This window comes from Argopecten irradians, chromosome 6 (genome assembly GCF_041381155.1).
Source record: "Argopecten irradians isolate NY chromosome 6, Ai_NY, whole genome shotgun sequence".
NCBI classification, from domain to species: Eukaryota; Metazoa; Mollusca; class Bivalvia; order Pectinida; family Pectinidae; genus Argopecten; species Argopecten irradians.
The window spans coordinates 9,992,352-10,053,416 of NC_091139.1; the positions used below are offsets into that span (position 1 = coordinate 9,992,352).

The 61,065-nt window shown below is 35.6% G+C and overlaps 3 protein-coding genes and 1 pseudogene across 3 annotated transcripts in view; 2 read left to right on the forward strand and 2 right to left on the reverse strand.

Moving 5' to 3' along the window:
- LOC138326198 (uncharacterized) overlaps positions 1–9,121 on the reverse strand; it is a 9,196-nt gene extending 75 nt beyond the window's left edge. The window contains exons 1-5 of the mRNA XM_069272326.1: positions 8,963–9,121; positions 8,054–8,172; positions 7,395–7,582; positions 3,541–3,928; positions 1–53 (exon numbers count right to left, since the gene is read on the reverse strand). The exon at positions 1–53 is cut by the window's left edge and continues 75 nt beyond it. Of these exons, the coding sequence (XP_069128427.1) occupies positions 1–53; positions 3,541–3,928; positions 7,395–7,582; positions 8,054–8,172; positions 8,963–9,066 (852 nt within the window). The 5' untranslated portion in view covers positions 9,067–9,121. The remainder of the gene's footprint in view (positions 54–3,540; positions 3,929–7,394; positions 7,583–8,053; positions 8,173–8,962) is intronic.
- A 325-nt stretch (positions 9,122–9,446) lies between these two features.
- LOC138324938 (pre-mRNA-splicing factor 38A-like) lies at positions 9,447–19,460 on the forward strand. The gene is made up of 9 exons (XM_069270212.1): positions 9,447–9,615; positions 11,919–12,078; positions 12,285–12,406; positions 12,775–12,860; positions 13,310–13,411; positions 13,972–14,081; positions 15,672–15,733; positions 18,397–18,430; positions 18,601–19,460. The coding sequence occupies exons 1-9, from the start codon at positions 9,486–9,488 to the stop codon at positions 18,842–18,844; spliced, it is 1,050 nt and encodes a 349-aa protein (XP_069126313.1). The 5' UTR covers positions 9,447–9,485; the 3' UTR covers positions 18,845–19,460.
- A 2,621-nt stretch (positions 19,461–22,081) lies between these two features.
- On the reverse strand, positions 22,082–51,368 carry LOC138326199 (baculoviral IAP repeat-containing protein 6-like). The gene is made up of 33 exons (XM_069272327.1): positions 51,223–51,368; positions 49,861–49,942; positions 48,740–48,816; positions 48,151–48,200; positions 47,197–47,257; positions 46,731–46,775; positions 46,396–46,461; positions 45,404–45,467; positions 44,871–44,986; positions 44,259–44,335; positions 43,760–43,826; positions 43,332–43,397; positions 42,862–42,980; positions 41,342–41,432; positions 40,818–40,895; positions 40,329–40,404; positions 38,157–38,206; positions 37,581–37,772; positions 36,227–36,243; positions 34,169–34,224; positions 33,728–33,816; positions 33,018–33,217; positions 32,828–32,859; positions 32,107–32,234; positions 31,614–31,683; positions 31,246–31,313; positions 31,042–31,122; positions 29,986–30,026; positions 29,312–29,449; positions 28,559–28,646; positions 28,069–28,186; positions 27,363–27,478; positions 22,082–27,112 (listed from the first exon to the last, which is right to left on the reverse strand). The coding sequence occupies exons 1-33, from the start codon at positions 51,319–51,321 to the stop codon at positions 26,996–26,998; spliced, it is 2,835 nt and encodes a 944-aa protein (XP_069128428.1). The 5' UTR covers positions 51,322–51,368; the 3' UTR covers positions 22,082–26,995.
- A 3,914-nt stretch (positions 51,369–55,282) lies between these two features.
- On the forward strand, positions 55,283–59,440 carry LOC138326200 (uncharacterized; annotated as a pseudogene).
- The last annotated feature ends 1,625 nt before the right edge of the window (positions 59,441–61,065 follow it).

Here is a 61,065-nt window from a genome sequence, read left to right on the forward strand (position 1 = left end):
TTTTGTACCAGTAAGGGATTCTCCCTGATTCTTGTTTGGATGGTCATTATGTTCTGCAAAAGACAATTAGAAGGTAATCAAAGTACTGAAAGTACTAAATGGCTCGGTCTCGATGATTGGAGGAATTTATTTCTAAAGTCAACACATTTTTTTGGACAATAAGATGTAAATTTTGCTAGTGTTCCTTCCAGTTTGGACTTTTGAGGATTCCTTGCGACACCAAGGTGTTAAATAAGAAACACATACTAAACTCTTGGGAGCCCATTTTAATATTTCCTATGATGTTATATGCCAAATGATTTTATAGCATCTTTAACCTTTTCCTTGTTAATTTGATGTCAATTAAAATATCCATTCTGAATTGCTATTCTCATCAAGTTCCTGGGACCACAGTATCAGTTAACATGTTTTGTTTTGCAGCAGAGACAGACAAGAAGGTAAAAAGGCGATCAATCCAAGTGAAAAGTCTGAAATCTATTTGGAATACAAAAGTGCACGTACCCCCTCTCCCATCCTCGATACTCCAGGGGTTCTGATCACTTACTACCTCTACACCCCTGGACTATCTCATTGTAAAATTGGAGGCAGCTCAGCGGAAAACATCTGAACCAATCACAAGCTTGCAAAGATTTGCTTTGAAGACTATAGATAGAGCGACGCCCAACATCAAAGCCACACAGCCAACCACAGTGTATCGTTATTCAGCTCTTTTGATGTACATTAAATGACTAAATAACCTACATATTCGGTTCTGTTGCCTCCAATTTTACTATGAGATAGTCCAGGGGTGTAGAGATCGTAAGTGATCGGAACCCCTGGAGTATCGAGGATGCCCCTCTCCCCATTTACTTCATTGCAGGGGTATAAAGAACAACTATTACAATACATAATAAAACACGTAATGAAGTTTACATGACATACATGGTCCGACTTTTTCCTTAATAAAAAATAAACACATCTGCAGGATAAAAACATTGAAACCTTAATATTGAAATATTTACCATTGCTCTCTCTGGGTCAAAATATGGTCTTCGGTTCCACCCTACAGCATTCATGTCTTCATCGTCATCATTGGTGAATGTAGAGCATCTGCTACTGTCCACAAAATGTTGATAACCAATATTTGTAATATTCTTCTCACATATATAGCATAGGGCACAGCCACATCTACAGACCACCTTATTGCAACTGAAAGATGAAATAATGTAAATATATAAACAACAAATAAGTTTTCATATTCACATATATGGAAGGCAAAAAAAATATCAACTAGAAATGTAGCCAAAAGATTTTGGACTAGGATGAGATACACTACGAACTACACAGAGATTTTGGACTAGGAGCACAGAAGATATATTTCCTCGACTAAACAAAGATAACTTACAGAGATTTTGGACTAGCAGAGTAACAGTTTATTACACAGAGATTTTGGACTATGAAAATTAGAAGTAATGCATTTTGACTAAGAGCAATTTTGACTAGGAGCATAGTAGATTAACTCACAGATTTTGATAGGGTAGATTTTTTGACTAGGAAGGTAGACTAACTTACACAGAGTGTTTTTTGTGGAGCAGAGTAGACTAACTTATCAGAGACTTTATGACTAGAGCAGAGTACCCAGATGGACATAGTAGATTAACTTACAGAGATTTTGGACTAGGAGCAGAGTAGATTAACTTACACACAGATTTTGGACACAGAGTTTTGGACCATAAGCAGGTAACTAAAGTACACAGATTTTGACTAGGACTTAGTAACTTACAAGATTTTACTTACATTTGTTTCTCGAACACAGATTTTGGACTAGGAGCAGAGTAGATAACTTACACAGAGTTTTGGACTAGGAGCAGAGTAGATTAACTTACACAGTATTTTTGACTGAACATAATACAAATTTTACACTAAAGCAGAGTAGATTAACTTACACAGAAATTTTGGACTAGGAGCAAGAGTAACAATCACAAATGGACTTTAGACGAACTTACACAGAGATTTTCTAAAGCAGAGTGCAGGGGGTTCCTTGAACTTAGTCACAATGAGAGAATCAAAATTCCCTACCTTTTTGGATGGATTTTTCAGATGTGAAGGATTGCTTTATTTATCCTTTTTTTTTTTTTTGCAAGAGTTCAATGTTAAAAGTCCTCTTTTACATTTACATTTATGACAAAAGTTTTTTGACTATGTCAAAAAAAATAACAGAGATTTTAGCAGAGATTTTGGACTAAGAGCAGAGTAGACAAACTTACACAGAGATTATGCACTAGAGAAGTGTAAACTAGTTTACTTACACAGAGATTTTGGACTAGGAGCGGAGTAGACTAACTTACAAAGAAATTTTTGACTAGGAGCAGAGTAAACAAACTTGCAGAGATAGACAAGGAGCAGAGTAGATTAACTTACACAGAGATTTTGGACTAGGAGTAGGGTAGACTAACTTAGAGAAATTTTGGACTTAGGAGCAGAGTAGATTAACTTACAGATTTTGGAGCTACTAGGAGCAGTGTAGACTAATTATAACTTAACCGAGATTTTGGACAAGGACAGAGTAAACAAACTTGTAGAGATTTTTGACTAGGAGCAGAGTAAAATATTATACTTACACAGAGATTTTGGACTATATGAGTAGGGTAGACTAACTTAGAGAGATTTTGGACTAGGAGCAGAGTAGATTAACTTACAGATTTTGGACTAGGAGCAGTGTAGACTAATTATAACTTACACAGAGATTTTGGACAAGGACCAGAGTAAACAAACTGGTAGAGATTTTTGACTAGGAGCAGAGTAAAATACTAACCTACACAAAGATTTTGGACTAGGAGCAGGGTAGACTAACTTACACAGAGATTTTGGACTAGGAGCAGTGTAGACTAACTTACTAAGAGGTTTTGGACTAGGAGAAGAGTAGACTAACTTACACAGAGGTTTTGGACGAGGAGCAGTGTAGACTAACTTACTCAGAGGTTTTGGACTAGGAGCAGGGTAGACTAACTTACACAGAGGTTTTGGACTAGGAGCAGTGTAGACTAACTTACTCAGAGATTTTGGACTAGGAGCAGGGTAGACTAACTTACTCAGAGATTTTGGACTAGGGGCAGTGTAGACTAACTTACTCAGAGGTTTTGGACTAGGAGAAGTGTAGACTAACTTACTAAGAGGTTTTAGGGCAGGTAGACTAGGAGCAGTGTAGACTAACTTACTCAGAGGTTTTGGACTAGGAGCAGTAGACTAGACTAACTCAGAGGTTTTGGACTAGGAGCAGGTAGATTAACTTACTACAGATTTTGGACTAGGAGCAGTGTAGACTAAACTTACACAGAGATTTTGGATAGGAGCAGTGTAGACTAACTTACACAGAGGTTTTGGACTAGGAGCAGGTAGACTAACTTACTCAGAGGTTTTGGACTAGGAGCAGAGTAGACTAACTTACTCAGAGGTTTTGGACTAGGAGCAGGTAGACTAACTTTACAGAGGTTTTGGACTAGGAGCAGAGTAGACTAACTTACACAGATTTTGGACTAGGGGCAGTGTAGACTAACTTACTCAGAGGTTTTGGACTAGTAGCACTGGATTTAACATCTACTTCTTTAGTGAGTCTTCTGATTGGTTTTACACTTCTCCTTTGCTGGTTGTTTATCTCTGAGTCAAACAAATTTCTGTTCCTCTGCAGTATATCGCCACCAATGGAATGCCTTGTTGGTCTGAGTTTATTTGTAGAATTTTCAAAAGGTTTCCCTGTCACAAGTCCACAACCTAATGATCGTCTTGATGAGCGATTTGAAAACATGTTTTCTTTAGAGTTTGTTCTTTTTTCAATCTTTGATTTTACATTTGATAATGCACTAAATTTGCTTCCATTGTAGGATCTGGTAACATAGAATTTGTCTGTACATTTTCCCTTAGGTATTTCTCCAGGCTGACAGGTTTCAATCTGAAATTCAAATGGACTTATCTTTAGTATTTTAAACACACAAAATTTGAGAAGGGAACAATTTAATCAAGACTAAGTGGTTTGTCAAGTAACCATGCCTTTTAATGTTAGAATAGCTTTTAAAGTGGTTTTACAGAATAACTTGTCATAACATTACAAAGGAGCTATACACTACTTTTATCATCAGTACAGTAAGCCAATCCAGAAGTAGGGATAAGACACAAGATTATAATAAGCAGACAGAAACGATTCTTTCATCAAGGACAAGAGGCCCATGGGCCTTAACGGTCACCTGAGTTCAGATACAGAATGAAACAAAGACATGCATATAAACACCATATATTTGCCCATCAGGCCCTTAAAGTCAGTCAGTGATTTTATAAATTTGACTTTTTAATCTATGAAGATCATTTGGTTCCATAAAATCTGTGAATTCAGAAGAAAGATTTTTGAAATGTTATCCATTTTGACCCCTTTTGGCCCCACCCCTCTGGCCCCTGGGGGTCAGCCAGGACCAATATGGATATGATGTTAAAATGCTATCTCAGGCTAATAATTCTAAGCCAGATTGACTAATTTCCTATGAAAACTAAGCAAATAATGCTCCTAAATGTGTTTTTCCTATAAAAACTATTGTAAATTTGACCCCCTCCCCAAGGGGAAAATCAGAGATCAAAGGGCCATGAAATTCACAAATTTTTGTAAAGGGCCTTAAGACCTTCCAATCTATCAAGAGTATCTGGTTCCATCAAATCTGTGAATTTAAAAAGAAGATTTTTGAAATTACCATTTTGACCACTTTTGGCTCCGCCCCTCTGGCCCCTGGGGATCGGCCATGACCAATATGGATATGGATGTTAAAACGCTATTTCAGACTAATAAATCTAACCCAGTTTGACTAATTTCCTATGAAAAATGGGCAAATAATGTTCATAAATGTGTTTTTCCTATATAAAGTAAGTAAACTTGACCCCCTCCCCAGAGGGAAACACGAGACCCCAGGGTCATATTATTCACAATTTTTGTAAAGGACTTTTCCATCTATGAAGAGTTTTTGATTCTACCATTTCCAGAATTTCAGAAGAAGATTTTTAAAGTTTTAGCCTATTGGCCCCGCCCCTCTGCCCCGAGGGGGTTGACCAGGACCAATATAAATATAATATTAAAACATTATCTCGGGCTAATAATTCTAAACAAGTTTGACTCATTTCCTATGAAAATTGAGCAAAAAATGCTCATAAATGTGTTTTCCTTATATAAACTTTAGTAAACTTGACCCCCTCCCCAGGGGAAAACGTGAGACCCCAGGGTCATATAATTCACAATTTTTGTAAAAGACCTCAAGACCTTTCCATCTATGAAGAGTATGTGATTCTACCATTTCCAGAATTTCAGAAGAATATTTTTGAAGTTATAGCCTATCTGACCCCTTTTGACCCCGCCGCTAAGGCTCCTGGGGGTCAGTCATGGAAAATTGGTTAATAGGATTCAATGGTCATCTCATACTGATAATTCTGACAATATTTGACTAATTTCCTATTACAAATGATCAAATAATACTCAAAATAATAGTAACAGTGACCTTGACCTGACAATCCTGAAACTGTATCTTGTTGAAAATATTATGGTCCTTTAAATTTGTATGAAGTTTGATCAAAATCACTCAAGGAATGAAGCCGCTAGAGCACTGAAAAGGATTTTCTAAAAGTAGTAACGGTGACCTTGACCTTGACCTTGCAACCTTGAAACTCAAACTTTTTCAGTCCTTTGTATTTGTGTGCAGTGTGATCAAAATCACTCAAGGAATGAAGCCGCTAGAGTGCTGACAAAGAAATTATCTTAAAATAGTAACAGTGACATTGACCTTAGTCTGGCAATCTTCACACTCAAACTTGTCCGTGATATTATGATCCTTTGTCTATGTGTGAAGTGTGATCAAAATCACTCAAGGAATGAAGCCGCTAGAGTGCTGATAGGGATTTTCTAAAAATAGTAGCAGTCACCTTGAACTTGACCCAGCAACCCTGAAACTCGACCTCGTCCGAGATCTTGTTAATATTAAGCTACATACAAAGTTTCATCAATCTCGGTTCACATTTACTCAAGTTATCGTGTTCACAACAAAAAGTTAACGTACGACGGACGACGATGGACAAAAGGCTATCGCAATAGGTCACCATGACCTATGGTCAAGTGACCTAAAAAGAGTAAATATTGAATTTAACTTAAACACTTCACAAGTTAAATTATTATTACACCACAGATTTTATAAGAAAGTTATATCAACTCAAGAGTGTTTTAGAGATTATATTAACTCGCCGAACATTTTATATATATATTGGAAGTTCTATTTACTCACTGAACATTTTAGAAGTTCTGTTACTCTCTGAACATTTTAGAAGCTATAGTTACTCTCTGAACATTTTAGAAGTTCTATTTAATTTACTCACTGATCATTTTAGAAGTTCTATTTACGCACTGAACATTTTAGAAGTTATATTTACTCACTGAACATTTTAGAAGTTCTATTTACGCACTGACCATTTTATTTACGACACTGAAAATTTTAGATAGTCTAATTTCAATCACAGACGCTATAGTTACTCTTGAACATTTTAGATGTTCTCCGTTATCTTCACAACGCAAATAATGACCCCCCTCCTGAGAAGAATATAAAGGTCAAAAGTGGTGGGGGGTCGTATTTGCGGACAACCCGCCTGGATAAAATCGATCTATGATGGTCGCCATACTTGGTTTTTTTTTTGTCATGTAATTGTTTCCTGTAACAGTCATATGCACAGATGGGTATTTGCATGATGTTTCTAAGTATCAATTACTAAATAATGAAGACGTGGAGTAAAATTAAATTCAAATGTTATGACAAATTAAATATAAAACAATACATTAGGGCCGTTATGTAACGTAAGTCTATTGAAAGGGAAACGCACATTTTTGCACGTGTCACGCGGACATTTAACCAATGAATCAAAACGAAGAAACTGCATCATAAGCAATGTAACTTTATTCCAGAAGTTTTAATAATGTTAGTTATTTAAAAAATATTCAATTAGGTTTTATTGTTCACGTCACAACTACATCATCTGTCTTAGTAAACCCGTGAATCGTAAAGGACGATCGCCGTTCAGACTCGGGCCTATTTAAAAATTCACTAGGAATTTGTTCATAAAACAGAAGAATTTACGTACATTCTCTAGTTGTTTGTAACTATCAGTTTTACCACATGTGTTGGAACAATGGCGCCGGGGTTGGAAGCCTTACTTTCACATTTTAAGTCGTGTTGGGAAGTTTGTTTACATCTGAACTGCGATTAAAACAATTAGTAAATAGAATAAGCAATATCATGGCGGAAACGAAAAGTAAATAGTTGTAAACTATGCTCGTATATGATTGTATTGAGTTAGAATCTATTTACGCACTGAACATTTTAGAAGTTATATTACCTCACTGAACATTTCCCCAGGATGGTGTCTATGTCTATGGTGTCGTCAAGGTTCTTACTATTGTTGAGAAAGACTTCTTTGGCATCTGTTGGTCCATCTGATTTTTCCAGACGTTTTAAAGCATCCTTCATCTCAAATTGACGCCAGTACCATTTTACTGTTGCTTTTGGCTCAGATATCTCACCTCCACGTTCTAAGGATTGTTAATTGTACATGTAAACAGGTTGTGGTTAACAAGTCTAGATTTTGAGAGTACATGCATGCCTGCAAATTTAACGCTTTCCCTGCCTGAGTTTTTTTAAAGACTTTAAAATGAAAAGTTGTTTTCTATCAAATTAATTTAATTCATTTCTGAATATATGATAATTGTGTCCGATAATAAATCACAGTTGTGTGTATTAACACAAATCATGAACTGCATAAATAGTCAAGTCTTTATACATCAGAAAAAAATTTAACTTAATTTAATTCAGACTTAGCAAAATTATCACTACATACCTAAAAACCAGATTTCATCTCATATGCATGCACCTACGGTATTTAATACTTTTTCTCATCATCCATATACGTAAAGAAAACAACTTTTGGCCTACGATGTACTTTCTGAAGACTTCTTTTGCTTAAAAGTTGTGCAGCTGTCCATTGACAAGGTCCAAATACATACCTTCTTGGAATAGGTCCTTGATTTGAGCAATAAAGGCACCTTCAATTCCCTCTTCATTATCAGCGTCAATAAATACATAGTCACCTAAACCATACACAGTCCTGCCTAGTGAAAAGTTCCTAAAAAAAATTATGAATTACTTTGTCAAATTAAAAACCTGTATGTACATTAATCTGGTAAGTATAGTAATTCTCAAAATTGATCATTCTTTGTGGCAAATAAAAAATATCAAAGTATTTTAAAGTTTTTTGAATTTCAAAAATTATGGCACACATAACTTTAAAGCAATTTCATCATACAAATATAGGCTTTACTCAAATATAGGCTATTTAGTTTGCAAATATGCAAGTTGTTGGCATGAGTTGATTTCAATACAATTTATTTGGGGCGAAAAATTTGGCCCCTATTCTCAATATGGCAAAGCTTTATTAAATTCCTAAAATAAGTTACTTGAAAACCATCTAAAATTTGTTGATGAACTTTGTTGTTTTAGACTTTAAATTTGCTTTAGAAAGTTAGATAAACTACAATGGAAATAAATTTAAATATGCCTAGGCCTATATGCTATTCATATGCTTCATTTCCTATTTTATTAGTGTAGTTTTGTCCGATTGACTAGGAAACAGGGTGATATTATGTTCATTTTGAAAAATGGGACAGTCTAGAGTCATGGCTAGTAATTTTTTATAATTATATTCAGCCTAGAGATGCACCTGGTGATAACTAATTGTGGCTTAAATATATAAGGGCATGCACTGAAAGATATATCATAGTCATAGCGGATAGAATAATGCAGGTCTGTTCTCTTCACTGGAAAACAAACAAGCAAACTCAGCCATGCCAGTGGCAGTGAATGGAGAGGAATGGCGTATTGAATAAATAATTTTTCAACTTATGAAATTTACTAACTTAAAACGTTTTTCGATATATCTTCGTCTGTCGGTCACCTCTCCTTCTCCTTTCCAGGAAAAAAGTTTCGCATTGCTGACATCTGAGAAATATTTCTTCGTCATCTTTACTTCTTGGCTACTCAGCTGGGATCTTCCTTTCCCGCCACCAGTTCCCTGTCTATACTATAGTCCGTTTCGTTTTATCGAAATATATTTTGCATATGTCTAAATTTCAAAATAAGATTCGTATAGATAATACAAATGTAGAAGTTAAATAATTATTTTTTATTAAAAACCTCTAATATCAACATTAAACTATCATAGGTGAAAAGCTATTAAACCATGTTATAAAAAAATAATGAAGACTTTTTTGGAATACACCATAGTAAAGATTTCGTTCGGATAGTTTCTAGACTGACGGTTAGAGTAAACAAAAGATGCGAGGTGTTGTGAATCCCTTGATCTAAGTCTTTAGAACGCTTAAATGGAAGGCGATTTTAATACTTATTTTGAAGATCTAATTTAACCAGTTAGGCGTCAGCATGGCGAACAGAACAGTGAAGGATGCTCATTCGGTGAAAGGGACAAATCCTCAATATTTAGTCGAGAAAATCATCAGAACAAGAATTTACGAATGCAGATACTGGAAAGAAGAATGTTTTGCACTGACAGGTATGTAAGGAATGTGTGTGTTCGAGCATGACCCCTTTGAAATTTCTCATCTTTTTACTGTCAAAACGTGAAGACAAGAAGATATAACGTAAACCTCATTATGGAAGGAAGAATCATTGTACATGCATTTACTGTCATTATTAGAATTGAATGAGTTACTATGAAGTGTCGAAGATGTTAAAGTGAATGTGCATTGTGAGGAGGGGTTGAATGGTCATAATAGCTGCGCTCTTATAAACTTGAATAAGGATGAATGTGAAGACATTTGTTACTCTTATTTTCTTGCTACATAGCAGAGAGAGTTTTGACACAAGAAGCAACTGCTATTAATGATGTAAAACAGGGTGAGAGTAGTGTGCTGCCAGTCGGGATCAAACCCGCGACCCCAGACTTACTTGTTCCACCATTCTACAGACTGAGCAAAAGGGAAATTCCCTCTAGCGCGAAGCTAGAAGGAGACTGTCACTATGTACAACTAAAACCTGTTGCAGACGTATGAGTGAAGAAAAGAAAAAAATCCTAAATATTTGTAAAAGGAGAGGAGAAAATGTGGCAGCCATATCAGGATTTGAACGGGGGACCTCTGAACAGCAACACTAGCTGGATGCTCTATTGAGCTACCTGGATCATAGGTATTTAGCACGCTGATAAGTCAAAGACCCACTATAGACTAATATATAGAGAAAGGTAAGGAACTCCTCCGTGACGCAAAATTGGGTAATTTAGTTCAAAGTGTTGTAAAAAAATATCCAGACCAGATATTTCAACGGCTTTGGTCTTAATTGAAAGTGAAGATGTTACACTTCACGACGATAACAAGAAATCCTACTGAACTTGTCTACTTTTTTCACAAACAGCCTCGAAACTTGAAAAATTGACGAATTTCTGTTAGTCGGACACGATCGAGAACATTTTTACAAACGAAAATGTCTATTCCCTACACTGAAAACACGGCAGCCTACAATTACCGGTGTTGACATAAACAAACAACAGGTGAAAACAAATGTATTTACTTGTTTGACGTTTGTTCAAATCCCCTCTCGTGGTCCTTATGTCGTTTTTCAGCGTTAATAGTTTATCCGGGTCAGGTTGACTGCCATTTTGCCACTATCTTGAAAGTTATTGTATAGCCTAATCTCATTGGCTAAGCTAAAACCAACCGACCAATGAGATTAGGCTTTACATAACTTTCAAGATAGTGGCAAAATGGCAGTCAACCTGACCCGGATAACTATTAACGCTGAAAAACGACATAAGGACCACGAGGGGGGATTTGAACGAACCGTCAAACAAGTAAATACATTTGTTTTCACCTGTTGTTTGTTTATGTCAACGCCGGTAATTGTAGGCTGCCGTGTTTTCAGTGTAGCGAATAGACATTTTCGTTTGTAAAAATGTTCTCGATCGTGTCCGACTAATGGAAATTCGTCAATTTTTCAAGTTTCGAGGCTGTTTGTGAAAAAAGTAGACAAGTTCAGTAGGATTTCTTGTTATCGTCGTGAAGTGTAACATCTTAACTTTCAATTAAGACCAAAGCCGTTGAAATATCTGGTCTGGATATTTTTTTACAACACTTTGAACTAAATTACCCAATTTTGCATCACGGAGAAGTTCCTTACCTTTCTCTATATATTAGTCTATAGTGGGTCTTTGACTTATCAGCGTGCTAAATACCTACCTGGATCATGCAGCCAGTCCACTCCTGCTGCACTCTTTCTCCTTTTTACAAAGTCTTTACACTCGAAAACCTTAATTTTTTTTCCCGTATGTGTTAATTTAATGTCATTTGTGCACATGAGTTGAAGGGTAAAGTATATTAAGAAAATAGATAAATAAGAAAAAGTTGATGTGTCAATTAATTGTCTTGGATACTTGACCTTAGTGTCATTTGAAAAAGCATATGCAAACACCTTAATGCCATAAACCATCTGCAAGCATCTCTAGATAAATACTATTTATACTACAGTAACATTCATTAGAAATATGTACACGTGGTAGTGGTTACAGAACCAGATTTGAAGAAAACATGATTAGAACATGATTTGCTCGTTATACCTACTCCATATAGTGAACCCATATAAGCGTATTCCAAGTTGACATAATCAGAATATTTTACTAAATGGAAAAAGCTGTAAAAGTTGTAATGGCTTTCAGGGCTTTAATGGGATCCATTATTAACAGAAATTATATAAGAATTTAGCCAGTCTCTCCAAAAAGATACTAAGTTTACAGCTTGAAATTATAAAGTTGCTTTCCCAGTTTTATGACTTTGTTGATTCTAAATGAGGTTATTTTTCTTGCAGCTGCCTTGTTGGTGGACAAGGCGATGGAGCTGAAATACATTGGAGGTATCTATGGAGGGAACGTAAAACCATCTCCATTTTTGTGTCTCGTTCTAAAGATGTTACAGATCCAACCTGAGAAAGATATTGTCGTGGAATTCCTCAGAAATGAGAACTTCAAGTAAGTCCTCAACTGCTATTCATTTCAATTTCTTTTTTAAGTTATCTACTTTCTGGTTAATCAGTAATATTGCAAGAGGTGCACATACTATATTTATTTGCTTAAGCTTGTTACCATACTGGTGCGTTTGAACACTTAGAGCATTTTGCTTGTCAATATTATAGAGAGGTGTATATTATTATTAAATTTATTTATTTAATACCCAGGTATGTTCGAGCACTAGGAGCATTTTACATGCGGCTGACTGGATCATCGCTAGACTGTTATAAATACTTAGAGCCCCTATATTACGATTACAGGAAACTGAAACGTCAAAACAAAGAGGGTGGTAAGAATTTGATTGTTTTCTTTACATTTTCATATACTCCATTTCATTGAACTGTTGCAGAAATAAACCGCTCTTTTTAGTCGTCCTGGCTCATCTCCTGTTGATGGACACACATGCAATGGCTTACTCTTAATGAGATTATTTATATTTAATGCAAAAAGGATTGGTAAACAATTAACAGATCATAAGTCCAAAGACCAAGGTGAGCTTATGTCATAATGATCCGTCAACAATTCACATAATCAACTTTGGCTGGTAGCATCCTTTGTGTTGATAATAATATTATGATGAGATTTTGAGAGTTTCATGCTATAATCCATCTATAGTACCACTACCAATAAACTTCATCTTGTAAACTTTTTTTTCAGGTTTTGAGCTGATACACATGGATGAATTCATAGATGAATTACTGCGAGAGGAACGTGTCTGTGATATCATCTTGCCAAGAATCCAGGTGAGGACTGGTCAAGTCATTGAATATTCCTGAAACACACAGTTTTCACATCTTACCAACCTCAAAGAATATTAAAACTTTCCCAAGAATATAAGACTATTTTCATACAGTAATTGGTATGTGGCTCCACCTAGGTGAGACGGTATTGAGTCCAAAACCAGGGTATTGACCTATATTTTACTTTTGATCTCAGTTTTAAGAATCTTGTACATGCTCTCTCTTCAACTACTATTGAGGCACTAAAACATAAAATCAGTTCATCTAGCAAGTGAAATACAACCTTATACATACGGGGGGGGGGGGGGAACAAAAAAATTGTTGGATTAGCGTGTTTATTTGATATTGTCTATTACTTGTGTTGGTTGAATATTTTTTGGAGAAAACATGAAAATTTAGCATTTTTGTCGAGAAGAGTGATGATTTCTGAATTGTAATTTTGATGTTTACAGAAGCGGACAGTGATGGAGGAGAGTAACTCACTAGATCCTCGAGTCAGCGCTCTGGAGGAAGATCTGGAAAACATGGACACCTCAGATGATGAGGAAGCTATGGTGAGTGTAAAGTCATTCATACTGTTGTCATGGTGATGTCACCTAATCGTTTATTGCGCATGTCCCTGACTGATAAATACTGTTACAACTGTTTCATTCATCACATTTTAGCCAAAACTTCTTAAAAAATTATTTTAGCATTTTAGCTCTTCTTGCCATGAAGGGCTTCAGGCATTGTGCAGCATCTGTCAACAATTTCTACAAATTACTCAGGTGGATTCAAATTTTACTAGATTTGACTGCATGGTTACATTTCTATCGACTGAGGACTCCAAAATGAATACCTGGTTATCTTGATCATTCAGAGCCTGAGGGGAGGGGGCTAAAGAGTGCAGTTTGGTTCTGATAATATACAGTGATATATGAAAGACTCGCTTCACTGAATTTAAGCGCAATATGAAAAAATAAGTAGCATTCATGCCGGGACTACAAAAATGTACAAGAAGTTGGCTGGAACCCCCTGGGACTTAATGGATGGAGTAAACAGTGATTATTCAGACTGTTCTAGTGTGTATTAATTTCTAGTGTTAATCCATATTATGTACTCTTGGTTATTTTAGCATGAAAGGAGTCCTTCACCGGAGAGACGGAGAGGAAATTACAAAGATGTAGACAGACCTAATCGAAGTCCTTCACCTCGATACGCCCGCAGTCCGTCACCGCACAGCAGGTAATTAAACACCAGACCTTTTTAAGATTTTTACTTTGGGTCAGAATTGGGACATTTATTGTATGTACCAACACTGATATGACTATTTTAGATCTTAAATAAAAACTTCAACATGAGTTAAGCATACTACCATTTCCACAAACATTCTCAAACAGTACTCCTGTTTTAAACTCAATTAACATCTGCTAATAAGTCATTAACACCAGTGCAGATGTTATTACCATTGGTGTTGATACAAATGTGTTATCATAAATACAGAGCTAAGGTAAACAATGTCAAGGGTTGGTAGTTCATTAGCCATTATTTTTATGCAAGTTTATTGTTTTTTATTTTCAGATTCTAATCGTAAGCGTTCTCGTACCAGAGACAGAGACCGGGAGAGAATACGGCACAGATCTCCGGGTAAATAATATGTGTTATGTTCACTATACTGATGTGAACTGACTAAGGTTTGAGGAAGACTTTGGAAAGCTTATTATTGTCGACAATGTACAATCTCGTGAGATTATTATGACAATATACGATGCTTCTGATTTGATATTATAAGATTTGGCAGGAGATTGAAGATGAAGGAACCACTATGGTCTATTCGTTAAAGTGTCATTCATACTGTTGTCATGGTGATGTCACCTAATCGTTTATTGCGCTTGTCCCTGACTGATAAATACTGTTACAACTGTTTCATTCATCACATTTTAGCCAAAACTTCTTAAAAAAATTATTTTAGCATTTTAGCTCTTCTTTCCATGAAGGGCTTCTGGCATTGTGCAGCATCTGTCAACAATTTCTACAAATTACTCAGGTGGATTCAAATTTTACTAGATTTGACTGCATGGTTACATTTCTATCGACTGAGGACTCCAAAATGAATACCTGGTTATCTTGATCATTCAGAGCCTGAGGGGAGGGGGCTAAAGAGTGCAGTTTGGTTCTGATAATATACAGTGATATATGAAAGACTCGCTTCACTGAATTTAAGCGCAATATGAAAAAATAAGTAGCATTCATGCCGGGACTACAAAAATGTACAAGAAGTTGGCTGGAACCCCCTGGGACTTAATGGATGGAGTAAACAGTGATTATTCAGACTGTTCTAGTGTGTATTAATTTCTAGTGTTAATCCATATTATGTACTCTTGGTTATTTTAGCATGAAAGGAGTCCTTCACCGGAGAGACGGAGAGGAAATTACAAAGATGTAGACAGACCTAATCGAAGTCCTTCACCTCGATACGCCCGCAGTCCGTCACCGCACAGCAGGTAATTAAACACCAGACCTTTTTAAGATTTTTACTTTGGGTCAGAATTGGGACATTTATTGTATGTACCAACACTGATATGACTATTTTAAATCTTAAATAAAAACTTCAACATGAGTTAAGCATACTACCATTTCCACAAACATTCTCAAACAGTACTCCTGTTTTAAACTCAATTAACTTCTGCTATTAGGTCATTTAACACCAGTGCAGATTTATTACCATTGGTGTTGATACAAATGTGTAATCATCAATACAGAGTAAGGTAAACAATCAAGGGTTGGTTGTTCATTGCCATTATTTTATACAAGTTTATTGTTTTTTATTTTCAGATCTAATCGTAAGCGTTCTCGGGACAGAGACAGAGACCGGGAGAAACGGCACAGATCTCCAGGTAAATGATAGTGTTTATGTTCACTATTCTGTTGAACTGACTAAGGTTGAGGAAGACTTTGGAAAGCTTTATTGTCGACAATGTACAATTCGTGAGATTATGACAGACATGCTTCTGATTTGATATTATAAGATTTGGCAGGAGTTGTTGATGAAGCAGAAACCACTATATCTAGGTCTATTCGTTCAAAAGATGATTTGGTTTTATTTACAGTAAAATGACAATTTTTAAATCAAGTTAAAATGATATCTTGCAAAAGTAAATTGACATGATTACATAACATTTTAAAAAAGGAAATTCATTCTTCTCTTCACTTGGCCGTGATAGGGTAGCCTTACCAAGTGACAATTTATGTGTTGTTCTGTTGGAAGAGGGTAAACTTTTGGTTCTATGTTGTTCTAACATATTTACCTATTTTGAAAAGTACAGTAGAACAAATTTTTGATAAACATGCTTGCGACAAATTTGTGGTAATAACATAGTTATTTTCAATCCCTATCAAGATTGCTGTCAGAAGCTTATAATATATGTATAACAAACTCTTCTTTTAATGAAGCAATTTTGTGTGTTCCCATGCATAGATTCGTTATAACATGTTTTATATCACAGGTTTTGCACCAAAACAGAAATTAAAATTTTCACAAATCATGTGATTAAACTAGTCTTCCTTTGTACAACTGGGGCCAGAGGTGTTTTGTCTTTGTATTCAGGTGTCGGAGGATTCCGAGAATGGTACTTAGTCTGTAATCAACCTAGATTTGGTTGAGGATTCTGAGAATGGTGCTTGGTCTGTAATCGACCTAGATTTGGTTGAAGATTCTGAGAATGGTACTTGGTCTGTAATCGACCTAGATATGGTTGAAGATTATGAGAATGGTACTTGGTCTGTAATTGATCTAGATTTTGTTGGAGATTCTGAGAATTGTACTTAGTCTGTATTTGCGCATAATTGACCTAGATTTTGTTGAGGATTCTGAGAATGGTACTTGGTTTGTAATTGACCTAGATTAGGTTGAGGATTCTGAGAATGGTACTTGGACTGTGATCGACCTAGATTGGGTTGAAGATTCTGAGATTGGCACTTGGTCTGTAATCGACCTAGATTTGGTTGAGGATTCCGAGAATGGTACTTGGTCTGTTATAGACCTAGATTTGGTTGGGGATTCTGAGAATGGTACTTGGTCTGTAATTTACCTAGATTTGGTTGAGGATTCTGAGAATGGTACTTGGTCTGTAATTGACCTAGATTTGGCAAAATGTGTTCATGAAGCAGAGAATATTCTAACTCTTTCAGAAAACCAGGTTATAAATTAATATAGATGGAGGTCTCCATATTTATATCTTGTATCTGTAGTTTTATTTTGAGTTCAGATTATAGTTTTGTTGTTATGTTAGAATTTTTTTGATTGATAGAGAAACTGAACAAGAGAAAGTCAGGTAAATTGGTTGTGGGAATATTGTACAGTCTCCTTCTGGTGTAAGGCCAAAATTGGCTAAATTGGGTGTGGGAATATTGTACAATCTTTATCTGGTTTATGGCCATTTTTTTAGTTTCTATTGTCATCATGCACCGTCTGTCGTCGTGCGCCGTGCGTTCGTCCGCCGTGTGCTGTGCATAAACCTTTAATTCAAACAACTTCTTCTCAATAACAAAAAGGCCCAGGTACTGATATTTGGCCTGTAGCATGCTAGGACCAAGTTTGTTCAAATGAAGGACCTTGACCTTCATTCAAGGTCACTGGGGTCAAATAGGCTATAATCTTTAAACAATTTCTTCTCAAGAACCAAAAGGCCCAGGATACTCATATTGGGCCTGCAGCATGCTGGGATGAAGGGCTACCAAGTTTGTTCAAATGAATGTTCATTCAAGGTCACTGGGTCAAATAGGCATAATCTTTAAACAATTTCAAAAACCTCATTGAAAATTTTATTCCCAATTTTCCTCATTCAAGGTCACGGGTCAAAATGGCGGATTTGTTAAAATCTTTAAATAACTTCTTGTGAACTTCTTGTTAATTAAGAGGCCTAGAGACCTGATATTAGGCCTGTGACATGCTTGGATGAAGGGCTACAAAGTTTGTTCAAATGAATAACCTTGATCTACAATCAAGGTCACAGGGGTCAAATAGGCTAAAATCTTTAAAAGACTATGTTGTATTGTACTAATAGTCAGATGACCTTTAAGGCCCATGGGCCTCTTGTTTCATATATTGTAATGTCATTTTTTTTCCTTTCTTTTAATTTTTACTTTGATCTGTAGCTAGTTTGAAGTTAAGAAATATTTGAAGTCACAAAATTTCTGAAATTTATTTAAAATGTCTTCATTTTGGAAGGTTGAGCCATTTTCCACAAAAGTATTGATATGAAATCATGCTTTCTTTTATGTATAGTCTAATGATTTGTCATGGCTTAGCTTTGTGTTTGTAAATCAAACAATATTTTAATTTGAATATGAATCACCTTTGTTTTGATTGGAAATTTGAATATATATCAACCTTATCTTTATGTTTTGAAATGAATATTCGAAGCAAAGTTTTTTCTTACAAACCAGCTATGAAATTTATTGTCATGTTCTACATCTGATAGTCAAATTGGCCATTGGCATCCACTGTAAAATATTCAGATTTATTTAATTATTTTTACTGATTTTATTTATTTTACAGAGAAATCCAGACATCGTGACAATGATGATGACAGGTAAGTTGATCAATACATTATAATCATCCATCATAGGCCCAAGTTGAAAGTTCAAATTTAATTACAATACATGTATTCCCCTTGACGAAAGATTCTGATTCTTCATGAGGTGATTTTGATTTTATCTTTAATTTTGGTTAGTGTTACAAATTTGCCAATTTAATTTGCAGAAGAAGAAAACACAAAAAACACAAACACGACCACAAAGACCACAGAGATCGCCATCACAAGCACTCCGATGATAGTGACCGTCGTCATAAACATTCAGATGACCGTGATCGTGACCGTGATCGCCACAGACACCGGGATAGGGATCGACGGGACAAACACGACAGTGGACTTTCACAGAAAGAACTGGAAATTAAGGAAGCAAATGAACAGAGAGCAAAACTTGGTCTGCCACCTTTAAAATAGTGTGTCTAAGGCAATCTTGTAATGAGCTGAATGGTTAATGATCTTGTTATCATTGGTATGACATGGTTTTACTCTAGGCATAGGTTTATTTTTTTGACAGTAACTTGCAGAGGATGACCACAATCTTTAAGAATTCAAATTAATAATATCATTGGTGAAGATAGTTTCTTGTTTTAAATTGAAATAGCTCGTGATCGATGGAAGTGGGTAAAATACTGAAAGCATGTAAAATTGAATGTATGTGATATGATATATGTATGAATTAATGGACAAATACAAAAAAAGTTTTGAAACAGTGATGACTAATTCCTGCAGGATTCACCCTATCTTTGTAATTAAACGCTGTCAAATTGTCTAGTCTTCTGCAAAGCCCATAAAGATTTAGTAGGGATTGGATAGTGTTAAAACCAGAGTCAATTTCAGGGTGATTTTTCAAATGCTATTAAACATGAGATTTGTTAATGCTAAATGACACATTAAGGGTACTAATTTGACCATTCCAGATGTTCAGTTCTAAACGTTTTGTTTGATTGGCTTTAAAGCCTGTTACAATTGCTGAAGAGGTCATATGCAATGTCACACATGTAATAATTAAATAAACAGTTTTATTGTTCAATGATTTTGACTTTTTTTTTACCTGTCTAATGAGATAAGTGTATCTCTGTGTTCCATTTGCAGATTCATACCAGTTGTATCAATACAAATCTGCTGTATCTCAAATGAAACGCCCCGTAGCAGTAGAACTGAACCGGTACAAGTGGTTTGTTTTCAGAAGCATACCACTTGGATCAAAGATACTGGACTCAAGATTTTTCATTTGTCATTGAAATGTTTTCTTTGTTGAAAGCGAGACAGAGAGTATTTATATCCGATGAAATGACATGGATTATTTGTTTCAATGTGTGCCTAAACTACTTAGGTATTACTTTTTTTCCATTTTATTGTTTAACCCAGAAAATACTTGGCTTTTACATTTGAAGCATATCTTTCATTGGGAAAAATCGAAACACATTCCATTGGTGGTAACGGTACCGTAATAATGCGCTTATGTTACTAAACTGGCACTTTAAAATCCGCAAATGGCATAGAAACTCCACTTCAAGATGATTGGTTCTTGCACATTTCTAATGACAACTATTTTTAGTTTGGCCCTAGTCAATAGGGGTCCTTAGGAAGGTTAGAGTGGACAAGCCTGTTGATTGGATCTGGTATGCATACTAATGTACATAGAAACAAAAGATTCCTTGACCAGGAAAATAACTAGCCCTTGTCTAGACATTGACCTCAGCTGGAACCAAACATCATGATAAGACAGAGACTACATTAAGTATATAGATAGAGCTTATTAGCTCACCTGGTCCAAAGGACCGAGGTGAGCTTATGGGATACCGCAGCGTCCGGCGTCCGGCGTCCGTCGTCCGTCAACAATCGACTTCTTCTTCTATAACAGCTGGTCGGATTTCAACAAAATTTGACTGGTAGCATCCTTATGGGCTACTAACTGAAAATTGTACAAATGATGGGGCTGGGCCTGAGGGGCTGGGTCAAAAGGGGTCAGTTTGGCTATTTCCATATAAACGACTTCTTCTCTGAAACCAAGCATGGGATAGCACCCATAATGCAATGGTAGCATCCTTATAGGGTGGGGATTCAAAATTGTACAATGATGGGGCTGACCCCCGGGGCCTGTCAAATAGGGGTCAATTTGGCTATTTCAATATATAACGACTTCTTCTCTGATACCAAGCATGGATAGCACCCATAATGCAATGTTAGCATCCTTATAGGGTGGGGATTCCAAAATTGTACAAATAATGGGGCTGACCCCCCGGGGCCTGAGGGTCGGGGTCAAAAGGGGTCAATTTGGCTATTTCCATATAAACGACTTCTTCTCTGAAACCAACCATGGGATAGCACCCATAATGCAATGTTAGCATCCTTATAGGGTGGGGATTCAAAATTGTACAAATAATGGGGCTGACCCCCGGGGGCCTGAGGGGCGGGGTCAAAAGGGGTCAATTTGGCTATTTCCATATAAACGACTTCTTCTCTGAAACTAAGCATGGTATAGCACCCATAATGCAATGGTAGCATCCTTATAGGGTGGGGGATTCAAAATTGTACAAATGATGGGGCTGACCCCCCAAGGGGCCTGAGGGGCGGGGTTAAAAAGGGGTCAATTTGGCTATTTCCATATAAACGACTTCTTCTCTGAAACTAAGCATGGTTATAGCACCCATAATGCCATGGTAGCATCCTTATAGTGTGGGGATTCCAAATTGTGCAAATGATAGGGCTGACCCCCCGGGGGCCTGAGGGGCGGGTTCAAAAATTTGGACGACTTCTTCTCTGAAACTAAGCATGGTATAGCACCCATAATGCCATGTAGCATCCTTATAGTGTGGGGATATTCAAAATGTCAATTTGGCAATTTCCATATAGCGTATGACTTCTTCTCTGCAAACTAAGCATGGTATAGCACCCATAATGCAAATTGGTAGCATCCTTGCAGGCTGGGGATTCAAATTGAGCAAATGATAGGCTGACCCGGGGGGCCTGAGGGGCGGGGTCAAGAAGTGGTCAATTTCCATATAAATGACTTTTTCTCTGCAACTTAACTGGATTGCGCTCATGGAATGCAAATGGTTACATCCCTATAGGGTTTGGATTCAAAATTTTGCAACTTATTAAAATGTAACAATGTAATCTAGGTTAAGATTTTATGCTGTGTATTAACAAAAATAATAAATTTTAATTTTAATTTATTATATTATCTTGTAACAATTGTAGCCGAGACCAATATTTGCAATCTGATTTAACAAAATGATCAATAACAAGCAAGGTGTTATCACTCCATTTTATTAGAAGATCTGACAACATCCCATTAGGGTTCACATTCTGATGACCTCTATACCCCCTGTGCTTATATTGTCTCCATCTGACTTCTACAACTGAAAATGAAATTATTTCAAACACGAACAAGTTACTTGACATCATTGGAAACTTTCATCTTCGTCAAGTTTGAAAGTAATTTGATTGGTCAGATTGAAAGGGTATTAGAATGTGACCCCATGTTAAAGTTCAGATCCTCTGTGGTTTGTATTTTGATCAGATTTAAAAAATTGTTAAGAAAATTACACACCATGACCATTGTTAACAAGGTCACAGTGACCTATATTTATATAGTAAATATAAGCAATGAAAGAGGATTTGTGCTAAACTCTGTTGATTGAAATGAAAACGCAGAGGAAAACTTGTGTTGATTTGATAGTTTTATTGATCGACAATAAATAATCTGCAGCTACAGCTGAGATTTTCAATAATAATAAAAAAAATTAACAAAACAATACACACTTTCCATTTTCACTTTTCATTAACATTCACCCTTACTGCCCCTGAGCAGTATACCATAAACTCTTAACATTCAACCCTTCCAACCCTTAAATCTGTAGTGGATACATCCGTTCTGATCTATGTGGATTAGTCTATCCATAGTTTTGAGGGTTGGAAGGATTGTTACAGAGACTTTCACCTTTTACACACTACCACAATGTCAAAAGATCAAAAATGACACTTTTCACTAAACATTATGAAATAAACATGTGCTTATGACATAAAATAGTCCCCCATATTGCTAAAAATTGTCTAAAACATCAATGTGTCTTATTCCAAACAAGGCAGCTGTTGATTTAGGTCCTGACAAAATTAATGTGCAAAACATGGACAATGTATGACACAAAACATTACACAACATCATGAACAGGGCATTCCTTATCACTGATAACTGATGTCGAAGTCCTTGAGACACAAAGCATACAACAATCATGTCTTTATTCTAAAGTTCCAAGGAGAGAACGCCTATATAAGAATAATCTTTCCCATAATGGGTTTCTCTAAAACAATTTCATGCCTTGTGATTTTGCCCTTCTGGTACCTGAGACACTAAATGAGTAAAATAAACTTAATTTTACAAAGCTTCAATTCTGTATACAAAAGTACATTTCTGTATCCATACCTACAGTTCTGTATCAACAGCTACATTTCTGTATCCATAGCTACAGTTCTGTATCCATAACTTCATCTCTGTACCCATAGCTACATCTCTGTATCCATAGTTACAGTCCTGTATCCATAGTTACAGTTCTGTGTCAATAGCTACAGTTCTGTATCCATAGTTACATCTCTGTATCCATAGCTACAGTTGTGTCCATAGCTACATCTCTGTATCCATAGCTACATTTCTGTATCCATAGCTACATTTCTGTATCCATAGCTACATCTCTGTATCCATAGTCACATTTCTGTGTCCATAGTCACAGTTCTGTATCCATAGTTACATCTCTGTATCCATAGCTACAGTTGTGTTCCATAGCTACATTTCTGTATCCATAGCTACAGTTCTGTTTCCATAGCTACAGTTCTGTTTCCATAGCTACATTTCTGTGTCCATAGTCACAGTTCTGTATCTATAGTCACATTTCTGTGTCCATAGTCACAGTTCTGTATCTATAGTTACAGTTCTGTGTCCATAGCTACATTTCTGTGTCCATAGTCACAGTTCTGTATCCATAGTTACAGTTCTGTGTCCATAGCTACATTTCTGTGTCCATAGTCACAGTTCTGTATCCATAGTTACAGTTCTGTGTCCATAGCTACATTTCTGTGTCCATAGTCACAGTTCTGTATCCATAGCTACAGTTCTGTATCCATAGCTACATCTCTGTATCCATAGTCACATTTCTGTGTCCATAGTCACAGTTCTGTATCCATAATTACAGTTCTGTGTCCATAGCTACATTTTTTGTATCCATAGTTACATCTCAGTATCCATAGCTACATCTCTGTATCCATAGCTACATTTCTGCATCTATAGCTACATCTCTGTATCCATAGTCACTTTTCTGTGTCCATAGTCACAGTTCAGTATCCATAGTTACATCTCTGTATCCATAGTTGCATTTCTGTGTCAATAGCTACATTTCCGTGTCCATAGCTACAGTTCTGTATCCATAGTCACAGTTCTGTATCCATACCTACAGTTCTGTGTCCATAGCTACAGTTCTGTGTCCATAGTCACAGTTCTGTGTCCATAGTTACAGTTCTGTATCCAAAGCTACAGTTCTGTATCCATAGTTACATCTCTGTATCCATAGTTACATTTCTGTGTCCATAGTTACAGTTCTGTAGATCTATGCTTCTGAAATGGCACATTGTATCAATAAGCTTTCTTTGAGTTAAGACATTCAACATTAAGTTGAGTCTTGGTCTCCATGCTGGTACACTTAATTACAATAATAACATATATATATAACCCGGGCAGCAGGCTATTAATAGAATAAATTCTATAGAAGTGCTCTGATCACTGTTGCTTACAAATATACATGCATCATAATAACTTAACGATTGGATCACTAATAACAAACATGATCAATGAACAACATAATTTCTAAAGTAAAAACAAACATTTAATGCCTAATTAAATCACAATCATTTTATAGACATCCAAAATTGTCACCTGCGTTCTTCCTCATATTTGTAAAACTGTTAACTCACTTTCTGTCTCTCATGGTCTGTACAAATAGTTACTGTAACATATTGTAGGGAGGTTTGGATCAAGTCATATGATGCTGGGGGTCTGGACTAACCTTGACTTGATGTTGGGTGTCTGGACCAATTGTCACAAATTGTCACATGATGTTAGGGGTTTGGACCAATTGTCACATGATTTTGGGGGTCTTGACCAATTGTCACATGATGTTGTGGGTCTTGACCAATAATCATATGATGCTGGGGGTCTGGACTAATAGTCACATGATGTTGGGGGTCTGGACCAATTGTCACATGATGTTGTGGGTCTTGACCAATAATCATATGATGCTGGGGGTCTGGACTAATAGTCACATGATGTTGGGGGTCTGGACCAATTGTCACATGATGTAAGGGGTCTGGACAAATAGTCACATGATGTTGGGGGTCTGGACCAATTGTCACATGGTGTTGGGGGTCTGGACCAATTGTCACATTATGTTAGGGGTCTGGACCAATTGTCACATGATGTTAGGGGTCTAGACCAATTGTCACACGATGTTAGGGGTCTGGACCAATTGTCACATGATATCATGGTCTGGACCAATAGCCAAATGATGCTGGGGGTCTGGACCAATAGTCAGATGCTGTTGGGGGTCTGGACCAATTGTCACATGATATTAGGGTCTGGACCAATAGCCACATGATGCTGGGGGTCTGGACCAATAATCACATGATGTTGGGGGTCTGGACCAATAGTCACATGATGTTAGGGGTCTAGACCAATTGTCACATGATGTTGTGGGTCTTGACCAATAATCATATGATGCTGGGGGTCTGGACTAATAGTCACATGATGTTGGGGGTCTGGACCAATTGTCACATGATGTTAGGGGTCTGGACCAATTGTCACACGATGTTAGGGGTCTGGACCAATTGTCACATGATATCATGGTCTGGACCAATAGCCAAATGATGCTGGGGGTCTGGACCAATAGTCAGATGCTGTTGGGGGTCTGGACCAATTGTCACATGATATTAGGGTCTGGACCAATAGCCACATGATGCTGGGGGTCTGGACCAATAATCACATGATGTTGGGGGTCTGGACCAATTGTCACATGATATTAGGGGTCTGGACCAATAGCCACATGATGCTGGGGGTCTGGACCAATAGTCACACATGATGTTAGGGTCTGGACCAATAGCCACATGATGCTGGGGGTCTGGACCAATAATCACATGATGTTGGGGGTCTGGACCAATAGTCACATGATATTAGGGGTCTGGACCAATTGTCACATGATATTAGGGTCTGGACCAATAGCCACATGATGCTGGGGGTCTGGACCAATAGTCAGATGCTGTTGGGGGTCTGGACCAATTGTCACATGATATTAGGGTCTGGACCAATAGCCACATGATGCTGGGGGTCTGGACCAATAATCACATGATGTTGGGGGTCTGAACCAATAGTCACATGATATTAGGGGTCTGGACCAATTGTCACATGATATTAGGGTCTGGACTAATAGCCACATGATGCTGGGGGTCTGGACCAATAGTCACATGATGTACTATTTATCTTGGTAATGGAAATGACTGGTCAGCATACAATGAACACACAGGCTTATTGGGTGATATGTCTCAGATGGTACATAATCACAAGATATATCCTGACAAAGGATATCATAGTACAATATGGCATCCATCAAAGACAATCAAAATCAGTAACTAGAATTATATGGCACAAGATCTACAGTTGTTATAACAAAAATTAATACAAGAAAACCATTAATTGTAACACATACTTAAAGCTGTGTACAAAACAGCTGTCTACCTGTTACATAGTTCAAAATTGTGAATTAAAAAGATTTTATTATCCATGGTTAACCATTAACATGCGATGTGCTTATTTGCCTGCCTGAACAACTTAGCTTAACTTAATTTTGACATCTAGTGGAATGCAATAGTGCAAGATAGTTGCGTTACTGACAGGAAAGACAGAAATTGATCTCTGATGACATTCACTCATGACAAAATTTTGTTTCATGTGAAGAATGAAGGGACCATTTGCAAATGTAAAATGAATAGATAACCTTGACAACAGATTTCAATGCCCTTTTACATATGTAAAATGTATAGGTAACCATGACAACTAAATTCCATCCTCATTTGCAGATGTAAAATATATATGTAACCTTGATATCAGAATTCCATCCCATTCGCAGATGTAAAATGTATAGGTAACTTTGACAACAGAATTCCATCCTCATTTGTAGATGTAAAATGTATAGGTAACAATGACAACAGAATTCCATCCCATTCGCAGATGTAAAATGTATAGGTAACCTTGACAACATAATTTCATTCCAATTCGCAGATGTAAAATGTATAGGTAACTTTGACAACAGAATTCCATCCCATTTGCAGATGTAATATGAATAGGTAACCTTGACAACAGAATTCCATCCCATTTACAGGATGGGATGCAACTTTTACAACAGATCTGTAGTTTTGTTATAATTATTTGTCTCAGGTATACATCCCTTGTTTCTGAACGTCAAAATGATGTGCACATCCAATGGGTTGGTCCATTGATCACCAAGATTATACCATCATATTTCAAGAGGGTCCATTTAGGACAGGAGGGGGGTGCAGCTTCTTCAGTTCCTGTTTCAGACTTGGCAAGAGCCCTCCGAGTCGACGATTGGAGTATTTGTTTGCCCAGCCCTCAACTTCCTGAAATTTCAAAATCACTCATGGTAACTAACATTACAAGGGCATGACAATGAAATAGTAAATGCTGTTTATCATATACTTCATAGGCTCACAGAAACTGTTTTCTTTAACTGAAATCTTTTGCTATGACATAGTCCACAGGTGAATATAACGATAGTGATAGTAAACCCTGGAGATCGATGATGAATCTTTGAGTACAGCTGGATTAACTAGAAGATATTAATGTGAAGCTAGATTTTAAAATGCATACCTCTAAAATCTTTTTCTTTTTATGATAGAAATGTGCTTTGATGACGTCTGCAAACTCTGGTGGTGGTGTCTGAAGCTGGCTGATCATGGCGTATTTGATGTTGTTGTAACAACAGTCTGTAAGATAGAGTTAACTCTCGGTAAACCACAGTATTTTGATAAACCTTAAATTTAATATTAGAGGTTGGTTGGCTTTGATTATTTAAAAGTCCTATTAACTCTTTCACCCCAATGTAACTTTAGTAGACTCTACCATCAATTGATCTGGATGAGTCTATTATGGCCTACAGTGGTGAAAGGGTTAACAGTCATATGTGATACGGAGTACATATAGAAAAACCACTGACCAGTGGTCAGTACCTGGCAACTGCCCCACATGTGGTGCAAACTTGCAGCTCAGAGATGGAGGGTTGTGGTAATATGTTGAGACATCTTAACAAACAAACATATGACAAGCAAATCACAATAACAAATGATTATAGCTATTACAAATTAAATTTTATAAATAAAATGATAATTAACATTAATATCATATTACCAAAATCTCCATCAAATGTCAGCTTCACAAGTTTATAAAGGATATTATATTATTAAACGCCATTTTCCTAAAAATAACTAAAACAGAAACTTGATGTAAAACATTTGCTAAGAAACTAAGCAATTTCTTTTTTATTCACTCTGCCATAATGTTGTACTTATACATTTACCTGCATTATATTCGTCGCTGTGCTTTTTTCCTCCCTCCGTCCCAATCTCCAGTTCAAAGCCTGGCTCATTGAAGTAAGGATCTTGTACCAGGATAAGGGACTGGATTGATACAAGTACCTGTGATAGAAAGTCAGAAATATGGGACTGGATTGATACAAGTACCTGTGATAGAAAGTCAGAAAATAGGGACTGGATTGATACAAGTACCTGTGATAGAGATACAAGAACCTGTGATAGAAAGTCAGATATAAGGGACTGGATTGATACAAGTAACTGTGACATAAAGTCCGCAATATTCCTCATAATTACCAAACACACATCAATAAATACCATTGTTATTTTTTAGGATATTTACTAATGAAAGCCAAACTTTGTAGACTTACCTTTAATTACAGTCAATGTTTTCTAATTCTATAATTACAGTACTGAGGACACTTACAGGTAAGTAACAGTTGACGATTTTGTAATGTAATGACTGAGGAGACTCACCTGTAAGACAGTTGAAGTTTTTTCGTTCCATTGCTCTCCTTTCTGACCTTCCCATGTTCCTAGTAAGGATAAACACACCTTTCCACATCTGAAAACACAAAGAAAGTAAGAATATTAGTATTTTTGGTAAAAATCCTAAATTTCTCTGAAAAGATCAAAATTGGAAATTATATCATACAATTTCTTTTAAAAGTGATTTGATTCATGAAATCAGCTCTTAACTAGAACTGTCGCCAGAGTGGACGATTAATACCCCCCAACTGCACAAATTTAGTAATAACATTGCAAAACCCTATATAGTTTTCCCAATTCCCCTTTATGTCAGGGTTCTGTGTACAAAATTTCCTCATAATCTGTCAAGTAGTTTAGGAGGAGTTCACCGGACAAAGTTGTGTCTACAGACAGACAGGCAGCGAATGGACAGACAGACAGGTGGCGAATGGACAGACAGACAACCCCAATTCCAGTATACCCCCCCCCCAAAATCCCCCCACAAACCTTAACTTCATTACAGGGGGTATATATAATAATTGCCCAGTCAATGTTGGAATGAAAATGTTTTTTATATCAAAGTCTAAGGAATAACCCATGTATACCGACTTTTTATGTTTTTTAGAACAGAATAACAACCTTGAGAATAGCAGCGACCTTTAAGTAATTATGAGAGTCCTTTGATTTAACAGTGATTGATCCAACAGAATTTCACCGCATTTTAGTCCCCTTGTAACCATGTCTTATGTGAGTAATACTTACGCATACAGATTTGGGTTAAAGCGGACTTTCCCTGACCCGGTGGTCTGAAGGTTCACTAGAGGCGGAGATTTAGGGTAGGCCGGTGGGAAGTAGATATCAAATATATAACAGCCTGCAGAGTATGGGGTTCCCTCAGGGCTGAAAAAAATATAAAAATGGCAAAAGTTGAAATATGGTTCAGTTCAATTTAAACTGGAAAAGGTCTGCATGAAACATTTATTAGGATTTATAAGGATAATTAATGGATACAGGCTGGAAGCCTCTATATCCATACCATCAATAAATATACATAAAATACACAAATGATTGATTTCCAGTATATCAAAGGCTATGTTTCCTCAATCTATTAAATGTTAAAACTTAAAATGAATATTTTTCCAGTGTTTATCTAGCATTACTTCAAAATTGTATACAGTATTTGCATCTATAATATATGCACTAGAGAAATGTATCAACACACTGAAGTCTGATTCCTTAAGTCAGTTACACAGAAATGGATCAAAGCAAACAAATATAGGCAATCTCTAGTAATAGCAGAGGCATAAAATCAAATTTCAACACAATTTTAAACTTTCAAACAAAGTTTCCGAGAATTCTATTTGTCACTAAAATATGACACAGTTATTGGTTTCAATAGCGTCTGAGAAACTTTTCCTTTTCGCTTGAGTACCTACCCAGTAATAAGTGCTTTCATTAATGTCAGTTTGTCATCATCCTGAAAGAAAAACAAAACACATGGCAAAATGTAACATATACAATGTACTACAGTCTGTAGAACAATCTTAATGATATATATACAGTGGAACTTGGTTAATATGAACTCGAAGAGACCGAGATTAAATTTCGAGTTATCCGAGTGTTCGAATTAAACGAGTTATCATGTCTTCTGACGATCTCTTTACTTGGTAAAGATAGACAAGTCGTTAAATGATGTGAACAAGAGAGATGTCAAAATCGCCGATGGTAGTTGCAAAATTATAACAATAAAACCTAGATATAAAATTTAAAATGGCAGATTTATGAAAAAGAAAATCGGCATTTTCGGCAAACTCGTTGTCCACAAAATCTCATTTCAAGTTAAAAGAACATTTTATGTATAAATTTTGTCATTCGGACTCAAAATTAACTTCATATTATCCGAGTTCTTCGAGTTTTCCAAATTCGAATTATCCAAGTTCTTTAAACAAAGATAAAGAGGGAATTCGGTCGGGACCGGCAACGTACTTGGTATTAAGCCAAGTTGTCAGATTATCCGAGTTTGTATAAACCAAGTTCCACTGTACTAGTGGAGATTAATACCATGCACAGTGTCTAGCAATAAATCGCAATAAATCGCACAAGGTACCAGTAATACCCTAGCATAATCATTAACGATTAGACCTGCATCACAGTAAAACCAGGTAAACATAAGATTGATTGGAATCGTGATAAAAACATCAACAGAAAAAAAATTCAAGACACAAAGCCATTGCTTAATTATCTTAAATGGTTTAATCCCTGTGAAGTCTTGGTGACTGTGGGCATAATTAAATAATCAAGAATGATTTTTTATCAAATTAACTTTTTCTCAATAATTTTGATCTGACAATAAGTAGAAATGAAGTACAAGAATCTTATTTAGAAGTAGAATTCACCGGAAATAGCATTCAAAAATCTTGATATTAAATAAATCAGGAATGCAGGCTGAAGCTCCTGAGAGTAGTTATTGTAGAAATGATTTATCAACTTACACTTCGAACAAAGATGGCAGACGACCAATCTAGAGGCAGCGATGAAGAAAGAGAAGAAAGTTCTTGGGCAATTCGGAAAATCTGAAAAGGAATTAACAAAAATTCATAAAAAGTTTGACTTGTAATGCATGAATCATATTCATATTATGGAAATGTGATAATTTGTAATTTGAGACATTTCTGAAAACTTTTTGAAGTTAATACCTGGTTTTGTCTGGAGCTCTGAGCCGACTTAAATTGACTTGCATAATGGTGGGCCCAGTTTCCTTCCACTGCAAAATAAAGTTAGAGGTATTGAGGTTGTTTTTTTAACACATGTAATCTAGTTTCATGAATTATAAATGGCATGCATTACATTCAATTGATGAGCATATCTGCTGATTTCAAGCAAGTAAGTTTTTTTTTTAATCAAAGAAATGTTAAGAAACACTGGGCACTTTTATCAGATCAATGAAATTCATTTATTCCTTAGACCAGTATCCAGGGTAATTTTTCTAATACTGTTTAACTACTAAAATGAGTTCTTAAACATTAATTAAGCACCAATTCTGTTTTGTCCCTATTTTACTTACATGAAAAATCTGTACTATAAAACTGCATATTTCTTAACACTTGTTTATACTGTATTTCTGTTGGGTCCAGCTAAAGAGAAAGTAATTGGGGAATACATCTTGGTTAGGTGCTTGATCATTTTCTGAATGCTTACAATCCCGTCGAGTTTGTTCTTGAAATCAGTTGTATGGTTTTATGGACTCAACAATATTACAAAAATACATATAACCTTGAGTGTCAATGCCAAAATGCTTAATTTTTAGTTTTGTTTTGGCATCGAGGCAAAATCATTTTACCTTTAAAATTCTAAAAGAAGTACATTGCAGTTATGCACCTTCATATCGATTAACATACACATTCTTGTAAATTTTTAAATCATTCACGGCTTTCCAAATTGGAAGACAAAAATAGAGAGACAAAAGATAAAATTGTTATCATCTAAATGCATAGGTAAAGAGATTATATCTCTGAATATTATTTTATACTCTATATCTGTATTCTCTGTTTATTTACCTTATCCATCTGGATACTGACGTCCATTACTGACGTCCCGCCATCATTAGATATAGACATCTCGCGCGCCGACGCTGTTGGACTGCACTGCTCACCACTAGGAGACAAGCTCTGCATGGCCATCACATCTGTATTCAGGTCAGAGGTTACAAGGTCATTTAATGCCAAGCAAGGTCATAATGGCAACATGGTAGCTTTGTAAAACTTCAAATACAGTCTTAGAAATTTAGAAGAGGTCAAGTAAAATTTGGAGCATTAGAATAAAGAGATGAAACTCTCCAACTATTTATTCAAAGGTCAAGTAAAATTTGGAGCATTAAAATAAAGAGATGAAACTGCCAACTATTTATTCAAACTCTCTTTAATATTTATATCAATACATGTCACAGAATTTCCAGTACAAAATCTAGAAATTGAGTATGATTCATATTACTGTAAAGCTTGGTATTTTCGCGGGGATGATAATTTTTTTGCGATTTCGCAGCACATTGCTAAGATGGTTAACTGATATCTACCTTTAAATTCCATATTGCGAAAATTTAAAATCGCTAATATATGATATTTTTTTAAAGATCTAATTGCAAAAATTTCGGTCCGCAAAATAACCGGCTTCACGGTAATACAAGCATTTTCTTCAATCTAAAGATATTAAAGATCAACATACACTTTTCATTTGAGTTTATTGATAATCAGAATTAACAATATTTAAAAATTTACTCACCTTTTACATTGTTGAAAAGTATCACAAATTCTCTGAAAACAGAAATAGCAGTATTAAATGACAGTTTTTTATGTAACTGTTATCAACTCAGCATCAGACATAACCTGAACACTCTTTATTTGTTAAAATCTAACAAAGGACTTGATTTCAGTGGAGAGTAATGTATGACGAAGAATCAAAAAGTAAATACCTGGCAAGTTTTTCCTCAGCAAGTTCATTGTCTGTTCCGAGTGCGGAACAGGAAGAGCTTGAACCGCGACATCGACTAAAGCAGTTGGGTAATATATTAAAGGGTGTGGCATTGTTGTCGCCCTCGGGAGCTGTACTTGTCTGAGGACGTGGTACGCTGCCGTTCCCAGCCTTACACATGTGCTTCAGGATCAGAGAGGCCTGTGCACATGTAAATTTTCATGAATAAGCCAGAATAGGTATTAAACATCATATAAGTATACTTGTTACCATCATTCAATGCTCACCTTTGTGACAGAGGACAGTCAAGAGATCCCATTGAAACAAAATCATGATCTACAATTACTTTTTAACAGCTGCATAGTTATCTGTACAATACAATATTACCTAAAGCCATTCACCAACCTTCTGCCATGTTATCGTAAATTCTTAAATTCTTTTCTACAATACCTCACTTTTTGCCATTTAGTAATTGAACCCCCTGTACCCCAGCACAAATCCAATAATAATTTACCCACTTTTGCTCTAAACAGTAATTAAAATGATTCTCCTACAGTAAGTTAACCTTTTCCCTCTAACATTGTTAAACTATTTACTCATCTTTTCCACCTATTATCATATCAGGTGGAAAAGGTGAGTATTTGTGCTCACTTTTTTTTTTTTTAGCTTTTGATGAATTCACCAAGCTTTTCCTGTAATCTTTAAACTTACCTTTTTCTCTAACTGCTCCAGCAGCTGGTATATAGATAAAGTCTGGTTTGACAAGGAACACAACAAGGGAAGTAACTGGCGTTGTCGAGCTGTAAAGATCAATTTAATCACAGAAAAGCATTATTTGTAAAGACCTCCATTTACTGTAATTTATGGTATCTCGTTTCTTAAATAAATACTCTTGTCATTTTTTCCATTAAATTAATAATATACTTGTAACCAAAATTCTAAATGACCTCAGTGATCCGTGATGATATAAGATTAATGTAAATATTCAATTTTCAGGGAAAACAGATAAAAGTAAAATAATTGTTCTTAAAATATTTTAAATATTGATTTTTATCCAACAAGGTATACAATATTCTTCTTGATATTAAAAAATATGTGAAAATCGTCAAAATAAGAAATCTATGAATGTGTTTAGATCTTTGCTTTGCTTACCTATTTCTTTAATGATATCTACGATGAATTTATATACCTGCAAAAAGATTGAATGTCTAAGTTAATGACTCGAATTATACAGTCCCTTACTTTAAAAACTTGTAAAGAGCTTATTTTTCTGTAATCTGTTTGACCTCCAATAAAAATTCAAGATACAGTCAAATATTTCTATAAGACCACCCATGAGGCCAAGAAAACAATGGTCTTTATAACCAAGTTGTTCTCATACAAGAGGAGGGTGGTGTTAAAATTGATAATTTGGGACCCTGAGAAAATGGTCTTATTATGCAGGTGGTCTTTATAAAGAGGTGAGCACAGGTTTGACTGCATTTCTTGTAAAGATGCTCCACCGCTGACAAATGGTATTTTTTCACTATCAAAAACAGGGGTAGACGATTTAGTATTTTTCTTCAGTTACAAAAGTTACTTACTTTACACCATTACCACCATTGAAAAGTTTGAGCTTTTAGTTTTATTTCAGGTTAAAAATATAAAAAACAATTAATTGCATCCCGAATAAATTCCGTACTACTATATCCTATATGGAATGAAGTTCTGAATGTGCATGCACCAAAGGCAAAATAGATTATTTTATTATAGTTTTTGTGTTAATTAGACTATTATATACACAATTTAACACCAATTATTGTTTAAATGATGAATACCATTTATGCTCTGATGGCGGTGGAGCATATTTAAATGGAACAGACATTTAAATAGCACAAAAAGACCCATCTGCTCTGATGATTGATCATCCTATGGGCTAGTTCAGATATAAAATGGCATATCCAAATTCCATATCAAACTAATACCTTCCAATTAGGGCTGCTTATATAAAAGACAGCAGAGTAACTAAAAACCTGTCCATTCTCTGTGTATTTTATTATACATGTGTACATATAACCTGTCCTCTCTACACTGCTTTAGTGCAGTGCCTGCTCTGTAAAAATGTTGTATTTTGTACTGATGGGCTGTAAAGCCTAAAGTAATAATAGAATTGAACTAAACATGACACATCAAAGTATGAGGGAGCAGATAAATCATCTCTAATTATACCTTCAGAATAAGGACGGATTTCTCTTCATATTCCCATGAATAGAAGTCAAGAATCACACTTTTCATCACAAGGCAATTTTTAGTGTATATATGTTTATATAGGGAGGGGAACCCCAAAAATAATGAGTGTGTTAGATACTGCCATTGTGGTTTTTATCAAACTAGAACTACATTGTAAATCAATACCAAAGGGTCAACAAGAATCACACATTAACATTTGTCTGGACTATTCCGCTTTGCATATAATATTAAAGTTCATTAAAGATGCTCCACCGCTGACAAATATATTTTTTCACTATCAAAAACAGGAGCAGATGAATTTAGTATTTTTCTTCAGTTACAAAAGTTACTTCTTTACATCCTTACCACCATTGAAAAGTTTGAGCTTCTAATTTTACTTTGAGTTAAAGATATGAAAAATAATTAATTGCATCCCGAAAAAATTCTGTGGCACTATATGCCCTACATGGAATCAAATACAACTGATGGTACATGCACCAAAGGCTTGTGAATTAATTATTTTATATTTTTTTTTGTGTCAAACTAGGCATATATATACACGATTAAACACCAATTATTGTTCAATTAACGAATATCATTTATGCTCTGTAATGCGGTGGAGCATCTTTAATCAAAAGAAAAGCAGAGCATAGTATTTCTATAAGATTACCCCCATGAATGCAATGATAGTAGTAAGAACATGACCACGTCTCAGCTTGGGATAAAGAGTCAACTTTGTCAAAAAGATGACAATAACATAGATTCTCAAAAATCCTTAAAATTTTTGAGTTGATTTTTGATTTCATAGGAGAAGTTCTAGATGAATTACACCAATCAACATTTCACAATACAATTATGGTACAAGTCCATATGATCTTGTGACAATGTCAACAGTATTTGTTTGCAGTTCAACCACACATATTTACAGTACCCTGTGGTGACAATACATCCTTAATCTTTACAATACCCTGTAATGACCATACATACCTAGGAAATATTTACAGTACCCTCAAGTATTGCTGACCAAACACCCGATAATATTTTACAATACCCTGTAATGACCATACACCCGTAATATTTACAGTTGACCTTCTATAACTGCCCATGACCCTCCTAATCTTGTACAGTACCCTCTGTAATGACCATACACCTGTAATCTTTACAGTTCTCTGTAATGACCATACCCTCCTAATCTTTACAGTACCCTGTGGTGACCATACATCCTTAATCTTTACAATACCCTGTAATGACCATACACCCGTAATATTTACAGTATCCTATAATGACCATACCCTCCTAATCTTTACAGAACCCTGTAATGACCATACCCTCCTAATCTTTACAGTACCCTGTAATGACCATACACCCTGTAATATTTACAGTACCCTGTAATGACCATACACCCTGTAATATTTACAGTACCCTGTAATGACAATACCCTCCTAATCTTTACAGTACCCTGTGGTGACCATACATCCTTAATCTTTACAGTACCCTGTGGTGACCAAACCCCCTAATCTTTGCAGTACCCTGTGGTGACCATACATCCTTAATATTTACAGTACCCTGTGGTGACCATACATCCTTAATATTTACAGTACCCTGTGGTGACCATACCTCATTATCTTTACAGTACCCTGTGGTGACCATACCCTCCTTATCTTTACAGTACCCTGTGGTGACCATACCCTCTAATCTTTACAGTACCCTGTGGTGACCATACCCTCTTATCTTTACAGTATCCTGTGGTGACCATACATCCTTAATCTTTACAGTACCCTGTGGTGACCATACATCCTTAATCTTTACAGCACCCTGTGGTGACCATACCCTCATTATCTTTACAGTACCTTGTGCAGACCATACCCTCTAATCTTAACAGTGCCCTGTGGAGACCATACCCCCTATCTTTACAGTACCTTGTGGTGATCATTACATCTAATCTTCACAGTACATTGTGGTGACCATACCCCCTAATCTCTACAGTACTCTGTGGTGAGCATACCTCATTATCTTTACAGTACCCTGTTCCGACCATACCCTCAAATATTTACAGTACCCTGTTCTGACCATACCCACTTATCTTTACAGTACCCTGAGCTGACCATACCCTTATCTCTTTACAGTACCCTGTGCTGACCATACCCACTTATCTTTACCATACCCCTGTGCTGACCATACCTCACTATCTTTACAGTACCCTGTGCTGACCATACCCACTTATCTTTACCATACCCTGTGCTGACCATACCCTCCTATCATTACCATACCCTGTGCTGACCATACCTCATTATCTTTACAGTACCCTGTGCTGACCATACTCTCTTATCTTTACCGTACCCTGTGCTGACCATACCTCCATAAATGGGATGAGTGCTGACCCCTCCACTACCGAGTACATATCCTGTACTGGATCAATGGATTGACCAGTGTCTGGGGTCGCTACATTTGGGTCTGGCTGACCGGGTGGACGTGGCTTCAGTTGAGGGGCATGGTTTGCATACAAAACTTTAAATTCCACCAGAATCTTGTGAAGTGCATCTTCTATCTGAAATAGGATATCATTGATAATGACTTTTTAAATATGAGTATATACCAAAAAATACTGTAGAGCCAATTATTTCGAGTATGAAATTTTTTGTCATTTGTCTTCAAACATTTAATGATACAGCTCTACATAACAGTATGCACGATGTATCTATAATTTACGATTTCATAAAACAATTTTTTGAAACCAAAATCATGTCCCCAAAAAAAAACCCAAATTATCATCTTTGCAAAAGTACTGTCTATATGGTGGTTTTAATACATATTTGACTTGAGAGACATTTAGATAAATTGCTGGATATAATATCTAAGAGTGACTTGCTTCAGAATAAGACTACTTACTATCACACAGAGTTGTGGATACATAGTAAGGGGGATAACTCACCTTGTTATCCTTTTCTTTCTGGGCTGCTATATAGGCATTGATGTCCCATTCTGTCATATTAAAAGTAAGACTTTGGTTACCCAAACAAACAACATAATTTACACATATGCATTAGGTACGGAACAAAAACATTCGTTAAATTTAACAAAAGATCCCAGAGGGATCTTGGCACCCACCAAAGAATGATCTATGTCTGACAATGGAAAGAGGGATATTTTCTCTGCTTTTCAAACTTTTACTACATATTACTACATTGAAATATATGAAAGATTAATTCAGTACTTTCTGAGATATATAACAGACTTCAATTATTAAAATCCAAGAAGGCTACATGTCGGCTATCTTGTTGACTGATCAATCCAAAAATGCAATATGCATAACTAAGGTTCGATCGGTTAACAAGATGGCTGACCGTCCACCGAATTTTGATAGTTGAAATTTGTTACCGCTATTTCTCAGAAAGTACTGAAGAGATCGGTCTCAAATTTATCTGTAGGTTCCCCTAACTATCGATTTGAGACAGATTCCTTAAAGGGCCACTATCTTTCCGAAACGGCTTTTAATTTTTAAAATAGGAATGTAAAACGAGATCAATAATTTTGTAGAGTCCGCAGAAGTTATTAACTATACGTTTACTAGCACACTTATCATCACCTTCAGAACTGTTTAATTAGAATAATTAAAATGTTAATTTTCCTAAACGCGGGTACGTTTTATGTTTCCCGCCGTCGTCCTAAATGCCGCGCGGTAGTTGACTATCACTGCGCCAGACGGCAAAACAGCGAAATGAATCTCCACTTTTATCGTACATTAGACAGGAAATCTTGCATATGTTTGGTGTTGTAACCTCATCTTAAGCCATCGATATATATTCTTTTGTTATTAATGTTTTAAAGAAACCTTTAAATTTTGCTCCGGAAAGGTATAGTGGGCCTTTAAGTACTTTCTGAAAAATAGCAGTAACAAACTTCATTATTTAAAATCCAAGATGGTTGCCAGGTGGCCATCTTGTTGACCAATAAGTCCCAAAATGCAATATGCACAACTAAGGTCATAGGGGAACCTACATATGAAATTTGAGAATGATCCTTTCTATACTTTCTGAAAAATAGCGGTAACATACTTATACAATAGTGATAACAGACTTCAACTGCCAAAATCCAAGATGGCTGCCTGGTGACCATCTTGTTTTTCGGATCAGCCACAAAATCTGTATGGCACAACAAGGGACCAAGGGAACCATCAATGTGAAGTTGTTTGAACAAAATCCCTTCTGTACTTCTCAAGAAATAGCGATAACAAACTTCAACTGCCAAAATCCAAGATTGCTGCCTGGTGACCATCTTGTTTTTCGAATCAGCCACAAAATCTTTATGGCACACGAGGGACCAAGGGAACCATCCATGTGAAGTTTGAACAAAATCCCTTCAGTACTTCTCAAGAAATAGAGATAACAAACTTCAACTGCCAAAATCAAAGATGGCTGCCTGATGGCCATCTTGTTTTTCCGATCAGCCTAAAATCTGTATGGCACACATATGGGCCAAGAGGACCCTTCATGTGAAGTTCGAACAAAATCGACTTCAGTAGTTCTTAAGAAATAGTGATAACAGACTTCAACTGCCAAAATCCATGATGGCTGCATGGCGGCCGTCTTGTTTCTCCGACCAGCCTCAAAATCTATATGGCACAACTAGGGACCAATGGAATCCTCCATGTGAAGTTTGAACAAAATCCCTTCAGTACTTCTCAAGAAATAGTGATAACAAACTTCAACTGCCAAAATCAAAGATGGCTGCCTGGTGGCCATCTTGTTTTTCCGATCAGCCTAAAATCTGTATGGCACAAATATGGGCCAAGAGGACCCTTCATGTGAAGTTTGAACAAAATCCCTGCAGTTCTTTTTAAGAAATAGTGATAACATGCATTGTTTACGGACGGACGCCGGACGACAGACCACGGACGCAGGGCGATTTGAATAGCCCACCATCTGATGATCTGATGATGGTGGGCAAAAAAAAAAAAACCCACTTAAATTATGAATTACAGACTAAAATATATTATCTATAATAGTAAAGTTAATTCATAATTCTATGAGCTAAATTTCTGACCTTTATTATACTTCCTGATTTTTTGGACATCATTTTGTTCACACATTAAAGATAAGATTACCTGGTCGGAATTGATGCCCATAACCAATGCCCTTGGCCCAATACTCAAGGTCATTCTTAGCCAATTTCTTCTCATTCTGAAAAATTAACAATTACATATTTTTGTTTTCCAATTCAATCCACCGATAGATACTTAAACAGACATCTTGTGTTGTCCAATATAATCAACACAATCTCAACAAAGCACAAAATTGGACTAGAACGCAGGCAAGTCACTGGTCAGCAATTGTTAAGTAAGGTGTGATATAAAATGTTTTCTAGGTTCAGGGTTGTCAATTTCTATTGATGCCAAAGTGGAAAATCTTCTAAAACACAGTTCAAATGGGGAGATTTTAATGCGCTTTCTTTACAACATAAAATTGGGTTTGATTCAATTTGTGTGAAACACACTTTGTGCGAGATGGGTGTGAGAAAGGCACTGAAAATTGTGAGTTTCCTCCAAAACGTGAGTAACCGTGGAGGTGTAACTACCCCCTATAATTGGCCTTACCAGTGAGGCTGGAGGAGACTTGAGGCCGTCCACATTCAACAGGTATCGCTGGTTCACACGCGGCACAACTTCACTGACCTTGTAATAGAGACATAATAAAAACATTAAAAGTGCCATACATCAGCCTTGTGTATCAGATGAAAAGGATTTTCTAAATGAAGCAACTCCTTGACTCAAACTTCCTCCTACTCTATTAAAAAATATTTGATCCTCTGCAGCTAATGAGGAAAACTACTTCATAAATTGGCTCAATAGATTTGAGATGTATGATAGTCGTAACTGATGAATATTGTTTTCTGATTAATCATAGTTACTTCCCCTCTATTTCAATCCGCCAGTAAAAATTGAGGCCAAATGAAACAAAGAGAAGTAACTATAATCGATTAGCATTAGAAGTCAATGGGGATACCCACTAAATTAGCACAATTTCATCATAAAATTTACTTTATTATATATATTTATACCATCCGTGCTATCCGATTACAACTTCCAATTCTAACATCAACGTGAAAGGATGTCCATACCAAAGCAAGTGTGAGAAGATGATGTTCCATTTCCAGGTAGGCCCCATGTGGATATCTCTTCAGATCATTTCTTTCACTGTCAACCTCCAGTCTGTTTATATAGAATATAGACCAATTATAGGATGTCCCAGTAATTGTAAAAAGGTTTTATCCCATCTTTGTTTACCTATCCCTAAAATATATGCAATCCTAACGAAAGCTCTTTAACTCTTTCTGTATTCTTTCTGGATTCCATCAAGAAAGTAGTTATTAGTCTCACCCCAGGAGGTTTTTGCGAAAATGCCAGACAAACTGTCCAGTTGTTGTGTGTTAATTTATTTAATTTAAACATGCTAAGGTTATTGCAAATATTTGAACTTTCTTAGAAATCATTCATAGATTATTTCAAACTGCATCAACATTTTATTTTGATATTGCAATCTGGAGCAAAGAAAGCCACAATTTGGATTATAAGATCTGTTTGATTTATCTTCCTCTGCCATAAAAAAGTTGTACATTGTCATTATTTATTTAGCATCTAGAAAGGTTGTTTTGACCTTAAAATACTTTTCATATATCACTGGATTGCAATTTGAATACAATAGGAGATTTATTGTAAAGAAAGAATGTCAATATCGAGTGTTGACTATAAATGACAAAGGGAAAGACAGAGGGTAAAATCCTGTTGACTTAGTCGACAACGAAGAAGAGGGAGGGTAAAATCCTGTTGACTTAGTCCACAGCGAAGAAGAGGGTGGGTAAAATTCTGATGATTATAGTTTACAACAGGGAAGAGAGAACACCATTGTTACCTCTAACCCCTTCTTCCTTTAAAAAGCTCACTTAGCAACAACCATTTATGGCCCTGCCCCATCTATCTCAAACAAACTCCAGCACTCTTAGACCAGGTTGTGCTCCATGCCCTGATAATCTACCCCTCTTTCCCTCCTACAAAATCCACATGCTCACTGATATAGACTTTTCCCTCTTTGAGCCTTGCATTATAAGCTTCTTGCTATCCCCAACAAGAAGGCTCATGGGCCTTAACGGCCATCTGAATGTTAATACAATATATGGTAGAACTGAAATACACAGTAAGCTGTATGTTTAACAATTGGAACATATTTTAACCCCTGTGACCTTGAATGAAGGTCAAGGTCATTCATTTGAACAAACTTGATAGCCCTTTATCCAAGCATGCTACAGGCCGACTATCAGTACCCAGGGTCTTAGTAATATACAAGAAGTTATTAAATAATTTTAGCCTATTTGACCCCTTTGACGTTGAATAAAGATCAAGGTCAATTTTTTTTAACAAATTTGGTAGCCCTTCATCCTAGCATGTCACAGGCCCAATATCAGGTCTCTAGGCCTCTTAGTTATTCACAGGAAGTTGTTTCAAGATTTTAACCTATTTGACCCCAGTGACTTTGAATGAAGGTCAATGCAGGCCCAATATTAGTATCCTGGACCTATTCAGGTCAGATGACCTAAAAATCACACTAATCCCTCTAAAAGCTCTGATCTTCTAAGGAACTCACCTCGCCCACTGCTGTAGGAAAGTTTTTATTTCCTGTATCACTGTTTTCATGTCCTTGGTGGGACACCAGTAGGACAGTTTTAGTAGCTCCATGTTGGTCACTCTCTGCATCATAGAACCCTGTAAAACAAGGAATGGTCGTAATAGGGATCCCATAGCACACTCTCTGCACCATAGCCAATGTGCATGGGTAACAATGCAAACAATTAAATAAACACACTCTCTGCACCATAGCCAATGTGCATGGGTAACAATGCAAACAACTAAATAACTATCCCATCCAAAATCAAATCTAGATACAATGAATTGTGATTCATCAAAATACTTCAATCAATACCCAATTTCTTGCATTTAAAATGTCCAACTGCCATAGATGAAGGGGTTCTGTTTTACAGTTAAACACACTGTGGAACATGATGTTCGTAATGTATCATTGTACAAGATCATAATGTTATTACATGAAATACATACCTGTAACCTTGGCCTCATGACCTTGACAAGTGGAGGGTAAAAAGGATAAAGGTCAATCTCGAATGTCTGTAAAACATAAAAACATCTTTGAGCATACAAAAACCCAGCAGGACATTGGTGAACATTGTCACAGATATCAGCAATTTTGACACATTACAGGGTTCCTGTATGATAAATTGGTGAATATGCTTAAAATTTTATTCTCCCATATTTTCTGGAGAGAAAAAACAAAATGAAATATGGGTTTGACAAATGGACTGGGATGTCTCAACTTTCATTTAAGATTTAGGCTGGGTAACAAAAGGCTTGTCGAATGCTGACCAGCTAAAATCTTAGAATGAGACATGTCTGACCACTGACAGACCTGTATAAGATTCTATTTATCTTATACCCTTGTAAGCAATTCAATCTACATCAGAACACATTACCATCTCCAGTTCAATGTAGTTGTACCCAAATTTCTCTTTGATTTCACTCAGGTCTTTGGCAAGATCACTACAACAAATCAAAGAGAAAATACAATTTACCTCATGGGACATATTCATATACTATGTGATACCAGATAACGTTGGCCGCGGACTTGTATCTATTGGTGATGGAATGTCGTTCAAAAATGATATTCCGCGGCGCTAACATCATTTCAGTGGGAAGATTATAAATAGTTACGTTCCACTACCACTGGAGAAACTAATACTGCACAAACATTATCAGGTATCACGTGGTAAGTAAATTAGTCTCATTACATATCATACCTAAACCCTACAGCTTTTAATTTCTAAGGAGTACTTTGTAAATATAAAACAAGTTTAATAACTTTGTATTGTTGCAAAAAAGTTAAATCAACACTCATCATCACTTTATTGAACAATTAACAAAATAAATAAATGTCAATAATAGTTTTGAAACTAATGAACTTCATTGTTTTACCTGTCAGCAAAGTTAAATATCTTCACCCTCCAGTGGTAGATATTGTCCTCTATCGGTTCCGCAGTGAAGCCAACTTCCTGTAGTAGTGGAAATAGAAACACAAATCAAATTTTATAATCAATTCTTAAAAGTTTTCACTAGAAAAATGCATATAATGCCCAATTACTTTTCAATTACATGTGATTTGTTTTTTCATATACAGTATGTGTGATCTGTTTTTCATATTTCTGCTACTAATTAAAGTTTTTATTTAACTTTTTAACTTATTATTTTATATTAAAATCCTTCTGATTTACATGTTAAGTTACTAGAACATATGTATAAGTAACTATTTCCTACTTTTCGCAAATACTTTCTTGTGCAAATCTTTGCAAGCTTAAATTATTTATTTTTTTCTTTAAGACGTTATTGACAGTTTTTTTATACTTGATTTTCTGTAAAACATTAGAAATATGTAATTTCATCCAGCAGTCGTGGCACCGCTTTTCAACACTTCAGAGCGTTGGTTCTCTTACTCTACGTGTTTTATCCTCTAAGTAATTATCCAAGCAGCAGAAAGTTTTACTACAAGTTTGACCTCGTTTACAAGCTGTAATAAACAATATATTGTACCTGTTCTCCCTCCATGATCTTGACCAAGTCATTTGTGAGGATTCCAGCTGCAGCGTTACTCGTGAATATCTGTTTGGACGTTTTATTATCCATACTGGGACCTACAGCTGCACCAGCTGTCAAAATAGCATGGTGACGAAAAAAACAAATTACAAGAAGGAATTTTCATGCATAATGCTCAAAAAGAATTCCATGGTTGTAGATGAATTGACTAGAATGTTTCCCATTCTTAAACAAAGTGAACTTGACCTTTCAACCCTTAGACCTGAGAAAGGATCCAAAGCAACCATTTTTTATATCAAGGACAAATTCAAATAAAATTTGAGCTTATCGATCCAATGGTACTTGAAATATCCAATGGAAATTCTTTTTTTTTTAATTTTCAGTGACAGCGATCACAACTTTTGACATCTGCAATCAAAAACATGCATTTTAGGGAAATGGTTGTTTAAGTTTGGGTTAAATTGCAGTTATTTATCTTATAGAAACACCTAGCAGAAATTGTCATATTCTGATGACTAGATAAAACCGACCTTGAGACGTTCTTGCTTTTTTCATCTCCTCTCTAATCTGTGCTTCCTTCTGTGCCCATCGTTTCTTAAAAAAAATAATATCCAAAAATATATAGTGGTTTAGGGTCCATATCATTAAACCATATCCCTATATTTTGTATACCTAATTATCTATCTGATTAAAATACAGGTCCTTATAACAACTCCATTCGATAGAGGATCTGACAACATCCCATAAGGAGTCATGTTCGGATGACCTTTTTACCACGTGTATTTTAGATCAAATGAATTTTCTACACATTGCTATGTCAATTGATAACTCCATTTCGTCCCAGTATACATTTAGCTTTGTTGTTTTCTTTGGGCGAGATGACTATATACACACAAATATTTCTGACAGCTTTTTCAAACTATTTCCTCCCCAGTCAAGATTCTGACTGTCATTTTCAAAGGTCACCAGAACGTGACCCCTAATGAGATGTTATCAGATCTGTATCTTAATAAGACTGCCAAATTATTTCCCTGTTACTATATGTGTCTTCAGTTTAACGTCCAATTTCAACACCGGTACAAGTGGTTCGTTTTCAGAAGCGTACCACTTGCATCTAAGATGCTAAGGCAGATTTGAGTTTTATAATTTGTGATCAAAATGTTAAAATTTACTTTGTTGAAAATAAGACAGAGAGTTATTTATATCCGTTGAAATTACATGGATTATTTACTTTGATGTATGCTGAAACTGTATTGCTTTTTTATTCATTGTATTGTTAAAATCGAGAACACTTGGCTTTTAAATTTTTCATATGGGTGCCGCCATCATGGAAAAATCACGTTCCATTTGGTGGTGCCATATCAATTTAGTACAACTGGTACAAACCCACAAATGGAACGCACGGTAAGTAAGAGCATTAACTCAAGGGTAGGTCACTCTATTGAGTTCATAGTGAATTTCAAATTCTTTTTCTGTTGCTTATAAAGACCCTTCCTAACAATGAGAAGGTCGTCATTTTTACCTTTTTCCGAGCTAAGTGTAGGTCCCATTCTGTGGTAAAAGCATCATCATCAGCCAAAATCATCTCCTGTAAGTAAAAATAAACATTTCATGACAATTCTATATGTAAAATAAATACTTTTTTTTCAATAGAATGTCAGTCAGGTACAAGAACCATCAACAGCTAGTGACAGTGAAGACTAGCATTTGTTAAAGACATTATACAATCATGACCGTGCAATCCAGTTCAAGAGATAAAACATCAAACGAAAACTGTGTGCGATTTGTAACGCCACTACAAATAAATTATGTCTAGCATTTGAACCAAATATCCACTGAAAAATTCTTGTGATTTACCTCTTCGTCCTCTTCTTCCATTTTGGCATCATCACTAAAGTCCTCCTTAAACAAACATATTCATTAATAGTTTAAAAAGTCAAATGCAAAGAAAAAAGGTGAAAAAAAAATCTTGACTAGTGACCTTGACTTAAGCTCAAATGACTTCTTGTTTTAATTACTTTGCTTCAGGATTTCATTGCAAAATATATTACATAATATCATAACAAAACAATATGACCTTGAGAGTGGCTTCTTAAGATGAATTATAATGCTATAATGGATCACTTTTTTATTTGATGTTTTCAAACTTCGCAGTATCTGAAATAGTCTTAAACAGTAAGTGTGTTATAGATATCAAAAATATAAGTTAGTTATAGCATGAGTGATGTATTTGATGTATCGCTTGATACCGGTATTTGGTAATACTTATTGCTCTGATAAAGTCTTTATAGTGTTTCAAATGCTACAGTTTTCACGCTTTTACCTCTGATGACGCTGGGCTTGTAATGCCACGTCCCTTCTCCTCGCGGTGTAAACTTGTGGCTCTGGAAAACAAAAACAAGAGTATAGAAATTACTCAAAGTGCTATCTGGTGCCACAGAAAAAGATAAAACAAGAGGTCCAATGGGCTTGAACATTCATCTGACATACACAGAAAGACGTTTAATAGAAATTACTCAAAGTGCTATCTGGTGCCACAGAAAAAGATAAAACAAGAGGTCCAATGGGCTTGAACATTCATCTGACATACACAGAAAGACGTTTAATAGAAATTACTCAAAGTGCTATCTGGTGCCACAGTAAAAGATAAAAAAAAATATCACTTGACATGGCACTGATATCAGCAGATCTAACACAGTAAATCATTTATTGTACTATCACTGAGATAAGATTTTTACTTCAAAAGATAAATTTCCATTCTATCAAATTTGTATAGTTAATTTGAGGAACGATATTTCCTCGTTAACATTTTTTATTTATGATTGCAAAAATTTGTTCCACAAAATATTGCAAGAGAGTCATATAGGCCTTGAAAGCCATATCATTAAATATTGAAACTTCTAATATTCAATTTTCTTGTATTCAACTAAAATTGTGAAAGTTATAACTTATTACCATTTTTTGTTTTTTTTTCAAATTTATAATCATAAAAAAATAAACAAATATATTGTTCATTGATAACTGTTCATTTTTGACAAAAAGATGTTTCAAATTTAGATGTTGCCTTAAACAAGGACACATGGACAACTTGGTCAATCTTCAACATAACATACTCTGACTCAACATCAGATTAATTCCCTGCTTGGTTTTTGAGATTGAGATGATAAAAGATTAAAGCCTTCTTAATATCCAATTTTCAGCTGTTTCAGAAAATAAAAGAATGGTAAACTGTGCAATCAGGCATGACGCATAAATTAATTATCAATATTTTACTTACTTGTTTAAAACTTCCCGTAGACTTAGCTTCTGTCTGGTGTCCAGGAGGAACTGTTAACATACATTGCCATGTTCTTTGATTTCACATTATCAATAATTTGAATTGTTAATTCATCCTCACTCAATAAATAAAGATTATTATTATCTTCTCATCCTCACTCAATAAATAAAGATTATTATTATCTTCAAATTCTCTTTTATTTCATAATTCAAACATAATATCATTTATAGTATCTAAAATATATGCAAGTTTTCTTCCCTATATCTAGAGCGCATCTTCATATTATTAATATTATGCACCATTTAATGTCTGTTATATTTGAGTGAAGGATTTTGTTTTTTGGTACATATGTCCAAAGAACATACATGTAGTATCTTAGCATATAATGTGTATTACTAATCAGAATATCTTACTTTGAAATGCCAATATTTTCATATCAACAATTAGGTTAGCAATCGGAACCTGATATATATACAAATTAACGCAGTATAAGTGATTGAAACAAAAAAGAGAAATATTAAATTCTGACATTTTCTCAATAAATGCATCATGTCATAATAATCAACAAAACTTCATTAATCATACCAACCTCATTAAAAGTCAAGCTCCATTCCTTAATAACCGGGTCAGACTCCACAAAGAAATTATCTTCGTAGTCGGGATACCCTGGTAATTATAATCAATATAATTTTTCTTCATCTGGTTTTATGCCTACATAAAAGCTGACAATGCAAGTTAAAAAGTATGCATTTGAAATTTAAAAAAAATATATGTAATGAAATTTTTTTCCGAAATCGTTTTTGAGATATCTCCCAAGAAGTGGCAGCCATTTTTCTTTTGCTCTACATAGTAACCTTCACTGGCCAACCCCCTATAAAAAGCATGGGACTTGACACAGGTGCGTCATTCTAAACATACCTGGTCTCAGATTCACATGCCCTGATATTAAAAATAACAATGTCAAACGAAAATAAACACTGCTCTCATCTGACAAGATTTCAATGAAGTAATACATAAATGTGTTGTCAGCTACATCCCACAATATATGTCCAATACAAGCTAATAAAACACTTAAATATACACAAATTTTTACACGTGCATTGACATGTGTGTGTCCTTGGTAAGTGTGGTTCGTTTGGGATGGCTACGTCACGTGTATATAGCCAGTCGAGTGCATATCAAGTAAGATGATATATACGTGGAGATTTATGGACAGATTTTTTTTTTTATTTCTATTCACATGTGTTGAAATTTTATTTTGACAAGCATCTAAATGACAACTTAGAGGTGTTGACATGTTTTCTTGCTAAAATATGTCTGTTTTGGGGTACCTTAATAATGTAAGTAACGTATATTTTCAGGCAATCTGATTAAGACCAGATCTTCAATGCGCTTACATATATAGTTACAATTGCTTTTTAGCTCAATATCTAGTATGTGGGAGGGTATTTCTATGTATATAAAGAACGTTTACTTTACAAAAATGTACATACATGAAAATTCCTACTCAATCAACATACAAAATATCTTTTTATATATACAGCTGTATATATATATTTCTTTTTTTTTTTTTTTCATTTTTCAAGACATTTTGTAATACATGATCCATACACAAGCATCACAAAAGCACACATCCACCTATATGGATATGCAAACACACAACATACATACATGATAATTGCATATATGTATACAACTGAAATATCTTACCAGCTGGGACAAGAAGCTTGAATTCATGTTCACAAGCTAACAGCAAACTTAGGGTTACACCACCATTGTCTCTAGGTGTAGCCTAAAATTAAAGTACATAACAGAATGATGTTCATTCGATAAAGTAGCAGGATTGAGATAGTGTAAAGTGTAACCACTGTCATTGGCATCAGAAGACATTTATTATTTGTAAGATGAGCATGTGACGCACAAGTAATGTAGAACGGGTGTCCATTTTCGCCGTTTTTCTCTTGATTTTTGCGGATTGAAATGTTATTGTTTGTATAAGAGATGTAAGTAACAGTCTAAATGAAAGATTCCTCATATTCTAATAAAACCTAATTGATTACACAAGTATGAATACTATTTATATTTTTGTCTGAAGGAGGTTACAATGCCTAACAATTTGGGTAGTACTATTTTTTACAATTGAGTGTCCGTATTTTGCAATTTTGGCAAATTAAGATGATTTAAATGTAAATATGAAATTAATGTAAAGTGGATTTACATTATTGTATGTCTTTGCATTGTCATTTGATTAGTAAGCCACTCAATAAACAATATTTTCTATCAAGTCAATCTCTTCGATACCCCACAAGAAGCAGTCTCTCTTCCTAAGAACCGTAGTGGAATAAGGGTCTGACCGTTGATGCTGAACAATATTTTATTGTTTGAATATCATGAAGATTATCTTCATTTCTTCCTGATACGGAGCTGATACTGTGCTGCTCTGACACCTAACGTCATGGTTACCAAAATATCACTTGTTATCATAAAAACGGCGAAATTTGGACACCCACTTTAAATGTTTTGAACAGAAGTATTCACATATTCATTGCTAGTGGCACTTATGTTAAAGATTAGGTAGATTTCTTCTTCCTTGTTCAAACTTAGTACCTCTTGGAATAAAATAGTACAAGTTGAGATCTGAATTATTTTAAAATATTTTTTTATTGCAATACATAATATAACAGTTGATTCTGAAATCAATTTAAAGATTAATCATGATTGGTATCAGTATACAGGCGTAAATCAGTGCGGTCCGTGTACGGTCAGCTGGCAAAGATGAGCAGATAACATGTCGGACATGTGACTGTGTATATCGATATATTACATGTATATGTTAACGCAGTAGCCAAATTCAGTTGGATTCTAGATAAATATTAAACTTTTGATTTTAAAAAATAAGTTGCATCAAATTTAAAAACCGAGCTGTGCATGTCAACAACACGACAAATTCTTAATTTGATGTTGTTGATTTTTTAATTAACCGAGGCGATGAAGACACACTGTTTACATATTCACGATCAAATTTGATACTGCGCAATTTCGCTGCGTGCAATTGTCATGGCCAAACTTTACCTCTAGAAGAAACACTATGTCCGAATCTTCGTCTTTTTGCCATTCTTCGAATTCCTGCACAAGAATATCAGTGTTTTTCTTTTCATTTTCAGATGTCATTTTAGTATTTTTCACGGAAGTGACGTCATTTCTACCTCCTTCGCAGAAGAGCATCAACATTCAAACCACGTGACGAGCACCTGTTGGCAGCGCGAAAAAATGAAAACTACCGCTAATCCAAAAGCAGCTCTGTTCACAGATACTATAATAAGACGACGCCATTTTCTGTCTTAAAGTCTCTTGAGCTACACTATTGCAGCTAAAAAATAGGGAGTCAGTGTGCTTGGTTTTTTCCCTCTCCCGTTAGGCATATAAAATATGATATTTTTCAGCATTTCTTGCTAAAAATCAAATTACTTTAAATATTCACTAAAATGTGAAAACTAAAAACCAATAGGTGATAATTCCACACCTAAATGATTATAATTCCCATCTCAGTGAACCTAAAAGAGACTTACAGCAAAAATTAACGCGATACATGTATACACGTAGCTAAAAAAGTTGTAGCACCTGCGAAACATTGAAGTAAAAAAAAGGTGAAATATAAAAAATGCACCTTTTGATAATTGCCGCCATATTGGAAATTTCTTAAAAGCAATAGAAGTCTATTTTTTGACATATTTTCTATAAGGCAACTTGCTACAAATTGCAAATTGACACCTACGAGACTGAAACTATCACCAGAGCCGATCCTTAAATAGGTATGGCGCATATCGGCCCGTTCTAGACCCATAAGAGGTCTAAAATGGTTGATGGACACTCTGGTGGGTCCATAAATAACTTCTATGAAATGTAACTACAATGTAAACTCTCAGATCCCTGTAATTATTTCGGGTATGGAGCCTTGTAACAATTATCGTTATCTAATCCATCCTATGGTCCTAGTAACTGACATCGGTGATGCACACACCTGATAAATGTTTATGTTTATTATGACAAGCTTAACACTTCATCATCATGTGTAAAGGTTGGACACTGTTTTGGGGCGTAACAGAAAGATTTTACAAAAATGATGACAAGAAGATTTATTTACAAAACTACAACAACCCACATGCCAGGCAAGAACTCGTATCAGTATGGGACTGTATGAGATGCTTACATATCGCCTCCTCGATATTCCAGGGCTTCTGATCACTTACGATCTCTACACCCCTGGACTATCTCATAGTGAAATAGAAGGCAGTTCAGCGGAAAACATTTGACCAATCACAGGCTAGCAAAGATTTCCTTTGAAGACTACAGAGAGAGCGATGACTAACATCAAAGCCACACAGTCACAGTGTACCGTTATACGGCTCTTTTGATGTACATCAAATGACTAAATTACCTGTTCTATTCTGTTGCCTTCAGTTTTACTATGAGATAGTCCAGGGGTGTAGAGATCGTTAGTGATCGGAACCCCTGGAATATCGAGGATAGGGGTGTAGAGATCGTTAGTGATCGGAAGCCCTGGAATATCGAGGATGACATATCGTTGTAGTTGCTTAATTATACTTCTAAAGAAATTAGCATTTATGATTTGACTCTGCTCATCACGTATGCATCTGTGTTCTTTAAATATAAAATAGAAAGTAAAAGGTTGCATTTCTGTAACACTTTTGTAAAAAAAAAAAAAAAAAAAAAACTAAAAAAAAACTAGATCGTTCTGTCATTTGAACACAAGAAAATTAATTGTGTTTGAACATGGTAAGACATACACCTGGTATTCTTTTATGTTTTTAGAGATTTAGCTTTTAACATTTCGGTAAAACTCGATAGATTTTACAACGATGGACCAAGAAGATGGCCATCCTCGATACTCCAGGGCTTCCGATCACTTACGATCTCTACACCCCTGGACTATCTCATTGTAAAACTGGAGGCAACAGAACAGAACAGGTAATTTAGTCGTTTGATGTACATCAAAAGAGCCATATAACGGTACATTGTGGTTGACTGTGTGGCTTTGAAGTTGGGCGTCGCTCTCTCTGTAGTCTTCAAAAGAAATCTTTGCTGGTCTGTGATTGGTCTAATGTTTTCCGCTGAGCTGCCTTCAATATCACTATGAGATAGTCCAGGGGTGTAGAGATCGTAAGTGATCGGAACCCCTGGAGTATCGAGGATGCGCTGAAGATGGCAGATGAAGTGAGTTAATTATTTACAGATATGTTTGATTTTGTAAAGGACTCTAACATGCATTTTGTACTAGTCATCCTCGATACTCTAGGGGTTCCGTCACTTACGATCTCTTCACCTCTGGACTATCTCATAGAGGATGTGTACTAATATGCGAAAATATAAAGTGACGTTCGTTTACATACGTGCTTGCTGCATCTAGAAATTACAGTGTATATCGATTTGAACCCACCAAAGTGTCTACAGACCATTTTTAAAAGACATTTTAGAGATCTAGATAAAAATATGTAAAATCATATTCTACATTGTACTATACACCTAAATGGTCGAAAACTCGGAGACAAAAATATACTCCACCTAATTTAAGTTTAGTTTTATTGTCCCTTTAAGAATTGGTTTTATTATAAATATACCCATGAAGGCAAATCTTTAAATTTGGATTCGCTGATTTTTCTTATTCTACTTTTTGGTCCGAATAGCGAACATTTTGAATCGTGAAAGTAGCCGGCTATACGGTAGAATAAGATATAGACGTCGCGCACAATGTTCGGTCACTTTTATGTAACGTTATTGAATGTAAAAGACGTCATTATCTTATAACATGACGAGCGCAATTGACGTCATTTCCGACATTCGGCAAACCTGCAAGACAAAGAAAAAACGCAATTTTTCGAATACTTTTTTGAATTTTCAGTAGAGATTTCGCACACGTATATTTGAGCAAAAACGTATTTTTTTTATTCTGAATAGAAAACATACTTCCTAATATAAAGTCATTTTTCAACGTCGTGAACTTGCGTGACAGAACAGTCAATCTAAAAATGTCATTTTGTGTCATTTCTGCAAGACAAAGGTTTTGTTCGATAAAAAAGTAGAACGACGTCGCAGTCTATATTTTCTGACATGTTATTAAAATAGAAGAAAAACGTATTTTTATATTAACAATTCATGTCTCTATCTCCTGTATTAGTACCGTTTTGTACTGTGTGTATTTGTGTTTTTTTCACTTTTTTATGTATTTTCTCTTCGGATCTGTCGATCGGCAAGTCTACAAACAAAGTCCACCATTTTGAAGTATGACGTCACAATTCATTATAACGAAATGACATCATGATAGTTCGTTTTTGGGGAATCTCTTTGTCAAATTTTACCGCCATGTGGTGTTCAGTATGACCACAGTGACACTTTTACTGAAACCGCATACAGGTGCGTGTTACATCTGTCGCGCCAAAAAACGTCATTTTCTCAACAAAAACACATCAATAGAAAAATAAAGATTACAAATATTTTGATAAAAGTCCTCCCGTAATTGAATAAATATATCCTTTTTGTTTTTCAATTTAAAAAAATAGTATTGCGCTTAAATTATTTTACTGTTCAACGCTTTTTCCAATGAAATTCCGGCGTGACGTAAAAGTGACCGAACATTGCGCGTTATGTCATAGAAAGTTGTGTTAGATTAAAATATAAATAGTAAAATCCAGTTTATTTGTTTGCTCATCAGTAAGACAAACAGAGTGAAGCATTCGCTACGGTGCTACAGAAGCTGTATGATAACCCCCAGTTGAATAAAATCATGGGAAAACATGTATAGAAGATTTATCCCATAAATATGCATGCTTTACAATGGAAAAACCGATGTGATAAATTTCATAGCAGTTATCGTTTATGTTTACACACTCCAGTGTGTAAACACCTACGGCACCTCTGATTGGTCAATTTCAAGATCTCTTGCTTCCGACTGGGTCTCAACTTCGCGCTACTTTTCATAGCGCATTTTCTTTTAAATAGAATTGTATTTACTATTAAGCAGGTAGTTGCTTATTCGAAGTATAAAACAATAGAATATTGACTCTCTATTTAGGCACTATATTTTATGGTGGAAAGATACATATATCACTACACAATGTATGGCGGTAAGTTTCCCTGAATGAAGACGAGAAAATGGTCACCACGGTAAAACTATAGAGCTAAAGTTATGCGATAAACAAGTTCCCCAACGCATGACTGTTGTTTATCATGTTTATCTAAATCTAAATTCTCGTTAGTTAATTTTCAAATTTTTAAAAGACACTCGCTAAAGCTCGTGTCTTTTCAAAATTTGAAAATTAACTAACTCGAGTTTGATAACCATGATAAACAACAGTCACTTGTTGGGGAACCTCTATTTACCCTATATATCATCTGGAGAATTCTAAAATGAATCTCGACTTTACAAGGTTATATGGAACGATATCATCAATATTGCCCCTTTCCAATGGAAACACCAGATGCAAGCGGACAGGAAATGTTATTCCTACGTATCCTGAGGTATTGGAAATCAACAATATATCAGCGGTTCCTCTAGCGGAAACAGAACTTCTGGATTTCCTAAGGTAAACTTACTATATCAAATATATCACTTTGTTGGTACTTCTATGTCCTGCTCCCCTTCGATATCTAGTAATAGTGAACCAAAATAATATGTGTTTAATAACACATTATGCGAGTTTTCTTATCGTGCCACTGTATTGCCTATCAGTACTATGTTTTAGAATCTGAGGTATGCAGGCTCCTTTCTCTGTTTTGATTTTGAGGGAAATCACCCGTTTGTCAGCCGTGATCCTCAGTGGATGATACACGCTTAAAAGGGCAATAATCACATCTCCAAAGTTCAGGGCCGACGACCTGATGATCAAGCAAAAACTGCAGTGGACACAATATGAACGGTCTGGTAAAATACAAATCGACTTTATTCGACAACTTTGGGGCCTTCATGAGACTAGCAAGTTCCTTTTTCATGAGAAAAGGCTCTACAAAGCTATGGAAACACTTGGTCTCCTTGCAAACCCATTACCAGACGATTGAAATGAGGACATTGATTACTATATGGTGCCAAGCATGCTCCGGCCAGCGAATCCCGAGATCATTCGACCAGTGCTTGATTGCCCTAACATCGTCACCACCGCCACACTTTGTCTCATGTTCGACAACCCGTTTATCCCACAGGCTGTGTGGGACAAGATGATCGCCGCCTGCATCCACAGGTTTCAACGACTACAAGAGCGAGGTCATGACAGCTCAAAGTTTATCCAGCGTGGCTTTGTCTGTTTATCTGTGGACTTTCTGTGGAACATGATTATAAACTGCTATGGGAATGTCTTAAAGATCACAATCTTCTAGAAGATGAAGGAGACGGATGAACATAAAACTGTACCTACTGGTGGCTGGAGGTAAACCTACTGGAGTATTCTAGAATAGTCAGCTAACTAGGATCCTGGAGATGAACCACCAGTCACTTTGGGTACCAGTTCTACCTCCCAATGACTACTGCTTCACGGAAGAACGACAGGATGGTGAAGGTGTGGCGATCTCCGACAGACCACCTACAATGTCACAGTTCTAATGGGGAGCCGATGGATTAGAAAGGGAAAGAACTCTTCATCTGGTTCACAGGCCCTTATCAGAAAGTATGTATAATCTATTCTTTACATTGTTGATAGTACATAGAATAGAAATGATTGTATTCCAAGCGACATGGAGGATATGCATGTTATTATATAATCATATGCTTAATTACTTTAAAATTCAATAGTTGCTTTAGTATCATGGCATTATTTCAAAAATCATATTTGTGTCTATTTCAGACACACCGAACCCAAACTCGTCATGTCGGTAAGTTAGAATGTAATTTTGACCGATTGTTTTTCTTTTAAATACATAACACTGACTTTTAAATGAAATTTTCACTAGACATAACCTCGTATTTATAAAAGACATCTTAGCACATATGACAAAAACGTTATCATATTTGATAGAAAATCGGATATAAACGAAGCATTGTCCCTGTATCATTGTTTAAAGCTGTGATATTGCAAATGACAAATATGCTTCTATCTTGAATATCTATCCGGTTCTTTAATGTAAGATAAGAACTACCGAACATTTTACTTTTTATCCTGCTACCGTTTGAATTTTGCTACATAGAAAAACTGCGTCTATAAGCGTTAAGTCTCTTAAAACAAATACAACTACGGAATTTGTGTTTGAAGAAAACAATTTATAGATATCTATTTGTGTTTTTGGACTTCATCATTGACTGTATCATTGATTTATTATATTCAATTGTCATTGGACACGCCTTAACGTTTATATTCTAATCAATATAGCACATTGTGTGGATTAAAGTCTTATATCTAAGAGTTCATTTGACGTAATGAATTTTAACTGGATAATTTGTATAATTTCACTACTGTGAAGGGATCAATTACATTTTGATGCTTTGATAACGTAACATGATAATGGTAAATGGATTTTTTTCAGACTCTTTGAGTGAATTCCCAGACAGAAATTTATCAGTGAAGGAGGTTGGACGAGTTTCGCGGTTTATTGGTATTTCATTTCAAACTTTCTTTGTCGAGTTAGGGTGCCCTCATGTGGTCCTGTAACAACAGAGAGAAGAAAACAAGGATCTATCTTTGGTGTCCTTCTTTACCAAGATCTTCATTTACCTCCTGAACGAGAATGCTGATGTAGGATTCGCTAGAGTCGCAGATGCGATGACGAATCTTGGGATAGATTCAAGTTCACTCTCCCACATCGTTGACGACAACAGGGAAACTGTGTGTCATGGTATGAAATAAGCTTCGTTATGTGTTTAGTGTGTCGGATTTGTTTTTTATTTATCTTCCATACAATCTTTCATTTGTGTACTATTTATACAATGTTTTTCGATTTTTCCCTTTTTGGTAATTTCAGACGACACACAGCCAGAAAAATTATTACATAAATGTTTGACTGAAGATGAAGCATCAGTGATCGCTGGACATGTGAGTCCCAAGGAATACTTCAATTTCTTCATAGAGCTCGGACTCCCGCCAAAGTGTATTGGTGAGTGTGATGTCAACTACAGAAACCATAGAATTATGGATAAGATTATTGCCTTGATGAAAAAGTGCATTAAAGGCACACAACCAACTCTTAGCATAGTTCTCCTTGCTATGAAAGAATGCAATAAGGGCATACAATCTCTCATCACTGAATATTCTTTAAAATAGATAAATTGCCTTCGAGTTTTCCTTTTATTGGTTTTTGCATCGATCTCGACAACAATTTATTTAATGTAATCATATTGAGACAATTTATATATCCCTTTGTCTGTTTCCACTGTCCGTTCTTAGCCAACATATTTTACCTCTATTTCTTTGACAGTTCTAAAGGGACCTTTCTCAAATTTCAGAAACATATTCTCTTTTGTCTTTACATTTGTTTCGTTTCGGAACGGATTCTTAAAGAGTGACATTAGCTATTTCTCCAAATATATTGGAGAGATTTGCCGTCACTTATTTTATATCTATTTTCTCTGTATATGTAGATATAGGTATTTCGTAGTTGGCCCATCGAACAGAATCTATTCTATTTTATTGTTATCGTTAACAATACATGTAAACAAGACATAGTGAAACATCAGAAATGCAAACTTACTTTAAGGCTGACTTTTAAAGCGACAGTTAATATCATATTACAGATTGGACATAAAAACAAAGACACAAATACATCGATTTAGAATGATACATTTACTCTGGAATTTATGCCGAAATTCGAAATGTAAAACTTTGGTTATGAGCAAAGATATCACTGATTACGTGGCTCGCTATTATACAAAACATAAGGTTGTCATTCGGCTAATAATAATAGCTCACAACGATTAAATGTTCAATACTTGAAACTCTTGGACTTATTGCAATCGTTCCGATGACTGTTTGCAATGAGAAATCTTACATCTAATCAAATAATCAAATTGTTCTTTTGTAACTTAAATGGAAAGGCCGGTTGCTGAAGGACTAAAAGTACCATACTCCATTCTGAATTTGTTTAAGATTTATCAATTCTCAGTAAATTTGATTTACATCATAACTGCACCAAACTATTTATCATTAAAGCAATTAAACCCAGTTAAACGCATATTTTGCAGCATATTTTGAAGACGGATTTTAAATGTTTACGTTTTTGCTCATGATTCTCTTTCTGTTGTAACCTTTTAGGTAAAAATGTTGGCAACGAGATATGCATTCTGTTGCGATGATCAGCTACACAGAATTTCATTCATAGTTTTCCTAGCGTTTGAATGATTATCACCGCTTAATTCATCAACAATAATGGTTTCAATGAAGAAAAACACATGACAAAAATTATGACAAATATAGCGTTAAATTATATACATTTGTAATAATGTATTTTCAGTTTTGAGATCGAGTTACAATATTATGGATATTAAGTTATATTTAAGCATTAATGTCTCTATTTTTTTAACTTCATAGAGGTATTGTTTGTAAAATTTATATTTTGTTTGCAAACTATGTGAATCATTTAATAACCCGATGAAGTTAAAAATAGTTACATCAATTTTCTTATTGGCAGATACTTTTACTTCATGAAGAAAAAAGTCGAGAATGGCGCGAAAACTCGACGTTATCATGACAATAGAGACGTCGATGTTGCGTTATGATTTAGAAAAAAAATAAGCCATTGAAAAGTCAATGGAATCGTTAATTTAAACGTATTTTATGTTATCAAGTAATCTGGAAAATTAATTATAAGCATTGATGACACTATCTATCTTCATCGTGTTATCAAATAAATTTTGTTTGCAAACTTTTACAGTTTGCAAACAATATTTCTTCCATACCCCGATGAAGTTAAAAATAGTGACATCAATGCTTAATGATGCGTAACAACACAAAACCCATAGAAATGCGATATACAAAACCATTTTAGATAAAGAAAGGAACAAAAAAGGAACGATTCAATGTATTTCATGAAATAATCAGATGGTGGGCTATTCAAATCGCTTTTCGTCCATGGTCCGTACCATCCATCCGTTCTTCCGTCCTACCGTCCATTAACATTTCTTGTTACCGCTATTTCTCAAAAAGAGCTCAAGGGATCTTTCTCAAATTTCATATGTAAGTTCCCCTCGGGCCCTAGTTGTGCATATTGCATTTTTGGATCAATCGGTCAACAAGATGGCAGCCAGGCAGCCATCTTGGATTTTGATAGTTAAAGATTGTTACCCCTATTTCTCAAAAAGTACTGAAGGGATCTGTCTCAAATTTCACCTGTAGGTTCCCCTATGCGTTAAGTTGTGCAAAGTGTATTTTCGAACTGATCTGTGAACAAGATGGTCGACAGGCCGCCATCTTGGATTTTGATCGTTGAAGCTTGTTACCGCTATTACTCAAAAAGTACTGAAGCAATCTGAGTCAAATTGTGTATGTAGGTTCCCATAGGGCCCCAGTTTTGCATATTACATTTTGTGACTAATCGGTCAACAAGATGGCCGACAGGCCACCATCTTGGAATTTGATAATTGAAATTTGTTACCGCTATTTCTCAGAAAGTAATGAAGGGATCTGTTTCAAATTTCTTGTGCAGGTTCCCCTAGGGGTCTTGTTGTTGATATTGCATTTTGGGACCGATCGGTCAACAGGATGACCGACAGGTCACAATCTTTAATTTTGATAATTGAAGTTTGTTACCGTTATTTCTCAGAAAGTACTGAAGCAATTTGTCTCAAATTTCATATGTAGTAATATGTAGTAAAAGTTTGAAAAGCAGAGAACTGATCCCTGTTTCCATTGTCAGACATAGACCATTCTTTGATGGGCACCAAGATCCCTCTGGGATCTCTTGTTAAAAATATAAAACAGT

Bases quoted from the DNA above. Each gene is read 5' to 3' on its own strand.
- LOC138324938 (XM_069270212.1), top strand. From the start codon at position 9,486: ATGGCGAACAGAACAGTGAAGGATGCTCATTCGGTGAAAGGGACAAAT. The intron at 13,412-13,971 runs GTGAGTGTAAAG...TGGTTATTTTAG, and splicing joins CAGATGATGAGGAAGCTATG to CATGAAAGGAGTCCTTCACC. The intron at 15,734-18,396 runs GTAAATGATAGT...TTTATTTTACAG, and splicing joins GAAACGGCACAGATCTCCAG to AGAAATCCAGACATCGTGAC.
- LOC138326199 (XM_069272327.1), bottom strand. From the start codon at position 51,321: ATGACATCTGAAAATGAAAAGAAAAACACTGATATTCTTGTGCAGGAA. The intron at 46,776-47,196 runs GTAAAAGCGTGA...TGTTTGTTTAAG, and splicing joins CAAGCCCAGCGTCATCAGAG to GAGGACTTTAGTGATGATGC. The intron at 38,207-40,328 runs GTAATCTTATCT...TTAATATGACAG, and splicing joins TGGGCATCAATTCCGACCAG to AATGGGACATCAATGCCTAT.